This window comes from Oncorhynchus masou, unplaced genomic scaffold (genome assembly GCF_036934945.1).
Source record: "Oncorhynchus masou masou isolate Uvic2021 unplaced genomic scaffold, UVic_Omas_1.1 unplaced_scaffold_1937, whole genome shotgun sequence".
Taxonomy (NCBI): Eukaryota; Metazoa; Chordata; class Actinopteri; order Salmoniformes; family Salmonidae; genus Oncorhynchus; species Oncorhynchus masou.
The window spans coordinates 13,505-85,593 of NW_027008433.1; the positions used below are offsets into that span (position 1 = coordinate 13,505).

Below are 72,089 nucleotides of genomic sequence, written 5' to 3' on the forward strand. Positions count from 1 at the left end.
AGAATATATAAGAATAATGAAAACAGTTCAGAATATTGGGATAAATTAATTGATGAATCATAAATAGTGGTTTGATCTCCTCCTGAAAGTAGCCATGTTTTAAAATAAATCCACAAAATACTGGAAGGTTTGCAATCAGGGGTTAGTAGTTATAAATTAGGAAAATATAATAATAATGATGACAACAGTCCGGGTCATCGTGAACCGTTTACAGGTTTAAATGTATTGATGGACTAGTAAAAAATAGTGGTTTGATTCCTCGAGCTGACAAGGTACAAATGTTTTAATGAATAAGTTAACCCACTGTTACTGCCGTCATTGAAAAAAGTGTGCAATCTTGGGGTTGAAGTAAAGGTAAAAAAAAAAAAAATCTACCTGAACTGATAATCCTTCCTAATCATGGAACTGTGATGACAACAGTCCGGTCATCGTGAACCGTGCTTCAGGCTCCAGGTTTAAACTGCTACATATGACCTGCTTTCCATAATGATTCCCATAGGCTACATGTCCCAGACTATTTCACAGCTTGTAAGACGTAAGCCTAATATGATCCACTATTGCTAGCTATCCTCAGGAACAACCAGGGGCGCAACTTTCAGTGGGGTTGGGGACATGTCCCAACCACATTCTGAAATGGCATTTTTGTACCCCCCCCCCAGTGTTATCATTGGAATGTGATACAAGACACGGTAACGGTGTTCTTTAGGACCATCCAGACGCCTCCGAGCGGTCGGGTAAGCTGTTTTGAAGTTGTTTTATGTGTTAATGTGTTAAGTGTTTTATACAACTAGGTTTTAGGACCCAGTGAAGGCAAAGCTTCTGGAAGGCTGGCTGGACTGGCATGGGAGAGTTAAGCATAGTTCAGTGTGTACGTGTTGCGCTCTTCCACTGAGTTGTAAAAGGAAGCAGAACAGAAACTGGCTACTCTTTAGATGACTGATGTAGCAGGCAAGGTAACTGCTATTTAACAGAAAAAACTCATCAGGAACAAACACAGGAACGAGACGGAGGGAAGGTAAAATAACAATGCAAAGGAAATTAACTACGAAGTCAGTGACCGTTGTAAATGTACAGTAGGTGGATTTAACTTATGATATAATGAAAACATTCTAGAAATCAGAAATCAACTCGGTAGGTGGATTTAACTGATGATATAATTAAAACATTCTAGAAATCAGAAATCAAGTCAGTAGTTTTGTTGCTATACTGTCATTTTCACATGGCAACAGAAGCCTATAGCTTGGGTCTCCAGATTTCATCCCTGAAAGGTCATAAGGCCACTATGTCATAAACAGCCCTGTGGTAAAGGTGATATATATATATTGATATGCTTCAGCCTGCTGCAATATGACTGGTTTCACATTTGTCTCCAGCGATCCTAAGGTAAAACAATTAACAAGTAATTTATATTTATAATCCCCTTAATCAAACAGCGTACTAATGTACCTAGCTCTTATCAATTCCTAAATTACATGCAGGAGGATTTTTTATTTCACCTTTATTTCACCAGGTAGGCTCGTTGAGAACACCTTTATTTAACCAGGTAGGCTAGTTGAGAACACCTTTATTTAACCAGGCTCGTTGAGAACACCTTTATTTAACCAGGTAGGCTCGTTGAGAACACCTTTATTTGACCAGGTAGGCTCGTTGAGAACACCTTTATTTAACCAGGTAGGCTCGTTGAGAACACCTTTATTTAACCAGGTAGGCTCGTTGAGAACACCTTTATTTAACCAGGTAGGCTAGTTGAGAACACCTTTATTTAAACAGGTAGGTTCGTTGAGAACACCTTTATTTAACCAGGTAGGCTAGTTGAGAACACCTTTATTTAACCAGGTAGGCTAGTTGAGAACACCTTTATTTAACCAGGTAGGCTCGTTGAGAACACCTTTATTTAACCAGGTAGGCTCGTTGAGAACACCTTTATTTAACCAGGTAGGCTCGTTGAGAACACCTTTATTTAACCAGGTAGGCTAGTTGAGAACACCTTTATTTAACCAGGTAGGCTAGTTGAGAACACCTTTATTTAACCAGGTAGGCTAGTTGAGAACACCTTTATTTAACCAGGTAGGCTAGTTGAGAACACCTTTATTTAACCAGGTAGGCTAGTTGAGAACACCTTTATTTAACCAGGTAGGCTAGTTGAGAACACCTTTATTTAACCAGGTAGGCTAGTTGAGAACACCTTTATTTAACCAGGTAGGTTAGTTGAGAACACCTTTATTTAACCAGGTAGGCTAGTTGAGAACACCTTTATTTAACCAGGTAGGCCAGTTGAGAACACCTTTATTTAACCAGGTAGGCTAGTTGAGAACACCTTTATTTAACCAGGTAGGCTAGTTGAGAACACATTTATTTAACCAGGTAGGCTCGTTGAGAACACCTTTATTTAAGCAGGTAGGCTAGTTGAGAACACCTTTATTTAACCAAGTAGGCAAGTTGAGAACAAGTTCTCATTTACAATTGTGACCTGGCCAAGATAAAGCAAAGCAGTTCGACACATATAACAACACAGAGTTACACATGGAGTAAAACAAACACACAGTCAATAATACAGTATAAACAAGTCTATATACGATGTGAGCAAATGAGGTGAGATATGGGAGGTAAAGGCAAAAAAAAGGCCATGGTGGCGAAGTAAATACAATATAGCAAGTAAAACACTGGAATGGTAGATTTGCAGTGGAAGAATGTGCAAAGTAGAGATAAAAATAATGGGGTGCAAAGGAGCTAAATAAATAAAATAAATACAGTAGTGAAAGAGGTAGTTGTTTGGGCTAAATTATAGATGGGCTATGTACAGGTGCAGTAATCTGTGAGCTGCTCTGACAGCTGGTGCTTAAAGCTAGTGGGGGAGATAAGTGTTTCCAGTTTCAGAGATTTTTGTAGTTCGTTCCAGTCATTGGCAGCAGAGAACTGGAAGGAGAGGCAGCCAAAGGCGAATTGGTTTTGGGGGTGACTAGAGAGATATACCTGCTGGAGAGCGTGCTACAGGTGGGTGCTGCTATGGTGACTAGCGAGCTGAGATAAGGGGGGACTTTACCTAGCAAGGTCTTGTAGATGACCTGGAGCCATTGGGTTTGGCGATGAGTATGAAGCGAGGGCTAGCCAACGAGAGCATACAGGTCACAGTGGTGGGTAGTATATGGGGCTTTTGTGACAAAACGGATGGCACTGTGATAGACTGCATCCAATTTATTGAGTAGAGTGTTGGAGGCTATTTTGTGACAGCGAAGTCGAGGATTGGTAGGATGGTCAGTTTTACAAGGGTATGTTTGACAGCATGAGTGAAGGATGCTTTGTTGCGAAATAGGAAGCCAATTCTAGATTTAACTTTGGATTGGAGATGTTTGATGTGAGTCTGCAAGGAGAGTTTACAGTCTAACCAGATACCTAGGTATTTGTAGTTATCCACAAGTCAGAACCGTCCAGAGTAGTGATGCTGGACGGGTGGGCAGGTGCAGGCAGCAATCAGTTGAAGAGCATGCATTTGGTTTTACTTGTATTTAAGAGCAGTTGGAGACCATGGAAGGAGAGTTGTATGGCATTGAAGCTCGTCTGGAGGGTTGTTAACACAGTGTCCAAAGAAGGGCCAGAAGTATACAGAATGGTGTCGTCTGCGCAGAGGTGGATCAGAGAATCACCAGCAGCAAGAGCGACCTCATTGATGTATACAGAGAAGAATTGAACCCTGTGGCACCCACATAGAGACTGCCAGAGGCCCGGACAACTGGTCCTCCGATTTGACACACTGAACTCTATCTGAGAAGTAGTTGGTGAACCAGGCGAGGCAGTCATTTGAGAAACCAAGGCTATTGATTCTGCCGGTAAGGATGTAGTGATTGACAGAGTCGAAAGCTTTGGCCAGATCAATGAATACGGCTGCACAGTACCGATGGCGGTTATGTCGTTTAGGACCTTGAGCGTGGCTGAGGTGCACCCATGACCAGCTCTGAAACCAGATTGCATAGCAAAGAAGGTGCGGTGGGATTCGAAATGATCTGTTTGTTATTTTGGCTTTCGAAGACCTTAGAAAGACAGGGTAGGAAAGATATAGGTCTGTAGGAGTTTGGGTCGAGAGTGTCTCCCCCTTTGAAGAGGGGGATGCTCGCGGCAGCTTTCCAATCTTCGGAAATCTCAGACGCACGAAAGAGAGGTTGCTAGTAATAGGGGTTGCAACAAATAGGGGCTGCAGATCATTTTAGAAAGAAAGGGTCCAGATTGTCTAGCCTGGCTGATTTGTAGGGGTCCAGATTTTGCAGCTCTTTCAGAACATCAGCTGACTGGTTTTGGGAGAAGGAGAAATGGGGAAGGCTTGGGCGAGTTGCTGTGGGTGGTGCAGTGCTGCTGACCGGGGTAGGGGTAGACAGGTGGAAAGCATGGCCAGCTGTAGAAAAATGCTTTTTGAAATTCTCAATTATAGTGGATTTATCAGTGGTGACAGAGTTTCCTATCCTAAGTGCAGTGGGCAGCTAGGAGGAGGTGCTCTTTTTCTCCATGGACTTTACGGTGTTTCAGGAAGCAAATTGCTGCTTGAAAAAGCTGGCCTTGGCTTTTCTAACTGCCTGTTTATATTGGTTTCTAACTTCCCTGAAAAGTGAAAAGTTACATATCACAGGGACTATTCGATGCTAATGCAGAACGCCACAGGATGTTTTTGTGCTGGTCAAGGGCAGTCAGGTCTGGAGAGAACCAAGGGCTATGTCTGTTCCTGGTTCTAAATTTATTGAATGGGGCATGTTTATTTAAGATGGTGAGGAAGGCACTTTTAAAAAATGACCAGGCATCCTCTACTGTCGGGATGAGGTCAATGTCATTCCAGGATACCCGGGCCAGGTCGATTGGAAAGGCCTGCTCGCTGAAGTGTTTCAGGGAGCGTTTGACAGTGATGAGTGGAGGTCGCTTGACCGCTGACCCATTACGCATGCAGGCAATGAGGCAGTGATTGCTGAGATCTTGGTTGAAAACAGCAGAGGTGTATTTAGAGGGCAAGTTGGTTAGGATGATATCTATGAGGGTGCCCGTGTTTACGGCTTTGGGGTGATACTTGGTAGGTTCATTGATTTGTGTGAGATTGAGGGCCTCAAGCTTAGATTGTAGGATGGCTGTGGTGTTAAGCATGTTCCAGTTTAGGTCACCTAGCAGCACGAGCTCTGAAGATAGATGGGGGGCAATCGGTTCACATATGGTGTCCAGAGCACAGCTGGGGGCAGAGGGTGGTCTATAGCCGGCGGCAACGGTGAGAGACTTGTTTTTAGAGAGGTGGATTTTTAAAAGTAGAAGTTCAAATTGTTTGGGTACAGACTTGGATAGTTGGACAGAACTCTGCAGGCTATCTCTGCAGTAAATTGAAACACCGCCCCCTTTGGCCGTTCTATCTTGTCTGAAAATGTTGTAGTTAGGGATGGAGATTTCAGAGTTTTTGGTGGTCTTCCTAAGCCAGGATTCAGACACGGTTAGGACATCAGGGATGGCAGAGTGTGCTAAAGCAGTGAATAAATCAAACTTAGGGAGGAGGCTTCTAATGTTAACATGCATGAAACCAAGGCTATTACGGTTACAGAAGTCATCAAAAGAGAGCGCTTGTGGAATAGGAGGGGAGCTAGGCACTGCAGGGCCTGGATTCACCTCTACATCACCAGAGGAACAGAGGAGGAGTAGGATAAGGGTACGGCTAAAAGCTATGAGAATTGGTCGTCTAGAACGTCCGGAACAGAGAGTAAAATGAGGTTTCTGGAGGCAATAAAATAGCTTCATGGTATAATGTACAGACAAAGGTATGGTAGGATGTGAATACAGTGGAGGTCAACCTAGGTATTGAGTGATGATGAGAGAGATATTGTCTCTTGACCAGGTGATGTCAATGCATGTGTGGGAAGTGGAACTGAAGGGTTAGCTAAGGCTTATTGAGCAGGGCTAGGGGCTCTACAGTGAATTAAGACAATAATCACTAATTGAACAGCAATGGACAAGGCATATTGACATTAAGGAGAGGCATGCGTAGCCGCGTGATCATAAGGGTCCAGTGAGTAGTGAGGTTGGTTGGGGTCACGGCGATTCAGACAGCTAGCCGGGCCATCGGTAGCAAGCTAGCATAGGATGGAGGTCTGTTTTTAGCCACCTTGTGCGATTTGTGGGGTACCGTGTGGTAGAGGGGATCAATCCAATTGGCAAAATAGATATAGTTATAGTGACCCAAGAAAAATGGTCCGATACACCTATTCAGATAGCAGCCGATAAGACAGCTAACGATTAGCGGGCTGCAGATGCGCGTTCAGGTAACGTCGCGACGGAGGGACCAGTTGGATTACTCTCCTCGGGTAGATTACGACGGTAGTCCAGTCGTGAAGTATCTGTAGACACACCTCCATTAATACAGTGTATCTGTAGACACACCTCCTCCACACCTCCATTAATACAGTGTATCTGTAGACACACCTCCTCCACACCTCCATTAATACAGTGTATCTGTAGACACACCTCCTCCACACCTCCATTAATACAGTGTATCTGTAGACACACCTCCTCCACACCTCCATTAATACAGTGTATCTGTAGACACACCTCCATTAATACAGTGTATCAGTAGACACACCTCCATTAATACAGTGTATCTGTAGACACACCTCCATTAATACAGTGTATCTGTAGACACACCTCCATTAATACAGTGTATCTATAGACACACCTCCATTAATACAGTGTATCAGTAGACACACCTCCATTAATACAGTGTATCTGTAGACACACCTCCATTAATACAGTGTATCTGTAGACACACCTCCATTAATACAGTGTATCTATAGACACACCTCCATTAATACAGTATATCTGTAGACACACCTCCATTAATACAGTGTATCTGTAGACACACCTCCATTAATACAGTATATCTGTAGACACACCTCCATTAATACAGTGTATCTGTAGACACACCTCCTCCACACCTCCATTAATACAGTGTATCAGTAGACACACCTCCATTAATACAGTGTATCAGTAGACACACCTCCATTAATACAGTGCATCTGTAGACACACCTCCTCCACACCTCCATTAATACAGTGTATCTGTAGACACACCTCCTCCACACCTCCATTAATACAGTGTATCTGTAGACACACCTCCATTAATACAGTGTATCAGTAGACACACCTCCATTAATACAGTGTATCTGTAGACACACCTCCTCCTCACCTCCATTAATACAGTGTATCTGTAGACACACCTCCATTAATACAGTGTATCTGTAGACACACCTCCTCCACACCTCCATTAATACAGTGTATCAGTAGACACTCCACACCTCCATTAATACAGTGTATCTGGAGACACTCCACCTCACCTCCATTAATACAGTGTATCTGTAGACACACCTCCATTAATACAGTGTATCTGTAGACACACCTCCTCCACACCTCCATTAATACAGTGTATCTGTAGACACACCTCCATTAATACAGTGTATCTGTAGACACACCTCCATTAATATAGTGTATCTGTAGACACACCTCCATTAATACAGTGTATCTGTAGACACACCTCCATTAATACAGTGTATCTGTAGACACACCTCCTCCACACCTCCATTAATACAGTGTATCTGTAGACACACCACCTCCATCTGTAGACACACCTCCATTAATACAGTGTATCTGTAGACACACCTCCTCCACACCTCCACACACCTCCATTAATACAGTGTATCTGTAGACACACCTCCTCCACACCTCCATTAATACAGTGTATCTGTAGACACACACACCTCCATTAATACAGTGTATCTGTAGACACACCTCCCATTAATACAGTGTATCAGTAGACACACCTCCATTAATACAGTGTATCTGTATACACACCTCCATTAATACAGTGTATCTATAGACACACCTCCATTAATACAGTGTATCTGTAGACACACCTCCATTAATACAGTGTAGTGTATCTGTAGACACACCTCCATTAATACAGTGTATCTGTAGACACACCTCCTCCACACCTCCATTAATACAGTGTATCTGTAGACACACCTCCTCCACACCTCCATTAATACAGTGTATCTGTAGACACACCTCCATTAATACAGTGTATCTGTAGACACACCTCCATTAATACAGTGTATCTGTAGACACACCTCCATTAATACAGTGTACAGTGTATCTGTAGACACACCTCCATTAATACAGTGTATCTGTAGACACACCTCCATTACAGTGTACAGACACACCTCCATTAATACAGTGTATCTGTAGACACACCTCCTCCACACCTCCATTAATACAGTGTATCTGTAGACACACCTCCATTAATACCACACCTCCATTAATATCTGTAGACACACCTCCTCCACACCTCCATTAATACAGTGTATCTGTAGACACACCTCCATTAATACAGTGTATCTGTAGACACACCTCCATTAATACAGTGTATCTGTAGACACACCTCCTCCACACCTCCATTAATACAGTGTATCTGTAGACACACCTCCTCCACACCTCCATTAATACAGTGTATCTGTAGACACACCTCCTCTGTAGACACACCTCCATTAATACAGTGTATCTGTAGACACACCTCCACACCTCCATTAATACAGTGTATCTGTCCTCCACACCTCCATTAATACAGTGTATCTGTAGACACACCTCCTCCACACCTCCATTAATACAGTATATCTGTAGACACACCTCCATTAATACAGTGTATCTGTAGACACACCTCCTCCACACCTCCATTAATACAGTGTATCTGTAGACACACCTCCACCAAACCTCCATTAATACAGTGTAACTGTAGACACACCTCCAGTAATACAGTGTATCTGTAGACACACCTCCTCCACACCTCCATTAATACAGTGTATCTGTAGACACCTCCATTAATACAGTGTATCTGTAGACACATACAGTGTATCTGTAGACACACCTCCTCCACACCTCCATTAATACAGTGTATCTGTAGACACACCTCCTCCACACACTCCATTAATACAGTGTATCTGTAGACACACCTCCTCCACACCTCCATTAATACAGTGTATCTGTAGACACACCTCCATTAATACAGTGTATCTGTAGACACACCTCCATTAATACAGTGTATCTGTAGACACACCTCCACACCTCCATTAATACAGTGTATCTGTAGACACACCTTAATACAGTGTATCTGTAGACACACCTCCATTAATACAGTGTATCTGTAGACACACCTCCTCCACACCTCCATTAATACAGTGTATCTGTAGACACACCTCCTCCACACCTCCATTAATACAGTGTATCTGTACACCTCCTCCACACCTCCATTAATACAGTGTATCTGTAGACACACCTCCATTAATACAGTGTATCTGTAGACACACCTCCTCCACACCTCCATTAATACAGTGTATCTGTAGACACACCTCCATTAATACAGTGTATCTGTAGACACACCTCCATTAATACAGTGTATCACACCTCCATTAATACAGTGTATCTGTAGACACACCTCCCTCCACACCTCCATTAATACAGTGTATCTATCCATTAATACAGTGTATCTGTAGACACACCTCCTCCACATTAATACAGTGTATCTGTAGACACACCTCCTCCACACCTCCATTAATACAGTGTATCTGTAGACACACCTCCATTAATACAGTGTATCTGTAGACACACCTCCTCCACACCTCCATTAATACAGTGTATCTGTAGACACACCTCCTCCACACCTCCATTAATACAGTGTATCTGTAGACACACCTCCTCCACACCTCCATTAATACAGTATATCTGTAGAGACCTCCTCCACACCTCCATTAATACAGTGTATCTGTAGACACACCTCCTCCACACCTCCATTAATACAGTGTATCTGTAGACACACCTCCTCCACACCTCCATTAATACAGTGTATCTGTAGACACCTCCATTAATACAGTGTATCTGTAGACACACCTCCATTAATACAGTGTATCTGTAGACACACCTCCTCCACACCTCCATTAATACAGTGTATCTGTAGACACACACACCTCCATTAATACAGTGTATCTATAGACACACCTCCATTAATACAGTGTATCTGTAGACACACTCCTCCATTAATACAGTGTATCTGTATACACACCTCCATTACAGTGTATCTGTAGACACACCTCCATTAATACAGTGTATCTGTAGACACACCTCCTCCACACCTCCATTAATACAGTGTATCTGTAGACACACCTCCATTAATACAGTGTATCTGTAGACACACCTCCATTAATACAGTGTATCTGTAGACACACCTCCATTAATACACACCTCCATTAATACAGTGTATCTGTAGACACACCTCCAATACAGTGTATCTGTAGACACACCCTCCTCCACACCTCCATTAATACAGTGTATCAGTAGACACACCTCCATTAATACAGTGTATCTGTAGACACACCTCCATTAATACAGTGTATCTGTAGACACACCTCCATTAATACAGTGTATCTGTAGACACACCTCCATTAATACAGTGTATCAGTAGACACACCTCCTCCACACCTCCATTAATACAGTGTATCTGTAGACACACCTCCTCCACACCTCCATTAATACAGTGTATCTGTAGACACACCTCCATTAATACAGTGTATCTGTAGACACACCTCCATTAATACAGTGTATCTGTAGACACACCTCCTCCACACCTCCATTAATACAGTGTATCTGTAGACACACCTCCTCCACACCTCCATTAATACAGTGTATCTGTAGACACACACACCTCCATTAATACAGTGTATCTGTAGACACACCTCCTCCACACCTCCATTAATACAGTGTATCTGTAGACACACCTCCTCCACACCTCCATTAATACAGTGTATCTGTAGACACACCTCCTCCACACCTCCATTAATACAGTGTATCTGTAGACACACCTCCATTAATACAGTGTATCTGTAGACACACCTCCTCCACACCTCCATTAATACAGTGTATCTGTAGACACACCTCCTCCACACCTCCATTAATACAGTGTATCTGTAGACACACCTCCATTAATACAGTGTATCTGTAGACACACCTCCTCCACACCTCCATTAATACAGTGTATCTGTAGACACACCTCCTCCACACCTCCATTAATACAGTGTATCTGTAGACACACCTCCATTAATACAGTGTATCTGTAGACACACCTCCTCCACACCTCCATTAATACAGTGTATCTGTAGACACACCTCCATTAATACAGTGTATCTGTAGACACACCTCCTCCACACCTCCATTAATACAGTGTATCTGTAGACACACCTCCATTAATACAGTGTATCTGTAGACACACCTCCTCCACCTCCATTAATACAGTGTATCTGTAGACACACCTCCTCCACACCTCCATTAATACAGTGTATCTGTAGACACACCTCCATTAATACAGTGTATCTGTAGACCTCCTCCACACCTCCATTAATACAGTGTATCTGTAGACACACCTCCATTAATACAGTGTATCTGTAGACACACCTCCTCCACACCTCCATTAATACAGTGTATCTGTAGACACACCTCCATTAATACAGTGTATCTGTAGACACCTCCTCCACACCTCCATTAATACAGTGTATCTGTAGACACACCTCCTCCACACCTCCATTAATACAGTGTATCTGTAGACACACCTCCATTAATACAGTGTATCTGTAGACACACCTCCTCCACACCTCCATTAATACAGTGTATCTGTAGACACACCTCCTCCACACCTCCATTAATACAGTGTATCTGTAGACACACCTCCATTAATACAGTGTATCTGTAGACACACCTCCTCCACACCTCCATTAATACAGTGTATCTGTAGACACACCTCCTCCACACCTCCATTAATACAGTGTATCTATAGACACACCTCCTCCACACCTCCATTAATACAGTGTATCTGTAGACACACCTCCATTAATACAGTGTATCTGTAGACACACCTCCATTAATACAGTGTATCTGTAGACACACCTCCTCCACACCTCCATTAATACAGTGTATCTGTAGACACACCTCCATTAATACAGTGTATCTGTAGACACACCTCCATTAATACAGTGTATCTATAGACACACCTCCTCCACACCTCCATTAATACAGTGTATCTGTAGACACACCTCCCAGTGTATCTAATTAATACAGTGTATCTGTAGACACACCTCCTCCACACCTCCATTAATACAGTGTATCTGTAGACACACCTCCTCCACATCTCCATTAATACAGTGTATCTGTAGACACACCTCCTCCACACCTCCATTAATACAGTGTATCTGTAGACACACCTCCATTAATACAGTGTATCTGTAGACACACCTCCTCCACACCTCCATTAATACAGTGTATCTGTAGACACACCTCCATTAATACAGTGTATCTGTAGACACACCTCCTCCACACCTCCATTAATACAGTGTATCTGTAGACACACCTCCATTAATACAGTGTATCTGTAGACACACCTCCTCCACACCTCCATTAATACAGTGTATCTGTAGACACACCTCCATTATTACAGTGTATCTGTAGACACACCTCCTCCACACCTCCATTAATACAGTGTATCTGTAGACACACCTCCATTAATACAGTGTATCTGTAGACACACCTCCTCCACACCTCCATTAATACAGTGTATCTGTAGACACACCTCCATTAATACAGTGTATCTGTAGACACACCTCCTCCACACCTCCATTAATACAGTGTATCTGTAGACACACCTCCTCCACCTCCATAATACAGTGTATCAGTAGACACACCTCCATTAATACAGTGTATCTGTAGACACACCTCCTCCACACCTCCATTAATACAGTGTATCTGTAGACACACCTCCTCCACACCTCCATTAATACAGTGTATCTGTAGACACACCTCCTCCACACCTCCATTAATACAGTGTATCTGTAGACACACCTCCATTAATACAGTGTATCTGTAGACACACCTCCTCCACACCTCCATTAATACAGTGTATCTGTAGACACACCTCCTCCACACCTCCATTAATACAGTGTATCTGTAGACACACACCTCCATTAATACAGTGTATCTGTAGACACACCTCCTCCACACCTCCATTAATACAGTGTATCTGTAGACACACCTCCATTAATACAGTGTATCTGTAGACACACCTCCTCCACACCTCCATTAATACAGTGTATCTGTAGACACACCTCCATTAATACAGTGTATCTGTAGACACACCTCCTCCACACCTCCATTAATACAGTGTATCTGTAGACACACCTCCTCCACACCTCCATTAATACAGTGTATCTGTAGACACACCTCCATTAATACAGTGTATCTGTAGACACACCTCCTCCACACCTCCATTAATACAGTGTATCAGTAGACACACCTCCTCCACACCTCCATTAATACAGTGTATCTGTAGACACACCTCCATTAATACAGTGTACACACCTCCTCCACACCTCCATTAATACAGTGTATCTGTAGACACACCTCCATTAATACAGTGTATCTGTAGACACACCTCCTCCACACCTCCATTAATACAGTGTATCTGTAGACACACCTCCATTAATACAGTGTATCTGTAGACACACCTCCTCCACACCTCCATTAATACAGTGTATCTGTAGACACACCTCCATTATTACAGTGTATCTGTAGACACACCTCCTCCACACCTCCATTAATACAGTGTATCTGTAGACACACCTCCATTAATACAGTGTATCTGTAGACACACCTCCTCCACACCTCCATTAATACAGTGTATCTGTAGACACACCTCCATTAATATAGTGTACAGTGCCTTGCGAAAGTATTCGGCCCCCTTGAACTTTGCGACCTTTTTCCACATTTCAGGCTTCAAACATAAAGATATAAAACTATTTTTTTGTGAAGAATCAACAACAAGTGGGACACAATCATGAAGTGGAATGCCATTTATAAGTAAAGGGGCTGAATAATTTTGCACGCCCAATTTTTCAGTTTTTGATTTATTAAAAAGTTTGAAATGTCCAATAAATGTCGTTCCACTTCATGATTGTGTCCCACTTGTTGTTGATTCTTCACAAAAAAATACAGTTTTATATCTTTATGTTTGAAGCCTGAAATGTGGCAAAAGGTTGCAAAGTTCAAGGGGGCCGAATACTTTCATCATATCTATCTATCTATCTATCTATCTATCTATCTATCTATATATCTATCCCAGACAGTGTTGTGGTCTATCTATCTATCCCAGACTGTGTTGTGTTGTTATCTATCTATCTATCTATCTATCTATCTATCTATCTATCTATCTATCTATCTATCTATCTATCTATCTATCTATCTATCTATCTATCTATCTATCTATCTCATACAGTGTTGTGGTCTATCTATCTAGCCCATACAGTGTTGTGGTCTATCTATCTAGCCCATACAGTGTTGTGGTCTATCTATCTAGCCCATACAGTGTTGTGGTCTATCTATCTAGCCCATACAGTGTTGTGGTCTATCTATCTAGCCCATACAGTGTTGTGGTCTATCTATCTAGCCCATACAGTGTTGTGGTCTATCTATCTAGCCCATACAGTGTTGTGGTCTATCTAGCCCATACAGTGTTGTGGTCTATCTATCTAGCCCATACAGTGTTGTGGTCTATCTATCTAGCCCATATCTATCTAGCCCATACAGTGTTGTGGTCTATCTATCTAGCCCATACAGTGTTGTGGTCTATCTATCTAGCCCATACAGTGTTGTGGTCTATCTATCTAGCCCATACAGTGTTGTGGTCTATCTATCTAGCCCATACAGTGTTGTGGTCTATCTATCAAGCCCATACAGTGTTGTGGTCTATCTATCTAGCCCCATACAGTGTTGTGGTCTATATATCTAGCCCATACAGCATGGTACTATATAACCTTGGGAGTTTGACCTTGCTACCAGGTCAGGGTCTGTCTGCCTGCCTGTCTATCCTATGGTGTGTGAGGTTAGGGGTCATTGGTTGTGTTGACTTGTAACCCATCAGGACTTGGTTTAATCTTGTAGGGACTGAGAAATCGGCCCTCAGAGTAAAAGGGTTTAAGTCAAGTCAAGGTATGGGGTGCTGCCTTCAGAGGAAGATGTTGAAGGAAGAGAACAGAGAGGCAGCTGGAGCGTTGGTGTGACGAGCAGTGTGATTGGTTAAAAGGGATAGTGGGGCACATTGCAGTGGTTGAGAGAAGTTAGACAGGAAAGGAAGGAACACTGAGGAAGAATCTCAATTTGCTTGACTCCTCGCGTCCTCTCTCCTCACCTTCTCAAACCCCATTAGATGAGGTCAGAGGTCCCTCTCCTCTGACCTTCTCATCCAATGGGTTTTTGAGAAGGAAGCGAGGAGAGAGGACGCGAGGAGTCAAGAAAACGCAATTGGAGATTCTTCCCTGAAGACTGGTTTGAATGTCAATGTGGAGACAAGAGAACACAGGAGGACTGAGGAAAGTACAGAGGTCGTGACATTTATTCAAGGCATGCTACAATTAAAGTTGCTTTAGGAAAAAAAATAAGAGATTCTGATGCAATAGTAATAATGAGAATCATTATAATAATATCTATAATAATCATAGTAATCAATCGAAAAATGTAAAAGAAAATGTTTCTATATGAAATACAGAAACTTCATTCAACCATATGCACCACAAACATTTTAAAATATGTTTCTTTAATAGTTTCATTTTCTATTTGCATTTAAATGACATCAACTCATAAGGAAACCTGTTGTTTCTCACCCCACCTTCCATCCCCACGGCGTCACACACACTGCTTTACAAAGCAGACCTGGTATTATATCAAAATACACAAGTTGCTTTTTTCATGTTGTGTCCATCTTTAAATATATATTTTAAAAAAACAACAAACAATTGAGGGTCCAATGCAGCTGTTTTTTAAATGTTTAAATCTCAGTATCAAATACTTTCCGGGTAAAAATTAAGAACCTAACTGTGATTCATATTTATCAAAAAGAAACAAAAATAGCTTCTTAGCAAAGAGCAATATCTCAAGTAAGAATTTAGATAGGACTGTCTGGGAGTGGTCTGAGTGGGGAGGGGAAAACTGACAACTAGCTGTTATTGGCAGAGAGGTTTGGAACTCTTTCTTATTGGTCTATTAACTGGTGATGTCACAAGGCAGGCTAAAACTCCATCCCACCAAAACGGACTGAAATTTCAGGTCGTCTTTTCAAACAGCTCTTACACTAAAGGGGCATGCTCATCATTTTAACAATTTCACAGTATTATTCCAACCTCATAGCGTGGAAATATAAAACACATGTAAATCACGTTTTTGAGTGCACTGGGACTTTGTCTCTCGTTATTGTTGTTGTTTGTAGCTTTCTTGTTCCCATGAACCATTTTGGCCAAGTTTGAAAAGGGAACATTTTTAAATACAGACTTTCTTGTTGTCTATTTTGGTCGTGAAACATTGAATATTAACTATAAATAAGGTATATTATCAAGACGTGCCTTAAAGAGACAAGAAAAACAATTCAATCAGATCAGATGAGGCACTTTCCTGTGTCCCAAATGACACCATATCCTCTATATAGTGCACAACTTACGTTCAGGGCCCATAGGGCTCAGGTCAAAAAAAGTAGTGCACTACATAGAGATAAGGGTGCCGTTTTGGATGCAGCCCTCTGACTGAGCTCTGTGCAACTACATGGCTCTTTAAAATGTAAAATCTCTCCCTTTAGTAATCATGAAACTGGACATCTATTTAACTTCTCCAATCATTTGTCTCCCATATAATTCAGTGATATTGCCAGGAAAAGTCACTATTACAGTAACACTATTGTAGTAAACTCAGCGAGGTGGGGGCTGGGGGGTATCCCCGGCCAGGACTCGAACCCCGATCCAGTGAGGGTCGCTACACTATGATTGGTTGTGGTAATAAGAGGATTCCGCTCCTTTGGTTTCAGTTTGTGTGTTGTCTTCTTGTACAACTCAATGTAAAGCTAAAGGTACATTTCTTTAGTTGTTTTTTGCGTTTTATTACGTGAGTCTGTGGGAGTCAATGGGCTAGCCTGGAATCCAACCTGATTTCATTATGTTTCATTACCTTTCACTGTTTCAGTCTGGGTTAACCAGGCTAGGAATGGGCTCCCTTAATATGGATTCCTGTCAAAATGTTGTAAATTATATTTTGACTGAAATGTATATCTATAACTTTACCCCTGTTTTGAGAGAGCCAGTGACCTCATCTTCAGCAATGGCGGTCTTTAATTTAAACAATAGTTATGGATGAGGGAACCAGGGGACGGTCTTTAATTTAAACAATAGTGATGGATGAGGGAACCAGGGTCGCTCTTTAATTTAAACAATAGTGATGGATGAGGGAACCAGGGGACGACGGTCTTTAATTTAAACAATAGTGATGGATGAGGGAACCAGGGGACGACGGTCTTTAATTTAAACAATAGTGATGGATGAGGGAACCAGGGGACGACGGTCTTTAATTTAAACAATAGTGATGGATGAGGGAACCAGGGGACGACGGTCTTTAATTTAAACAATAGTGATGGATGAGGGAACCAGGAAATGAATAACAGATCAATGAAAGGCACATCAACTTTGGTCCTGTTTGTTTCTGTTGTTTGTGACTCTTCAGTATAAAAAACATTTGATAATGTAAAAGTAAAATGTTAATCACAATTGAAAAGAAAAGTCTGTCATCGTGGCTGAACTATGCTGCCTGAGTTAAGGCATGACTGTGGCAGCGTCCCAAATGGAATCCTATTCCCTATACAGGGACCATAGGCTCTGGTCAAAAGTAGTGCACTATGTAGGGAATAGGGTGCCATTTGGGAGACCTAGAACATTCAGACATTCTAGAACCTTCAGAGACCTAGAACATTCAGACATTCTAGAACCTTCAGAGACCTAGAACATTCAGACATTCTAGAACCTTCAGAGACCTAGAACATTCAGACATTCTAGAACCTTCAGAGACCTAGAACATTCAGACATTCTAGAACATTCAGAGACCTAGAACATTCAGACATTCTAGAATTACCAGCTTTCATGATGATACAGAAGGTTTTACAGTCAGCCCGTTATTTCCTGTTCACAAATGAAAATGTTTCAAACGACAGCTTTTAGACGTGAGAGAGTCGATCCACAGAAATAGGAGTATGATGAAGACCACGACCAAGGCAGCTCAGTGGAGACTAGCTCTGGTGCAGGGTGTTACATGAAGCGCAGCATCAATGACCAGTGTGGTGGTTTATACGAGATTCACGGTCTGAACCAGCCCTCAGATACCACAGCATTATTGGGCCCTATTCCCTATACCGGGCACTACTTTTGATGCACCCAAAAAACTTGGGGTCGAGGTCAGTGCCAGGGGGGACTCCTGTGGCTCCGTAAAAAAAAAAAGTAATGCATTATATAGGGAATAGGGTGTTATTTCAGACACACATTCTCAGGGCTTTCTGTAGACTCAAACACCTGTTGTTATGAAAAGCAGAGTGACAGACAACCAGTTCACCTTTTAAAGAGAGAAAAAAAATGCACTACAGATATCAGTACGGATCAAAAACTAGGCAACCAAAATACCCCAACATGAATAATATGAGAAACAAGTCAAATAAAGATTACAACTCAAAAACACACAGATGGGAGGTTCTCTTACAGCTTCACTCAAAAATAGCAAAATGAAGGAAAACCTGAAATGAACTAAGTGGGTGTTGTGGGCCTTAACATCAGAGGAATAACATATATACACAAGAGTTTGGGTAGGTTACTTTAGAAATGTGATCTGTTACAGTTACTAGTTACCTGTCCAAAATTGTAATCAGAGAAGTTACTTTTTGGATTACTCCAACTCGGATAAAGTAATCCGATTACTTCCGGTTACGTTTGGATTACTTTCCCCAGAAGAGGAATTAGAAGAAGACAGAAAGGATCCATTAAACTCATTTGGTGTGTCATCATAGTGGTTGGTCTCTGATTGGTGGTCGTCATTTGGTGTGTCATCATAGTGGTCTCTGATTGGTGGTCATCATTTGGTGTGTCATCATAGTGGTCTCTGATTGGTGGTCATCATTTGGTGTGTCATCATAGTGTCTCTGATTGGTGGTCGTCATTTGGGGTGTCATCATAGTGGTCTCTGATAGGTGGTCATCATTTGGTGTGTCATCATAGTGGTCTCTGATTGGTGGTCATCATTTGGTGTGTCATCATAGTGGTCTCTGATTGGTGGTCATCATTTGGTGTCATCATAGTGGTCTCTGATTGGTGGTCATCATTTTGTGTGTCATCATAGTGGTCTCTGATTGGTGGTCATCATTTGGTGTGTCATCATAGTGGTCTCTGATTGGTGTCGATCGGCAAACATTTGTGTAAAAACGCAACGATAAAGCTTTGTGTTCCTATTTTGTTGTTCGTTCATCTCAGGCTGTTGACGGTAGGTGCATCTGATTCAGCTGTCCTGCACCGCCGGGTAGATACACGGCTGCCATTTTGAACCATTTCATGTGTCTGCAGGTTCAAACTCTTCCTTCCCGGTGGACCCAGAGAGGAAATCAAGTGTACTATAGGCCTACCGCTGGCCAATCGGATGGCTCAGATTACCGTGTCTGCAGTAACGTAGCAACATAAAGGAAAGCTACCGCAAAGTTGAGACTGTGAGATTTTAAACGTTTTAAACCCCACGACTGGAGACTGTCAACGAATACAACAAATTTGTGCTCAGCAGATGTGAAATTTGCTTCGTGCCACCCCCAAAAAGATGTAGGGAACATGGATCATAATGCATTTTGTCCCCCCCCCCCCCAAACATTCTTTCTGAATGTCAAAGTAATCCAAGAAGTAATCTGATTATAATATTTTTTGCTGGCAAAGTAACCGGTTAAAAATAAAAAACATTTTTTGACCTCATCAGATTTGCTAAACAGAACTCAGTCAGTATTGACTTGATTGTTTAACATGTTTTTGACCTGAGCTACATTCTGCATCAAAAGGCATTCGTTCTGATGGTGCTGTAGAACGGTCTAGAAGATGGGGATGTAACGCCAGTAACAGCAGATCATCAGTCCTGTTAAGTCACAAATAAGTGACGAAGAATGAATACGGAGTCAAACATTCTACACACACACACACACTACACACACACACACACTACACACTACACACAAACACACAAAACACACAAACACACACTACACACACACACACACACACACACTACACACACACACAAAACACACACACACACAAAACACACACACACTACACTACACTACACTACACACACACACACACACACACACACACACACACACACACACTACACACAAACACACACACACAAAACACACACACACACACACAGAGGGATGGAGAGGCCCACAGTACACACTGTGTTATTTCAGTGTCCTGCTCATTTTTCTCTTAAGAAGTGCAATCAAAGAACCAAGCATTAACTTCCACATCAGAAACCATATAATACAGTGGACCCCCCCCCCCACATGAAGAAACACGTCTACATTTCTCAACATGAAAAAAAAACAAGTGAATTAAATCAACCCTCTCACCAATCCCACTAGATAGTACATAAGATATTGTCTGTGTCTGAAATTGCACCCTATTCTCTAATAGTGCACTACTGTAAAGTAGTAAGGGTTCACCACATAGGGGATAGGGAGCCATTTCAGACGCTGTCTAAAACATTAGATTAGAAGGCACGTAATAACAGCTGAAGTGGACACAGAGTGAATATGATGTTTAGCTCTCTCATGATTTCTTGTATGATTATAGTGGTACAAAAACCCAGTTTCAGATTTGTTTTCTCTTTCATAAAAAATAACAAATTACCAAAAATAAGTCACGTTTTTTTTTTCTTCTTCCAAAAAAAAGCCTTTAAGATATATAGAGACCTGAATAGTTGGTTTCTGTTGAGACTGTAAACTTCAAAATCTTTTTCTTTTTTTTTTGGAAGGGTTTGCAGTTGTTTTGCTTAAGGTACAGTAACTGTTAAGTAACGCCATCTCTTGCCTTGCGTTGTAATAAACTTCAACTAAATCATGTTTGTTTTGTTTTACTTTTCCCCTGGAGATTACGAGACATAACTTCGGCTGAGGTTGGATGACACAGACACAGTGCTAATAATTACCCATAATGCTACTCGGGAGGTCACATGACCCTCCTTGGAATGTTAAGGCTACACCACGGCAGCACCAGACAGACCGACAGACAGACAGACAGCACCTGGCCTGGACCTGAAATCCACAGAACCCATAGTTATAAGGAATTGTTTCTATTTCTCATTCTAGTTCTATGAAATATTTCACACCGGGTCCCTCTCCTGTTCTCTGAGGACACAGTACTTCCAAGGGAAGCACAACTCAGTGTCATCTCATGCCAGGTGTAAATAACATAAAAGATTTGCTTTATTATCTCTCTTTTTTTGGTTTGATCCAAGATGGATACATGGCTGATCTGTAAAACTACAAAGCGCAAAGAGAGGAGAGACATTTAACTCTGCTCAGGATGAGAGGACAGGAGGAGAGGACAGGACATGAGGAGAGGACAGGGGGACAGGACAGTATCAAGGACAGGAGGAGAGAACAGGGCAGAGGGACAGTATCAAGGACAGGAGGAGAGGACAGGGCAGAGGGACAGTATCAAGGACAGGAGGAGAGGACAGGAGGAGAGGACAGGGCAGAGGGACAGTATCAAGGACAGGAGGAGAGAACCGGGCAAAGGGACAGTATCAAGGACAGGAGGAGAGGACAGGAGGAGAGAACAGGACAGGAGGAGAGAACAGGAGGAGAGAACAGGGCAGAGGGACAGTATTAAGGACAGGAGGAGAGAACAGGAGGAGAGAACAGGGCAGAGGACAGTATCAAGGACAGGAGGAGAGGACAGGAGGAGAGAACAGGGCAGAGGACAGTATCAAGAACAGGAGGACAGGAGGAGAGGACAGGAGGAGAGCAGGACAGAGGACAGGGCAGAGGGACAGAGCAGAGTGATCTAACCCAGAAGAGCCAAGAGGACACCAAAACTAAGCTCTCCTCTTCTGTTGCCAAAAGCAGAAAGCGTTTGAATTTAGTTAAAGAGGTCAGATCAGGGCTAACAGGCATGTCAACTGTTATTCCCATTATCGACAGCCCATCATTACAGGAGCCTGACAGGCAGACAGACAGCCCATCATTACAGGAGCCTGACAGGCAGACAGACAGACAGACAACCCATCATTACAGGAGCCTGACAGACAGACAGACAGACAGCCCATCATTACAGGAGCCTGACAGGCAGACAGACAGCCCATCATTACAGGAGCCTGACAGACAGACAGACAGCCCATCATTACAGGAGCCTGACAGGCAGACAGACAGACAGACAACCCATCATTACAGGAGCCTGACAGACAGACAGACAGCCCATCATTACAGGAGCCTGACAGGCAGACAGACAACCCATCATTACAGGAGCCTGACAGGCAGACAGACAGCCCATCATTACAGGAGCCTGACAGACAGACAGACAACCCATCATTACAGGAGCCTGACAGGCAGACAGACAGACAGACAGCCCATCATTACAGGAGCCTGACAGGCAGACAGACAGCCCATCATTACAGGAGCCTGACAGACAGACAGACAGCCCATCATTACAGGAGCCTGACAGGCAGACAGACAGACAGACAACCCATCATTACAGGAGCCTGACAGACAGACAGACAGCCCATCATTACAGGAGCCTGACAGACAGACAGACAGCCCATCATTACAGGAGCCTGACAGGCAGACAGACAACCCATCATTACAGGAGCCTGACAGGCAGACAGACAGCCCATCATTACAGGAGCCTGACAGACAGACAGACAACCCATCATTACAGGAGCCTGACAGGCAGACAGACAGACAGACAGCCCATCATTACAGGAGCCTGACAGGCAGACAGACAGCCCATCATTACAGGAGCCTGACAGACAGACAGACAACCCATCATTACAGGAGCCTGACAGACAGACAGACAGCCCATCATTACAGGAGCCTGACAGGCAGACAGACAGCCCATCATTACAGGAGCCTGACAGACAGACAGACAGCCCATCATTACAGGAGCCTGACAGACAGACAGACAGACAGCCCATCATTACAGGAGCCTGACAGGCAGACAGACAGACAACCCATCATTACAGGAGCCTGACAGACAGACAGACAGCCCATCATTACAGGAGCCTGACAGACAGACAGACAGCCCATCATTACAGGAGCCTGACAGGCAGACAGGCAGACAGACAACCCATCATTACAGGAGCCTGACAGACAGACAGACAGCCCATCATTACAGGAGCCTGACAGACAGACAGACAGCCCATCATTACAGGAGCCTGACAGACAGACAGACAGCCCATCATTACAGGAGCCTGACAGGCAGACAGACAGACAACCCATCATTACAGGAGCCTGACAGGCAGACAGACAGGCAGACAGACAACCCATCATTACAGGAGCCTGACAGGCAGACAGACAGACAGACAGCCCATCATTACAGGAGCCTGACAGGCAGACAGACAGACAGACAACCCATCATTACAGGAGCCTGACAGACAGACAGACAGCCCATCATTACAGGAGCCTGACAGGCAGACAGACAGCCCATCATTACAGGAGCCTGACAGACAGACAGACAGCCCATCATTACAGGAGCCTGACAGACAGACAGACAGACAGCCCATCATTACAGGAGCCTGACAGGCAGACAGACAGACAACCCATCATTACAGGAGCCTGACAGACAGACAGACAGCCCATCATTACAGGAGCCTGACAGACAGACAGACAGCCCATCATTACAGGAGCCTGACAGGCAGACAGGCAGACAGACAACCCATCATTACAGGAGCCTGACAGACAGACAGACAGCCCATCATTACAGGAGCCTGACAGACAGACAGACAGCCCATCATTACAGGAGCCTGACAGACAGACAGACAGCCCATCATTACAGGAGCCTGACAGGCAGACAGACAGACAACCCATCATTACAGGAGCCTGACAGGCAGACAGACAGGCAGACAGACAACCCATCATTACAGGAGCCTGACAGGCAGACAGACAGACAACCCAGACAGACAGATCATCATTATGGGAGCCAGGCAGACAGACAGACAGAGAGACAGACAGACAGATCATCATTATGGGAGCCAGGCAGACAGACAGACAGAGAGACAGACAGACAGATCATCATTATGGGAGCCAGGCAGACAGACAGACAGAGAGACAGACAGACAGATCATCATTATGGGAGCCAGGCAGACAGACAGACAGAGAGACAGACAGACAGATCATCATTATGGGAGCCAGACAGACAGACAGACAGAGAGACAGACAGACAGATCATCATTATGGGAGCCAGGCAGGCAGACAGACAGACAGACAGACAGACAGATCATCATTATGGGAGCCAGGCAGACAGACAGACAGACAGACAGGGCCTGCGTCCTAAATGCCAACCTATTCGTTTATAGTGGCCGACATTTGACCAGGGCCCTTAGGGAATATGGCTCTGGTCTAAAGTAGTGCACTATATAGGGAATAGGGTTCCATAGGGCTCTGGTCTAAAGTAGTGCACTATATAGGGAATAGGGTTCCATAGGGCTCTGGTCTAAAGTAGTGCACTATATAGGGAATAGGGTTCCATAGGGCTCTGGTCTAAAGTAGTGTACTATATAGGGAATAGGGTGGCGTTTTTTAATGATGCCTCCAGTATTCACATTCATATGTCCACCACTCTCAGCAGAGAGGCTTTCCTCCAGCAGAGAGGCTTTCCTCCAGCAGAGATGTGCAGTCTGGTGTGGTCCAGTTAGCCTGGTTCAGTGTGATCTGACCTGGATAGACCTCAGCTACAGGTAGACACACCTCATCTTCAGGTAGATTGACCTCAGCTACAGGTAGATAGACCTCAGCTACAGGTAGATAGACCTCAGCTACAGGTAGATAGACCTCAGCTACAGGTAGATAGACCTCAGCTAAAGGTAGATAGACCTCAGCTACAGGTAGATAGACCTCAGCTACAGGTAGATAGACCTCAGCTACAGGTAGATAGACCTCAGCTACAGGTAGACACACCTCATCTTCAGGTAGATACACCTCATCTACAGGTAGATTGACCTCAGCTACAGGTAGATAGACCTCAGCTACAGGTAGACACACCTCATCTTCAGGTAGATTGACCTCATCTACAGGTAGATTGACCTCATCTACAGGTAGATAGACCTCAGCTACAGGTAGACACACCTCATCTTCAGGTAGATTGACCTCATCTACAGGTAGATTGACCTCAGCTACAGGTAGATACACCTCATCTACAAGTAGATAGACCTCAGCTAAAGGTAGATAGACCTCAGCTACAGGTAGACACACCTCATCTACAGGTAGATAGACCTCAGCTACAGGTAGATAGACCTCAGCTACAGGTAGATACACCTCATCTACAGGTAGATAGACCTCAGCTACAGGTAGACACACCTCATCTACAAGTAGATAGACCTCAGCTAAAGGTAGATAGACCTCAGCTACAGGTAGACACACCTCATCTACAAGTAGATAGACCTCAGCTACAGGTAGATTGACCTCAGCTACAGGTAGATAGACCACAGCTACAGGTAGATAGACCTCAGCTACAGGTAGACACACCTCATCTACAAGTAGATAGACCTCAGCTACAGGTAGATTGACCTCAGCTACAGGTAGATAGACCTCAGCTACAGGTAGATTGACATCAGCTAAAGGTAGATAGACCTCAGCTACAGGTAGATTGACCTCAGCTACAGGTAGATAGACCTCAGCTACAGGTAGATTGACATCAGCTAAAGGTAGATAGACCTCAGCTAAAGGTAGATAGACCTCAGCTACAGGTAGACACACCTCATCTACAAGTAGATAGACCTCAGCTACAGGTAGATTGACCTCAGCTACAGGTAGATAGACCTCAGCTACAGGTAGATTGACATCAGCTAAAGGTAGATAGACCTCAGCTACAGGTAGATAGACCTCAGCTACAGGTAGATACACCTCATCTACAGGTAGATAGACCTCAGCTACAGGTAGACACACCTCATCTACAAGTAGATAGACCTCAGCTACAGGTAGATTGACCTCAGCTACAGGTAGATTGACCTCAGCTACAGGTAGACACACCTCATCTACAAGTAGATAGACCTCAGCTACAGGTAGACACACCTCATCTACAGGTAGATAGACCTCATCTACAGGTAGATTGACCTCAGCTACAGGTAGATTGACCTCAGCTACAGGTAGATAGACCTCATCTACAGGTAGATTGACCTCAGCTACAGGTAGATAGACCTCAGCTACAAGTAGATAGACCTCAGCTACAGGTAGATAGACCTCAGCTACAGGTAGACACACCTCATCTACAAGTAGATAGACCTCAGCTACAGGTAGATTGACCTCAGCTACAGGTAGATAGACCTCAGCTACAAGTAGATAGACCTCAGCTACAGGTAGACACACCTCATCTACAGGTAGATAGACCTCATCTACAGGTAGATTGACCTCAGCTACAGGTAGATAGACCTCATCTACAGGTAGATTGACCTCATCTACAGGTAGATTGACCTCAGCTACAGGTAGATAGACCTCATCTACAGGTAGATTGACCTCAGCTACAGGTAGATAGACCTCATCTACAGGTAGATAGACCTCAGCTACAGGTAGATTGACCTCAGCTACAGGTAGATAGACCTCAGCTACAGGGCCAAATAAAAGCAATTAAGTTCACCATTACTTTTCCTATTATTCACAGGTCATTACTGTAGTTTACTGTAGTTTACTGTAGTTTACTGTAGTCTACTGTAGTTTACTGTAGTTTACTGTAGTCTACTGTAGTTTACTGTAGTCTACTGTAGTTTACTGTAGTTTACTGTAGTCTACTGTAGTTTACTGTAGTCTACTGTAGTCTACTGTAGTTTACTGTAGTCTACTGTAGTCTAATGTAGTTTACTGTAGTCTACTGTAGTTTACTGTAGTCTACTGTAGTCTACTGTAGTCTACTGTAGTCTAATGTAGTTTACTGTAGTCTACTGTAGTCTAATGTAGTTTACTGTAGTCTACTGTAGTTTACTGTAGTCTACTGTAGTCTACTGTAGTTTACTGTAGTCTACTGTAGTCTAATGTAGTCTACTGTAGTCTAATGTAGTTTACTGTAGTCTACTGTAGTCTAATGTAGTTTACTGTAGTCTACTGTAGTTTACTGTAGTCTACTGTAGTCTACTGTACTGTCGTCTACTGCAGTCTACTGTACTGTAGTCTATCGTACTCTACTGTAGTATACTGGACTCTACTGCAGTCTACTGTACTGTAGTCTATTGTACTTCCTGGTCTGGTCTGGTCCAAGGACTCTGCACAGTAAACAGAGAAATGAAGGTGCAAGAAGATTTGCCCATTTTGCTTTGAACGGTTTTCTTTCTGTTTACATTTCAATGAAAACCACTGATACACTGTAAAACAAAACAAAACAGGTGTGTAGTTGTCATGGTGATCTGAGTGGTGTGGTGGTCATGTTTAGCTGAGCTGCTCTGAGACTCAGTGTCGCACCGTGATGATGTCACCATTGTGTCACAGAGGAGGGGGCCTGATCATTGGTCCCCCTCGCTCAACATTCCAACGCTACTTAAAAGGGAGGCAGTTCATTGGTCAGGAGGAGGGTCGCCACTACTGGCACCCAGCTTCATCAGCCAACCGCCCTTTCTCCGTATCCGTGACGATACCTGTTAATGGAACAGCGTCTCAGACTCATCAGGTAAATCATCCCACTGAAAAGAAGCCAGTCTAACGGTACACAACGTCCACGGAACACCACCACATAACGCTTGGTGTGCTGTTGGTTACGGAGAAGGGGCTTCAGTTGTAACAATGCAGTACAGCTGGAGGAGTCTCACTCCGGGACTGTAGGTGGGTCAGTGGCTGGGTGGGTGACGGGGTGACAGACTGGGCAGAAGCCTCCAAAGAGTGTTGAGTATCTCTCTCCCTGGATTAGGGTCTAGTATCTCCCTGGGTTAGGGTCTAGTTTCTCCCTGGGCTAGGGTCTAGTATCTCCCTGGGTTAGGGTCTAGTCTCTCCCTGGGCTAGGGTCTAGTATCTCCCTGGGTTAGGGTCTAGTCTCTCCCTGGGCTAGGGTCTAGTCTCTCCCTGGGCTAGGGTCTCTCCCTGGGCTAGGGTCTAGTCTCTCCCTGGGCTAGGGTCTAGTCTCTCCCTAGATTAGGGTCTAGTCTCTCCCTGGGCTAGGGTCTAGTCTCTCCCTGGGCTAGGGTCTCTCCCTGGGCTAGGGTCTAGTCTCTCCCTGGGCTAGGGTCTCTCCCTGGGCTAGGGTCTAGTCTCTCCCTGGGTTAGGGTCTAGTCTCTCCCTGGGTTAGGGTCTAGTCTCTCCCTGGGTTAGGGTCTAGTCTCTCCCTGGATTAGGGTCTAGTCTCTCCCTGGGTTAGGGTCTAGTCTCTCCCTAGATTAGGGTCTAGCCTCTCTCTGGGTTAGGGTCTAGTCTCTCCCTGGGCTTGGGTCTAGTCTCTCCCTGGGTTAGGGTCTAGTCTCTCCCTGGATTAGGGTCTAGTCTCTCCCTGGGTTAGGGTCTAGTCTCTCCCTGGGCTAGGGTCTAGTCTCTCCCTGGGTTAGGGTCTAGTCTCTCCCTGGGTTAGGGTCTAGTCTCTCCCTGGGCTAGGGTCTAGTCTCTCCCTGGATTAGGGTCTAGTCTCTCCCTGGGTTAGGGTCTAGTCTCTCCCTGGGTTAGGGTCTAGTCTCTCCCTGGATTAGGGTCTAGTCTCTCCCTGGGTTAGGGTCTAGTCTCTCCCTGGATTAGGGTCTAGTCTCTCCCTGGATTAGGGTCTAGTCTCTCCCTGGGTTAGGGTCTAGTCTCTCCCTGGGTTAGGGTCTAGTCTCTCCCTGGGCTAGGGTCTAGTCTCTCCCTGGATTAGGGTCTAGTCTCTCCCTGGATTAGGGTCTAGTCTCTCCCTGGGTTAGGGTCTAGTCTCTCCCTGGATTAGGGTCTAGTCTCTCCCTGGGTTAGGGTCTAGTCTCTCCCTGGATTAGGGTCTAGTCTCTCCCTGGATTAGGGTCCTCGAATGCCAGGTAAAGGATGCACTGATGCACCATGTCAGCCCACATCACCGTTGTTCTCTCTGCCCTGAATCAATCAACCAGCTCTCCTTCCAGCCTACTTCAGCTCTGTCTCTATATCAGTCTCTGTCTGAAGGCCTTGTGTTACAGTAGTCTATTACACAACAATATCATCTAAACTAGTTCATTGTCTGTTGTTTGTTTTAAGTAAAAGTGGGTGTTTCTGTCCGTCACTCCCAACAGGGGCTAGGGGTGGGTGGGGGGCATGGGGTTATCCCAGCCCATGAGCGAGGCCCTGGGGGTGGGTGGGGGGGCATGGGGTTAGCCCAGCCCAGGAGCGAGGCCCTGGGTGTGGGGGGGCTGGGGGATCTGGGTGAGGCGGTTCAGATGGTGCTCTTGGAGAAGGACACGCGGAGGTGATGGTTCTCTCCCAGGTCGTGGTTGTGGAGGTCGATCAGGGCCTGGATGGCCTCCTCCACTGAACCCAACTGGATCAGAGCCATCTTACGGTCCTTCCTGAGACAGACACAGATGGACAAACAGTAATCAATTACACTTTATTGATCCGCAAAGAGATGTTCATTCCAGATCATGAGTATGTCCCGAGATCACTATTCTGAATGTTCCCTTGGCTCTGAATGACACATTTTTAGCTTGAGTCTGTCAAATCTGCCTTTGGAAAAACATATTAGGGTGTGGAACAATCCTATTGAACTGATAGATCAATACAGGTTAAATAAATAAATACAAATATATTTCTCTAAGTGGAGCAATTCCCATCTAGTGTCTTATAACGGACCTACACCAAGGTCACCAGATAGTCAAAAGAGAGTCACCAGAGAGTCACCAGAGAGTCACCAGAGTCACCAGAGAGTCACCAGAGAGTCACCAGAGAGTCACCAGGGAGCCACCAGAGAGTCACCAGACAGTCACCAGAGAGTCACCAGAGTCACCAGAGAGTCACCAGAGAGTCACCAGAGAGTCACCAGGGAGCCACCAGAGAGTCACCAGACAGTCACCAGAGAGTCACCAGGGAGCCACCAGAGAGTCACCAGAGAGTCACCAGAGAGTCACCAGAGAGTCACCAGAGTCACCAGAGAGTCACCAGAGAGTCACCAGAGAGCCACCAGAGTCACCAGAGTCACCAGAGAGTCACCAGAGAGCCACCAGAGAGTCACCAGAGAGTCAGAGAGCCACCAGAGAGTCACCAGAGAGCCACCAGAGTCACCAGAGTCACCAGAGAGTCACCAGAGAGTCACCAGAGAGCCACCAGAGAGCCACCAGAGAGTCACCAGAGAGTCAGAGAGCCACCAGAGAGTCACCAGAGAGTCACCAGAGAGTCACCAGAGAGCCACCAGAGAGCCACCAGAGAGTCACCAGAGAGTCACCAGAGTCACCAGAGAGTCACCAGAGAGTCACCAGAGAGCCACCAGAGTCACCAGAGTCACCAGAGAGCCACCAGAGAGTCACCAGAGAGTCACCAGAGAGCCACCAGAGAGCCACCAGAGAGTCACCAGAGAGTCAGAGAGCCACCAGAGAGTCACCAGAGAGTCACCAGAGAGTCACCAGAGAGCCACCAGAGAGCCACCAGAGAGTCACCAGAGAGTCACCAGAGTCAGAGAGTCACCAGAGAGCCACCAGAGAGTCACCAGAGTCACCAGAGAGTCACCAGAGAGTCAGAGAGTCACCAGAGAGTCAGAGAGTCACCAGAGAGCCACCAGAGAGCCACCAGAGAGTCACCAGAGTCACCAGAGAGTCACCAGAGAGTCACCAGAGTCAGAGTCACCAGAGAGCCACCAGAGAGCCACCAGAGAGTCACCAGAGAGTCACCAGAGTCACCAGAGAGCCACCAGAGAGTCACCAGAGTCACCAGAGAGTCACCAGAGAGTCACCAGAGAGTCAGAGAGTCACCAGAGAGTCACCAGAGAGTCACCAGAGAGTCACCAGAGAGCCCTATATCGACATAACCTGAAAGGCCGCTCAGCAAGGAAGAAACCACAAAAAGCCAGACTACGGTTTGCAACTGCACATGGGGACAAAGATTGTACTTTTTGGAGAAATGTCCTCTGGTCTGATGAAACAAAAATAGAACTGTTTGGCCAAAATGACCATCGTTATGTTTGGAGGAAAAAAGGGGGAGGCTTGCAAGCCGAAGAACAACATCCCAACCGTGAAGCACAGGGGTGGCATCATCATGTTGTAGGGTGCTTTGCTGCAGGAGGGACTGGTGCATTTCACAAAATAGATGGCATCATGAGGCAAGAAAATTTTCTGGATATATTGATGCAACATCTCAAGACATCAGTCAGGAAGTTAAAGCTTGGTCGCAAATGGGTCTTCCAAATGGACAATGACCCATAGCATACTCCCAAAGTTGTGGCAAAATGGCTTAAGGACAACAAAGTCAAGGTATTGGAGTGGCCATCACAAAGCCCTGACCTCAATCCTATAGAAAATTTGGGGGCAGAACTGAAAAAGCGTGTGACTCAGTTACAACAACTCAGTTAGGAGGAATAGGCCAAAATTCACCCATCTTATTGTGGGAAGCTTGTGGAAGGCAACCCAAACGTTTGACCCAAGTTAAACAATTTAAAGGCAATGCTACCAAATACTAAATGAGTGTATGTAAACTTCTGACCCACTGGGAATGTGATGAAAGAAATAAAAGCTGAAATAAATCATTCTCTCTACTATTATTCTGACATTTCACATTCTTAAAATAAAGTGATCCTAACTGACCTAAGACAAGATCATTTTTTACTAATCTATATAGAATTGTTTTAAGAAGGTCATACCAAGGATAATTTAGCTATTTGACTTTTAAGACCCTTGAAGTATTAAAAATAAAAAATAAACTAATTCCTTACATTTTTTTCAACTGTTACCACGGGACCTTTAGACAAGGCCTGTGGGGCCTGTGAGGTCTGTGAGACCTGTGAGGCCTGTGGGACCTGTGAGGCCTGTGGGACCTGTGGGACCTGTGAGGCCTGTGGGACCTGTGGGACCTGTGGGACCTGTGAGGCCTGTGGGACCTGTGGGACCTGTGAGGCCTGTGGGACCTGTGGGACCTGTGAGGCCTGTGGGACCTGTGGGACCTGTGGGACCTGTGGGGCCTGTGGGACCTGTGAGGCCTGTGGGACCTGTGAGGCCTGTGGGGTCTGTGGGGCCTGTGGGACCTGTGGGACCTGTGGGGCCTGTGGGACCTGTGGGACCTGTGAGGCCTGTGGGGCCTGTGGGACCTGTGGGGCCTGTGAGGCCTGTGAGACCTGTGGGGCCTGTGGGACCTGTGGGGCCTGTGGGGCCTGTGAGGCCTGTGGGGCCTGTGAGGCCTGTGAGGCCTGTGAGGCCTGTGAGGCCTGTGGGACCTGTGAGGCCTGTGGGCGTCCTAGAGCAAAACAATAGACGTACGACATGTTCCTGAGAGTCTCACCCCTCCACATAGGGGGACATAACAGGGCTCCAACTCTTGTTGCCTTTCATCGGCAGATGCAGTGGATTGAGATTCATCCAATGCACAAAACAAGAAGATATCTCCTTCTTTAACTAACATATTTTTATGGGGATTTTATTATGCTACTTAAATTTCCGCGGGAGAGCGGACATCAACTCTTGGGGGTTAAAAGGTCATTTTGCGTTTGAGTCAACGCTCAAGTTTCAAGTTTTTGGTTTAGCCGGGGTAGGCCGGCAGTGTAAATAAGAATTTGTTCTTAACTGACTTGCCTAGTTAAATAAAAGTTCAATTAAAAACTACAAAGGTGATCTCTGTGAACATCAGGGAAACTGTCAAGTAGAGGCCTCTGTTGGAGCAGTGAAGGTTTCTGTTTGAATCGCGGCCGAGTCGGATCCCATGTGTGTTGCTGAAGCATTGAGGAAGTCAAGTGTCAGAAAGAGAACCTACTGGAAGAACTTGAAGGCCTTGACTGTGTATCCAGTCCCAGCAAACAGCTCCTTCAGGATGTCGTCTGTTATAGATGGACTGTCGGTGGAGAGGAGGACGAAAACAAAGGAACAGTGTTGAGAGGGGAGAGGGGCTTTTTACCTCTCACTGCTTCTTCAACTGGTGATACCTGGTAGTAGCATACTGTAGACATATAGCTGTCATACTGAGTATACTGCAGGAGTACAGCCTCTATAGTATACTGCAGGAGTACAGCCTCTATAGTATACTGCAGGAGTACAGCCTCTATAGTATACTGCAGGAGTACAGCCTCTACAGTATACTGCAGGATTACAGCCTCTATAGTATACTGCAGGAGTACAGCCTCTACAGTATACTGCAGGAGTACAGCCTCTACAGTATACTGCAGGAGTACAGCCTCTATAGTATACTGCAGGAGTACAGCCTCTACAGTATACTGCAGGAGTACAGCCTCTATAGTATACTGCAGGAGTACAGCCTCTATAGTATACTGCAGGAGTACAGCCTCTACAGTATACTGCAGGAGTACAGCCTCTATAGTATACTGTAGACATATAGCTGCCATACTGAGTATACTGCAGGAGTACAGCCTCTATAGTATACTGCAGGAGTACAGTCTCTACAGTATACTGCAGGAGTACAGCCTCTATAGTATACTGCAGGAGTACAGCCTCTATAGTATACTGCAGGAGTACAGCCTCTATAGTATACTGTAGACATATAGCTGCCATACTGAGGATACTGCAGGAGTACAGCTCTACAGTATACTGCAGGAGTACAGCCTCTATAGTATACTGTAGACATATAGCTGCCATACTGAGGATACTGCAGGAGTACAGCCTCTACAGTATACTGCAGGAGTACAGCCTCTATAGTATACTGTAGACATATAGCTGCCATACTGAGGATACTGCAGGAGTACAGCCTCTATAGTATACTGCAGGAGTACAGCCTCTATAGTATACTGCAGGAGTACAGCCTCTATAGTATACTGCAGGAGTACAGCCTCTATAGTATACTGTAGACATATAGCTGCCATACTGAGGATACTGCAGGAGTATAGCCTCTACAGTATACTGCAGGAGTACAGCCTCTATAGTATACTGCAGGAGTACAGCCTCTACAGTATACTGTAGACATATAGCTGCCATACTGAGGATACTGCAGGAGTACAGCCTCTACAGTATACTGCAGGAGTACAGCCTCTATAGTATACTGCAGGAGTACAGCCTCTATAGTATACTGCAGGAGTACAGCCTCTATAGTATACTGCAGGAGTACAGCCTCTATAGTATACTGTAGACATATAGCTGCCATACTGAGGATACTGCAGGAGTACAGCCTCTATAGTATACTGCAGGAGTACAGCCTCTATAGTATACTGCAGGAGTACAGCCTCTATAGTATACTGCAGGAGTACAGCCTCTATAGTATACTGCAGGAGTACAGCCTCTATAGTATACTGCAGGAGTACAGTCTCTATAGTATACTGCAGGAGTACAGCCTCTATAGTATACTGCAGGAGTACAGCCTCTATAGTATACTGTAGACATATAGCTGCCATACTGAGTATACTGCAGGAGTACAGCCTCTATAGCATACTGTAGACATATAGCTGCCATACTGAGGATACTGCAGGAGTACAGCCTCTACAGTATACTGCAGGAGTACAGTCTCTATAGTATACTGTAGACATATAGCTGCCATACTGAGTATACTGCAGGAGTACAGCCTCTATAGTATACTGTAGACATATAGCTGCCATACTGAGGATACTGCAGGAGTACAGCCTCTATAGTATACTGCAGGAGTACAGTCTCTATAGTATACTGCAGGAGTACAGTCTCTATAGTATACTGCAGGAGTACAGCCTCTACAGTATACTGCAGGAGTACAGCCTCTATAGTATACTGTAGACATATAGCTGCCATACTGAGGATACTGCAGGAGTACAGCCTCTATAGCATACTGTAGACATATAGCTGCCATACTGAGGATACTGCAGGAGTACAGCCTCTACAGTATACTGCAGGAGTACAGCCTCTATAGTATACTGTAGACATATAGCTGCCATACTGAGTATACTGCAGGAGTACAGCCTCTATAGTATACTGCAGGAGTACAGTCTCTATAGTATACTGCAGGAGTACAGCCTCTATAGTATACTGTAGACATATAGCTGTCATACTGAGGATACTGCAGGAGTACAGCCTCTATAGTATACTGCAGGAGTACAGCCTCTATAGTATACTGCAGGAGTACAGCCTCTATAGTATACTGCAGGAGTACAGCCTCTATAGTATACTGCAGGAGTACAGCCTCTATAGTATACTGTAGACATATAGCTGCCATACTGAGGATACTGCAGGAGTACAGCCTCTATAGTATACTGCAGGAGTACAGCCTCTATAGTATACTGTAGACATATAGCTGCCATACTGAGGATACTGCAGGAGTACAGCCTCTACAGTATACTGCAGGAGTACAGCCTCTATAGTATACTGCAGGAGTACAGCCTCTATAGTATACTGCAGGAGTACAGCCTCTATAGTATACTGCAGGAGTACAGCCTCTATAGTATACTGTAGACATATAGCTGCCATACTGAGGATACTGCAGGAGTACAGCCTCTATAGTATACTGCAGGAGTACAGCCTCTATAGTATACTGTAGACATATAGCTGCCATACTGAGTATACTGCAGGAGTACAGCCTCTATAGTATACTGCAGGAGTACAGCCTCTATAGTATACTGCAGGAGTACAGCCTCTATAGTATACTGCAGGAGTACAGCCTCTATAGTATACTGCAGGAGTACAGCCTCTATAGTATACTGCAGGAGTACAGCCTCTACAGTATACTGCAGGAGTACAGCCTCTATAGTATAATGTAGACATATAGCTGTCATACTGAGTATACTGCAGGAGTACAGTCTCTATAGTATACTGCAGGAGTACAGCCTCTATAGTATACTGTAGACATATAGCTGCCATACTGAGGATACTGCAGGAGTATAGCCTCTACAGTATACTGCAGGAGTACAGCCTCTATAGTATACTGCAGGAGTACAGCCTCTATAGTATACTGTAGACATATAGCTGCCATACTGAGGATACTGCAGGAGTATAGCCTCTACAGTATACTGCAGGAGTACAGCCTCTATAGTATACTGCAGGAGTACAGCCTCTATAGTATACTGTAGACATATAGCTGCCATACTGAGGATACTGCAGGAGTATAGCCTCTACAGTATACTGCAGGAGTACAGCCTCTATAGTATACTGCAGGAGTAGAGCCTCTATAGTATACTGTAGACATATAGCTGCCATACTGAGGATACTGCAGGAGTATAGCCTCTATAGTATACTGCAGGAGTACAGCCTCTATAGTATACTGCAGGAGTACAGCCTCTACAGTATACTGCAGGAGTACAGCTAAAGGGGAACTTTCTTGTGACAGACATTATCATACATATTCACTTGTTCAGATTTAAACACATCCATCCCCAGAAGTAAACAGAATAGATAACTAGTGTTGAGGAGGGAGGTGTAGTTGGAGAGGGGGAGGAGGGAGGTATAGTTGGAGAGGGGGAGGAGGGAGGTGTAGTTAGAGAGGGGGAGGAGGGAGGTGTAGTAGGGGAGGAGGGAGGAAGGAGGTGTAGTTGGGGAGGAGGGAGGTATAGTTGGAGAGGGGGCGGAAGGAGCTATAGTTGGAGAGGGGGAGGAGGGAGGTATAGTTGGAGAGGGGGAGGGAGGTATAGTTGGAGAGAGGGGGGAGGGAGATATAGTTGGAGAGGGGGAGGGAGGTATAGTTGGAGAGAGGGGGGAGGGAGATATAGTTGGAGAGGGGGAGGAGGGAGGTATAGTTGGAGAGGGGGAGGGAGGTATAGTTGGAGAGGGGGAGGAGGGAGGTACAGTTTGAGAGGAGGAAGGTGTAGTTGGAGGGAGGGAGGTGTAGTTGGAGAGGGGGAGGAGGGAGGTATAGTTGGAGAGGGGGAGGAGGGAGGTGTAGTTGGAGAGAGGGGGAGGGAGATATAGTTGGAGAGGGGAGGAGGGAGGTATAGTTGGAGAGGGGGAGGAGGGAGGTGTAGTTGGAGAGGGGGAGGAGGGAGGTGTAGTTGGGGAGGAGGGAGGTATAGTTGGAGAGGGGCGGAAGGAGCTATAGTTGGAGAGGGAGAGGAGGGAGGTGTAGCTGGAGAGAGGGAGGAGGGAGATATAGTTGGAGAGGGGGAGGAGGGAGGTATAGTTGTAGAGGGGGAGGAGGGAGGTATAGTTGGAGAGGGGAGGAGGGAGGTACAGTTTGAGAGGAGGAAGGTGTAGTTGGAGGGAGGGAGGTGTAGTTGGAGAGGGGGAGGAGGGAGGTATAGTTGGAGAGGGGGAGGAGGGAGGTACAGTTAGAGATGAGGAAGGTGTAGTTGGAGGGAGGGAGGTATAGTTGGAGAGGGGGAGGTATAGTGAATCTCACGGGATGTTGGATAGATGGAGGGTGGCAGAGGGAGGAGGGAGGTATAGTGAATCTCACGGGATGTTGGATAGATGGAGGGTGGCAGAGGGAGGAGGGAGGTATAGTGAATCTCACGGGATGTTGGATAGATGGAGGGTGGCAGAGGGAGGAGGGAGGTATAGTGAATCTCACAGGATGTTGGATAGATGGAGGGTGGCAGAGGGAGGAGGGAGGTATAGTGAATCTCACGGGATGTTGGATAGATGGAGGGTGGCAGAGGGAGGAGGGAGGTAAAGTGAATCTCACGGGATGTTGGATAGATGGAGGGTGGCAGAGGGAGGAGGGAGGTAAAGTGAATCTCACGGGATGTTGGATAGATGGAGGGTGGCAGAGGGAGGAGGGAGGTATAGTGAATCTCACGGGATGTTGGATAGATGGAGGGTGGCAGAGGGAGGAGGGAGGTATAGTGAATCTCACGGGATGTTGGATAGATGGAGGGTGGCAGAGGGAGGAGGGAGGTAAAGTGAATCTCACGGGATGTTGGATAGATGGAGGGTGGCAGAGGGAGGAGGGAGGTATAGTGAATCTCACGGGATGTTGGATAGATGGAGGGTGACAGAGGGAGGAGGGAGGTATAGTGAATCTCACGGGATGTTGGATAGATGGAGGGTGGCAGAGGGAGGAGGGAGGTATAGTGAATCTCACGGGATGTTGGATAGATGGAGGGTGGCAGAGGGAGGAGGGAGGTATAGTGAATCTCACGGGATGTTGGATAGATGGAGGGTGGCAGAGGGAGGAGGGAGGTATAGTGAATCTCACGGGATGTTGGATAGATGGAGGGTGGCAGAGGGAGGAGGGAGGTATAGTGAATCTCACGGGATGTTGGATAGATGGAGGGTGGCAGAGGGAGGAGGGAGGTATAGTGAATCTCACGGGATGTTGGATAGATGGAGGGTGGCAGAGGGAGGAGGGAGGTATAGTGAATCTCACGGGATGTTGGATAGATGGAGGGTGGCAGAGGGAGGAGGGAGGTATAGTGAATCTCACGGGATGTTGGATAGATGGAGGGTGGCAGAGGGAGGAGGGAGGTATAGTGAATCTCACGGGATGTTGGATAGATGGAGGGTGGCAGAGGGAGGAGGGAGGTATAGTGAATCTCACGGGATGTTGGATAGATGGAGGGTGGCAGAGGGAGGAGGGAGGTATAGTGAATCTCACGGGATGTTGGATAGATGGAGGGTGGCAGAGGGAGGAGGGAGGTATAGTGAATCTCACGGGATGTTGGATAGATGGAGGGTGGCAGAGGGAGGGAAGATGTTCTGAAAGTTCTTGGATCCAGGCTTCTTGAAGCGGTGTAGCGGGGAGCCGCTGAAGTCTTTAGTGAGGCCCTGGTCTTCCTGTCCCTCCCTGGGCAGCTGGACCGTCTGGTGCTTAGAGATGGTCACTCTGATCACCTTGCCGTGCAGCCGCTGACCGTTCAGGTGGGACATTGCTGGGGGAGACGAAGAGAGTCAGACACAGTACAGCCTGACAGACATAAATAATTATAATAAAATAATAATATATTTGATTTGGCGGACACCTTTTAAAAAAAAATGTAAGATTTTATTTTACCCCTTTTTCTCCCCAATTTCGAGGTGTCCAATTGTTTTAGTAGCCACTATCTTGTCTCATCGCTACAACTCCCGTAGGGGCTCGGGAGAGACGAAGGTTGAAAGTCATGCGTCCTCCGATACACAACCCAACCAAGCCGCACTGCTTCTTAACACAGAGCGCATCCAACCCGGAAGCCAACCGCACCAATGTGTCGGAGGAAACACCGTGCACCTGGCAACCTTGGTTAGCGCGCACTGCGCCCGGCCCGCCACAGGAGTCGCTGGTGCGCGATGAGACAAGGACATCCCTACCGGCCAAACCCCTCCCTAACCCGGACGACGCTGGGCCAAATGTGCCTCGCCCCACAGACCTCCCGGTCGCGGCTGGTTACGACAGAGTCTCTGGTGGCACAGCTGGCGCTGCAGTACAGCGCCCTTGAGCACTGCGCCACCCGGGAGGCCGGCGGACACCTTTCAGGGCACTCAAGGACATCTGACATTAACAGGAGGCCTAAATAAAAGCCAGTGTAGTACATAATATAATTACATCAACTGTAATACATAATATAGTTAAATCAACTGTAATACATAATATAGTTAAATCAACTGTAATACATAATATAGTTAAATCAACTGTAATACATAATATAGTTAAATCAACTGTAATACATAATATAGTTAAATCAACTGTAATACATAATATAGTTTCATCAACTGTAATACATAATATAGTTTCATCAACTGTAATACATAATATAGTTAAATCAACTGTAATACATAATATAGTTAAATCAACTGTAATACATAATATAGTTTCATCAACTGTAATACATAATATAGTTAAATCAACTGTAATACATAATATAGTTAAATCAACTGTAATACATAATATAGTTTAATCAACTGTAATACATAATATAGTTAAATCAACTGTAATACATAATATAGTTAAATCAACTGTAATACATAATATAGTTTCATCAACTGTAATACATAATATAGTTAAATCAACTGTAATACATAATATAGTTAAATCAACTGTAATACATAATATAGTTTAATCAACTGTAATACATAATATAGTTTCATCAACTGTAATACATAATATAGTTAAATCAACTGTAATACATAATATAGTTAAATCAACTGTAATACATAATATAGTTTAATCAACTGTAATACATAATATAGTTAAATCAACTGTAATACATAATATAGTTAAATCAACTGTAATACATAATATAGTTAAATCAACTGTAATACATAATATAGTTAAATCAACTGTAATACATAATATAGTTAAATCAACTGTAATACATAATATAGTTAAATCAACTGTAATACATAATATAGTTTAATCAACTGTAATACATAATATAGTTAACTGTAATACATAATATAGTTAAATCAACTGTAATACATAATATAGTTAAATCAACTGTAATACATAATATAGTTAACTGTAATACATAATATAGTTAAATCAACTGTAATACATAATATAGTTAAATCAACTGTAATACATAATGTAGTTAAATCAAGTCCATGAATCAAAGTAACATTTGAAATGAAAGGACCAGACGAAACAGAATGGATAAAACCAGGAGGGGATATGGACCCGGTTTTAGGGTTTTCAGGGTTATTTTTTGAATAGAGTTTTTTATTTTCAGTTAATAACAAATTCTTATTTACATTGACGGCCTACCCCAGCCTACCTCGGACGACGCTGGGTAAATTGTGCACTGCCCTATGGGACACCCAATCACAGCCAGATGTGATGCAGCCTGGATTCAAACCAGGGACTGCAGTGATGCCTCTTGCATTGAGATGCAGTGTCTTAGACCACTGCACCACTCAGGGTAAGGGTAAAGGGTTTAGGGTAAAGGATAGGGTTTAGGGTTTAGGGTGAGGGTTTAAGGTAAGGGTAAAGGTAAGGGTTTAGGGTAAGGGTTTAGGGTTAGGGTTTAAGGTAAGGGTTTAGGGTAAGGTTTTAGGGTAAGGGTTTAGGGTAAGAGTTTAGGATATAGGGTAAGGGTTTAGAGTAAGGGTTTAGGGTAAAGGATAGGGTTTAGGGTTAGGGTAAGAGTTTAGGATATAGGGTAAGGGTTTAGAGTAAGGGTTTAAGGTAAAGGATAAGGGTTTAGGGTCTTAGACCACTGTGCCACTCAGGGTAAGGGTAAAGGGTTTAGGGTAAAGGATAGGGTTTAGGGTTTAGGGTGAGGGTTTAAGGTCAGGATAAAGGTTAGGGTTTAGGGTAAAGGTTTAGGGTAAGAGTTTAGGATATAGGGTAAGGGTTTAGAGTAAGGGTTTAAGGTAAGGGTTTAGGGTAAGGTTTTAGGGTAAGGGTTTAGGGTAAGAGTTTAGGATATAGGGTAAGGGTTTAGAGTAAGGGTTTAAGGTAAAGGATAAGGGTTTAGGGTCTTAGACCACTGTGCCACTCAGGGTAAGGGTGAATTCACCAATTTGTAAGTCGCTCTGGATAAGAGCGTCTGCCAAATGACTTAAATGTAATGTAAATGTAAAGGGTTTAGGGTTAGGGTTAAGGGTAAGGTTTTAGGGTAAGGGTTTAGGGAAGGGTTTATGGTAAAGGGTAAGGGTTTAGGGTACAGGGTTTAGTGTAAGGGTAAAGGTTTAGGGTAAAGGGTTTAGTGTAAGGGTAAAGGTTTAGGGTAAAGGGTTTAGGGTAAGGGTTTAGGGTAAGGGTTTAGGGTAAGGGTTTAGGGAAGGGTTTAGGGTTAGGGTTTAGGGTAGAGGGTTTAGGGTAAGGGTTTATGGTAAAGGGTAAGGGTTTAGGGTAAGGGTTTATGGTAAAGGGTTTAGGGTAAAGGGTTTAGGGTAAAGGGTTTATGGTAAAGGGTTTAGGGTAAAGGGTAAGGGTTTAGGGTAAGGGTTTATGGTAAGGGTTTATGGTAAAGGGTTTAGGTAAAAGGTTAAGGGTTTAGGGTAATGGTTTAGGGTAAGGGTTTAGGGTAAGGGTAATGGTTTAGGGTAAAGGATTTATGCCCCAAGACTACCTAACATGATGACTCCTTGCTGTCCCCAGTCCACCTGACCGTGCTGCTGCTCCAGTTTCAACTGTTCTGCCATATTATTATTCGACCATGCTGGACATTTATGAACATTTGAACATCTTGGCCATGTTCTGTTAATGTTAATGTTAAATGTATAATCTCCACCCGGCACAGCCAGAAGAGGACTGGACACCCCACATAGCCTGGTTCCTCTCTAGGTTTCTTCCTAGGTTTTGGCCTTTCTAGGGAGTTTTTCCTAACCACCGTGCTTCTACACCTGCATTGCTTGCTGTTTGGGGTTTTAGGCTGGGTTTCTGTACAGCACTTTGAGATATCAGCTGATGTACGAAGGGCTATATAAATAAATTTGATTTGATTTGATTGATTTGAGTTTAGGGTAAGGGTTTAGGGTAAGGGTTTAGGGTAAAGCGTAAGGGTAAAAGGTTGGGGGGACACATAGGAATGCATGGAGGCGGTTGAATGAGATGACTGTTGTCACATGTTGCATGTGTGAAGGGAGAGCATTCCATCCTGGGTGCAGAGCAACTGAAGACCCAGGAGGCAGAATGTGAGGGAGACAAGGAGCTCAGCAGAGGGAGAGGGAGGGGCCATAGGCTTGAAGAAGGTCAGAGAGCTAGGTGGTTGTCAGGTTGTGGAGGGCTTTGTCGGTAAGGAGGAGGGCATTGAAGTTAATACAGGATTGCACAGGGAGCCAGTGGTTGGTGTGATGTTAGGATCTGTTCTCTCAGCATTGAAACAGTAGGATCTGTTCTCTCAGTGTTAAAACAGTGGGATCTGTTCTGTCCTCTCAGTATAACAGTGGAATCTGATCTGTTGTATCAGTATAACAGTGGGATCTGTTCTGTTCTCTCAGTATAACAGTGGGATCTGATCTGTTGTATCAGTATAACAGTGGGATCTGTCCTCTCAGTATAACAGTGGGATCTGATCTGTTCTCTCAGTATAACAGTGGGATCTGATCTGTTCTCTCAGTATAACAGTGGGATCTGATCTGTTGTCTCAGTATAACAGTGGGATCTGATCTATTGTCTCAGTATAACAGTGGAATCTGATCTGTGCTCTCAGTATAACAGTGGGATCTGATCTGTGCTCTCAGTATAACAGTGGGATCTGATCTGTTGTCTCAGTATAACAGTGGGATCTGTTCTGTTGTATCAGTATAACAGTGGGATCTGATCTGTTCTCTCAGTATAACAGTGGGATCTGATCTGTTCTCTCAGTATAACAGTGGGATCTGATCTGTCCTCTCAGTACAACAGTGGGATCTGATCTGTTGTATCAGTATAACAGTGGGATCTGATCTGTTCTCTCAGTATAACAGTGGGATCTGATCTGTTCTCTCAGTATAACAGTGGGATCTGATCTGTCCTCTCAATACAACAGTGGGATCTGATCTGTTGTATCAGTATAACAGTGGGATCTGATCTGTTCTCTCAGTATAACAGTGGGATCTGATCTCTCAGTATAACAGTGGGATCTGATCTGTCCTCTCAGTATAACAGTGGGATCTGATCTGTCCTCTCAGTATAACAGTGGGATCTGATCTGTTGTATCAGTATAACAGTGGGATCTGATCTGTTGTCTCAGTATAACAGTGGGATCTGATCTGTTCTCTCAGTATAACAGTGGGATCTGATCTGTTGTATCAGTATAACAGTGGGATCTGATCTGTCCTCTCAGTATAACAGTGGGATCTGATCTGTTCTCTCAGTATAACAGTGGGATCTGATCTGTTGTATCAGTATAACAGTGGGATCTGATCTGTTGTCTCAGTATAACAGTGGGATCTGATCTGTTGTATCAGTATAACAGTGGGATCTGATCTGTTCTCTCAGTATAACAGTGGGATCTGATCTGTCCTCTCAGTATAACAGTGGGATCTGATCTGTCCTCTCAGTATAACAGTGGGATCTGATCTGTTCTCTCAGTATAACAGTGGGATCTGATCTGTCCTCTCAGTATAACAGTGGGATCTGATCTGTCCTCTCAGTATAACAGTGGGATCTGATCTGTTGTATCAGTATAACAGTGGGATCTGATCTGTCCTCTCAGTATAACAGTGGGATCTGATCTGTTGTATCAGTATAACAGTGGGATCTGATCTGTCCTCTCAGTATAACAGTGGGATCTGTTCTGTCCTCTCAGTATAACAGTGGGATCTGATCTGTTGTATCAGTATAACAGTGGGATCTGTTCTGTCCTCTCAGTATAACAGTGGGATCTGATCTGTCCTCTCAGTATAACAGTGGGATCTGATCTGTCCTCTCAGTATAACAGTGGGATCTGATCTGTGCTCTCAGTATAACAGTGGGATCTGTTCTGTTGTCTCAGTATAACAGTGGGATCTGATCTGTCCTCTCAGTATAACAGTGGGATCTGATCTGTCCTCTCAGTATAACAGTGGGATCTGATCTGTTGTATCAGTATAACAGTGGGATCTGATCTGTCCTCTCAGTATAACAGTGGGATCTGATCTGTCCTCTCAGTATAACAGTGGGATCTGATCTGTGCTCTCAGTATAACAGTGGGATCTGTTCTGTTGTCTCAGTATAACAGTGGGATCTGATCTGTTGTCTCAGTATAACAGTGGGATCTGATCTGTCCTCTCAGTATAACAGTGGGATCTGATCTGTCCTCTCAGTATAACAGTGGGATCTGATCTGTTGTCTCAGTATAACAGTGGGATCTGATCTGTCCTCTCAGTACAACAGTGGGATCTGATCTGTCCTCTCAGTATAACAGTGGGATCTGATCTGTGCTCTCAGTATAACAGTGGGATCTGTTCTGTTGTCTCAGTATAACAGTGGGATCTGATCTGTTGTCTCAGTATAACAGTGGGATCTGATCTGTCCTCTCAGTATAACAGTGGGATCTGATCTGTCCTCTCAGTATAACAGTGGGATCTGATCTGTTGTCTCAGTATAACAGTGGGATCTGATCTGTCCTCTCAGTACAACAGTGGGATCTGATCTGTCCTCTCAGTATAACAGTGGGATCTGATCTGTTGTCTCAGTATAACAGTGGGATCTGATCTGTTGTCTCAGTATAACAGTGGGATCTGATCTGTCCTCTCAGTATAACAGTGGGATCTGATCTGTTGTCTCAGTATAACAGTGGGATCTGATCTGTTGTCTCAGTATAACAGTGGGATCTGATCTGTTGTCTCAGTATAACAGTGGGATCTGATCTGTCCTCTCAGTATAACAGTGGGATCTGATCTGTCCTCTCAGTATAACAGTGGGATCTGATCTGTTGTCTCAGTATAACAGTGGGATCTGATCTGTTGTCTCAGTATAACAGTGGGATCTGATCTGTCCTCTCAGTATAACAGTGGGATCTGATCTGTCCTCTCAGTATAACAGTGGGATCTGATCTGTTCTCTCAGTATAACAGTGGGATCTGATCTGTCCTCTCAGTATAACAGTGGGATCTGATCTGTCCTCTCAGTATAACAGTGGGATCTGATCTGTTGTATCAGTATAACAGTGGGATCTGATCTGTTGTCTCAGTATAACAGTGGGATCTGATCTGTTGTATCAGTATAACAGTGGGATCTGTTCTGTTGTCTCAGTATAACAGTGGGATCTGATCTGTACTCTCAGTATAACAGTGGGATCTGATCTGTTGTATCAGTATAACAGTGGGATCTGTTCTGTCCTCTCAGTATAACAGTGGGATCTGATCTGTCCTCTCAGTATAACAGTGGGATCTGATCTGTCCTCTCAGTGTAACAGTGGGATCTGATCTGTGCTCTCAGTATAACAGTGGGATCTGTTCTGTTGTCTCAGTATAACAGTGGGATCTGTTCTGTCCTCTCAGTATAACAGTGGGATCTGATCTGTCCTCTCAGTATAACAGTGGGATCTGATCTGTCCTCTCAGTGTAACAGTGGGATCTGATCTGTTGTATCAGTATAACAGTGGGATCTGATCTGTTGTATCAGTATAACAGTGGGATCTGATCTGTCCTCTCAGTATAACAGTGGGATCTGATCTGTTGTATCAGTATAACAGTGGGATCTGATCTGTCCTCTCAGTATAACAGTGGGATCTGATCTGTCCTCTCAGTATAACAGTGGGATCTGATCTGTGCTCTCAGTATAACAGTGGGATCTGTTCTGTTGTCTCAGTATAACAGTGGGATCTGATCTGTTGTCTCAGTATAACAGTGGGATCTGATCTGTCCTCTCAGTATAACAGTGGGATCTGATCTGTCCTCTCAGTATAACAGTGGGATCTGATCTGTTGTCTCAGTATAACAGTGGGATCTGATCTGTCCTCTCAGTACAACAGTGGGATCTGATCTGTCCTCTCAGTATAACAGTGGGATCTGATCTGTGCTCTCAGTATAACAGTGGGATCTGTTCTGTTGTCTCAGTATAACAGTGGGATCTGATCTGTTGTCTCAGTATAACAGTGGGATCTGATCTGTCCTCTCAGTATAACAGTGGGATCTGATCTGTCCTCTCAGTATAACAGTGGGATCTGATCTGTTGTCTCAGTATAACAGTGGGATCTGATCTGTCCTCTCAGTACAACAGTGGGATCTGATCTGTCCTCTCAGTATAACAGTGGGATCTGATCTGTTGTCTCAGTATAACAGTGGGATCTGATCTGTTGTCTCAGTATAACAGTGGGATCTGATCTGTCCTCTCAGTATAACAGTGGGATCTGATCTGTTGTCTCAGTATAACAGTGGGATCTGATCTGTTGTCTCAGTATAACAGTGGGATCTGATCTGTTGTCTCAGTATAACAGTGGGATCTGATCTGTCCTCTCAGTATAACAGTGGGATCTGATCTGTCCTCTCAGTATAACAGTGGGATCTGATCTGTTGTCTCAGTATAACAGTGGGATCTGATCTGTTGTCTCAGTATAACAGTGGGATCTGATCTGTCCTCTCAGTATAACAGTGGGATCTGATCTGTCCTCTCAGTATAACAGTGGGATCTGTTCTGTTGTCTCAGTATAACAGTGGGATCTGATCTGTTGTATCAGTATAACAGTGGGATCTGATCTGTTCTCTCAGTATAACAGTGGGATCTGATCTGTTGTATCAGTATAACAGTGGGATCTGATCTGTTGTATCAGTATAACAGTGGGATCTGATCTGTTGTATCAGTATAACAGTGGGATCTGATCTGTCCTCTCAGTATAACAGTGGGATCTGATCTGTTGTATCAGTATAACAGTGGGATCTGATCTGTTGTATCAGTATAACAGTGGGATCTGTTCTGTCCTCTCAGTATAACAGTGGGATCTGATCTGTTGTATCAGTATAACAGTGGGATCTGTTCTGTCCTCTCAGTATAACAGTGGGATCTGATCTGTTGTATCAGTATAACAGTGGGATCTGATCTGTTGTATCAGTATAACAGTGGGATCTGATCTGTTGTATCAGTATAACAGTGGGATCTGATCTGTTGTATCAGTATAACAGTGGGATCTGATCTGTCCTCTCAGTATAACAGTGGGATCTGATCTGTTGTATCAGTATAACAGTGGGATCTGATCTGTTGTATCAGTATAACAGTGGGATCTGTTCTGTCCTCTCAGTATAACAGTGGGATCTGATCTGTTGTATCAGTATAACAGTGGGATCTGTTCAGTTCTCTCAGTATAACAGTGGGATCTGTTCAGTTTTCTCAGTATAACAGTGGGATCTGATCTGTTGTCTCAGTATAACAGTGGGATCTGTTCTGTCCTCTCAGTATAACAGTGGGATCTGTTCTGTCCTCTCAGTATAACAGTGGGATCTGATCTGTTCTCTCAGTATAACAGTGGGATCTGATCTGTCCTCTCAGTATAACAGTGGTATCTGATCTGTCCTCTCAGTATAACAGTGGGATCTGATCTGTTCTCTCAGTATAACAGTGGGATCTGATCTGTTGTATCAGTATAACAGTGGGATCTGATCTGTCCTCTCAGTATAACAGTGGGATCTGATCTGTCCTCTCAGTATAACAGTGGGATCTGATCTGTTGTATCAGTGTAACAGTGGGATCTGATCTGTTGTATCAGTATAACAGTGGGATCTGATCTGTTGTATCAGTATAACAGTGGGATCTGATCTGTCCTCTCAGTATAACAGTGGGATCTGATCTGTCCTCTCAGTATAACAGTGGGATCTGATCTGTTGTATCAGTATAACAGTGGGATCTGATCTGTTGTCTCAGTATAACAGTGGGATCTGATCTGTCCTCTCAGTATAACAGTGGGATCTGATCTGTTCTCTCAGTATAACAGTGGGATCTGATCTGTTGTCTCAGTATAACAGTGGGATCTGATCTGTTCTCTCAGTATAACAGTGGGATCTGATCTGTTGTATCAGTGTAACAGTGGGATCTGTTCTGTTGTCTCAGTATAACAGTGGGATCTGATCTGTTGTATCAGTATAACAGTGGGATCTGATCTGTCCTCTCAGTATAACAGTGGGATCTGATCTGTCCTCTCAGTATAACAGTGGGATCTGATCTGTTGTATCAGTATAACAGTGGGATCTGATCTGTTGTATCAGTATAACAGTGGGATCTGATCTGTTGTATCAGTATAACAGTGGGATCTGATCTGTTCTCTCAGTATAACAGTGGGATCTGATCTGTCCTCTCAGTATAACAGTGGGATCTGATCTGTCCTCTCAGTATAACAGTGGGATCTGATCTGTTGTATCAGTATAACAGTGGGATCTGATCTGTTGTATCAGTATAACAGTGGGATCTGATCTGTTGTATCAGTATAACAGTGGGATCTGATCTGTTCTCTCAGTATAACAGTGGGATCTGATCTGTCCTCTCAGTATAACAGTGGGATCTGATCTGTCCTCTCAGTGTAACAGTGGGATCTGATCTGTTGTATCAGTATAACAGTGGGATCTGATCCGTCCTCTCACCAAGCTGTGCCTGAGTAGCGTCGGCCATCTGGATTAAGGCATTCTCTTTCTTGTTGAACAGAATCTTGACCCGATGCACATCACCATAAACCCCTAGAGAGAGAGAGAAGGAGGGAGGTATAGAACGAGAGAGTGGGAGGGACAAGAGGAGTGTGAAGTACATACATTATTTCAATACAATTCAAAAGGGGCTTTATTGGCATGGGAAAACAGATGTTTACATTGCCAAAGCAAGATTATTTCCCTTCATTGTATAATGCTGAGAGTTTACGGGGAGATAGAAGGATAGAGGGGTGTGAGATGACAAACAGATGTCAGTATCTAAACAGACAGGACAGGAAGTATACTTATCAGCCAATCACAGTTAGCATAAAAGGCACACTAACCACGGTAAGCCCCCCACACACACACAGCTATGCAGTGAATGACAACCTACCCCATTACTAAATGGCCTTACCAAATAGGATGAACAGTCCATGTGGTGATATGCTCTGCAGGGAGAAGAAAGAGGAAATCAGACAACTGGTCAAGTGAAGGTAATACTGGTGGTGTGGTGATACAGAAACCAACCAAGCATGTACCTTCCCTTTCCCTTGCATTATCATCACACACAGCCAGCCAGCAGGGCCCAACCAGCCAGCCAGCAGGGCCCAACCAGCCAGCCAGCAGGGCCCAACCAGCCAGCCAGCAGGGCCCAAACAGCCAGCCAGCAGGGCCCAGCCAGCAGCAGCAGCCCAGCCAGACGGCCAGCAGCGGCCCAACCAGCCAGCCAGCAGCAGCAGCCCAACCAGCCAGCCAGCAGCGGCCCAACCAGCCAGCCAGCAGCAGCCCAACCAGCCAGCCAGCAGCAGCCCAACCAGCCAGCCAGTAGCAGCCCAACCAGCCAGGCAGTAGCAGCCCAACCAGCCAGCCAGTAGCAGCCCAACCAGCCAGCCAGTAGCAGCCCAACCAGCCAGCCAGTAGCAGCCCAACCAGCCAGCCAGTAGCAGCCCAACCAGCCAGCCAGTAGCAGCCCAACCAGCCAGCCAGTAGCAGCCCAACCAGCCAGCCAGCAGCGTCCTAGTCAGCCAGCCAGTAGCGGCCCAACCAGCCAGCAGGGCCCAGCCAGCCAGCCAGCAGCGTCCTAGTCAGCCAGCAGGGCCCAGCCAGCCAGCCAGCAGCGTCCCAACCAGCCAGCCAGTAGCAGCCCAACCAGCCAGCCAGTAGCAGCCCAACCAGCCAGCCAGCAGGGCCCAGCCAGCCAGCAGGTCCCAACCCTAATGCTGCTTATCTAGCTGGAGAATCAGATAAGACCCAGCTATTCACCACTACCCAGTCCCAAATCCAACCCTATTACCTAGTGTAGTGGGCCCTGGTGAAAAGTAGTGCACTGCATAGATAAAAGGGTGGGATTTGGGACACAACCCAGGTCGTGTCTTGTGACATCAACTGCTGCTGACACAGATAGAGAAAGCAGCTACTAACATGAAACTCTTCAATGATTGTAGCCCAGCAGAGAATCCAACATGATATTTACCAAGAAGTAGCCCTAAGTACCATTCCATTCTAACATCAACATTTAGTTATCTGGAAAGTGTCTCTTCTCACCAGGTCAGTAACATTTAGTTATATGGAAAGTGTCTCTTCTCACCAGGTGGTTCTATCAAGTCAACATTCATTGTAATGCCAAATGTTTAGCTTGACATTGAGCAATGGCGTTGGCAAGAGCACAAACAATAAAGAGGAGTTGAGGGGGTAACAGGTGGGCGGGGCGGGGGGGGGGGGGGGGTCACTCACATCAGGGTTGAGGTTGGAGACAAGGAGAACGGCGTGAACAGCGATGGGGGCCATGCCATGTAGGGTCATCCGTCCCGAGACTGAGCCGGGCATGGCGAGGGGTCCCAGAGCACCGGTCATCGTGTGCATGGACAGACCTGGGGGCACGCACGATAGCAGGTCAAAGGGCGGGCCTACTAGAGGAGGGAGGAGGGCCCAGGGTCAGTATGAGGAGGGAGGAGAGACGGTAGGAGAGGGGAGGGGAGGGAGGAGGGCCTAGGTTCAGTATGAGAAGGGAGGAGAGACAGTAGGGAAGGGGAGGGGGAGAAGAGACGGTAGGAGAGGGGAGGTGAGGGAGGAGGGCCTAGGTTCAGTATGAGAAGGGAGGAGAGACAGTAGGGAAGGGGAGGGGGAGAAGAGACGGTAGGAGAGGGAGGTGAGGGAGGAGGGCCCAGGGTCAGTATGAGGAGGGAGGAGAGACAGTAGGGAAGGGGAGGGGAGAAGAGACGGTAGGAGAGGGGAGGTGAGGGAGGAGGGCCTAGGTTCAGTATGAGAAGGGAGGAGAGACAGTAGGGAAGGGGAGGGGGAGAAGAGACGGTAGGAGAGGGAGGTGAGGGAGGAGGGCCCAGGGTCAGTATGAGGAGGGAGGAGAGACAGTAGGGAAGGGGAGGGGGAGAAGAGACGGTAGGAGAGGGGAGGTGAGGGAGGAGGGCCCAGGGTAAGTATGAGAAGGAGGAGAGACAGTAGGGAAGGGGAGGGGGAGAAGAGACGGTAGGAGAGGGGAGGTGAGGGAGGAGGGCCCAGGGTAAGTATGAGAAGGGAGGAGAGACAGTAGGGAAGGGGAGGGGAGAAGAGACGGTAGGAGAGGGGAGGTGAGGGAGGAGGGCCCAGGGTCAGTATGAGAAGGGAGGAGAGACAGTAGGGAAGGGGAGGGGAGAAGAGACGGTAGGAGAGGGGAGGTGAGGGAGGAGGGCCCAGGGTAAGTATGAGAAGGGAGGAGAGACAGTAGGGAAGGGGAGGGGAGAAGAGACGGTAGGAGAGGGGAGGTGAGGGAGGAGGGCCCAGGGTCAGTATGAGAAGGGAGGAGAGACAGTAGGGAAGGGGAGGGGGAGAAGAGACGGTAGGAGAGGGGAGGTGAGGGAGGAGGGCCCAGGGTCAGTATGAGGAGGGAGGAGAGACAGTAGGGAAGGGGAGGGGGAGAAGAGACGGTAGGAGAGGGGAGGTGAGGGAGGAGGGCCCAGGGTCAGTATGAGAAGGGAGGAGAGACAGTAGGGAAGGGGAGGGGGAGAAGAGACGGTAGGAGAGGGGAGGTGAGGGAGGAGGGCCCAGGGTAAGTATGAGAAGGGAGGAGAGACAGTAGGGAAGGGGAGGGGGAGAAGAGACGGTAGGTGAGGGGAGGCGATGGGGGAGGGCCCAGGGTAAGTATGAGAAGGGAGGAGAGACAGTAGGGAAGGGGAGGGGGAGAAGAGACGGTAGGAGAGGGGAGGTGAGGGAGGAGGGCCCAGGGTCAGTATGATGAGGGAGGAGAGACGGTAGGAGAGGGGAGGTGAGGGAGGAGGGCCCAGGGTCAGTATGAGGAGGGAGGAGAGACAGTAGGGAAGGGGAGGGGGAGAAGAGACGGTAGGTGAGGGGAGGCGATGGGGGAGGGCCCAGGGTAAGTATGAGAAGGGAGGAGAGACAGTAGGGAAGGGGAGGGGGAGAAGAGACGGTAGGAGAGGGGAGGTGAGGGAGGAGGGCCCAGGGTCAGTATGAGGAGGGAGGAGAGACGGTAGGAGAGGGGAGGTGAGGGGAGGTGAGGAGGCAGGGGGAGGAGAAATGGTAGGAGAGGGGAGGGGAGGAGAGACAGTAGGAGAGGGGAGGGGGAGGGGAGGAGAGACGTTAGGAGTGGGGAGGGGAGGGCCCAGGGTCAGTATGAGGAGGGAGGAGAGACAGTAGGAGAGGGGGAGGGGATGGGAGAGGGGGAGGAGAGACGGTAGGAGAGGGGAGGGGGGAGGAGAGACGTAGGAGAGGTGAGGAGAGGTGAGGGGGAGGAGAGACGGTAGGAGAGGTGAGGAGAGGTGAGGGGGGAGGGGAGACGGTAGGAGAGGTGAGGAGAGGTGAGGAGAGGTGAGGGGGGAAGGGAGGAGAGACGGTAGGAGAGGGGAGGTGAGGTGAGGGGAGGTGAGGTGAGGGGGGTGTCCCAAATGGCACCCTATTCACTATATAGTACATTTGGGACGCAGTCGGAGAGTGGAAGATGATGATGATGATGATGATGGTTGAGATTATGTACTTATAAAAATAGAAACACTAGAACATGATTCCCCAGTCAAGTCAATGGGGCTGCGGTGGTCTGAGGGGCTAACAATGTTCTAGTGATTGTATTGTCTATGGTAGTACCTACCTATATAGGGGGTATGGGGCAGGAGGAGGGTGGTACCTACCTATATAGGGGGTATGGGGCTGGAGGAGGGTGATACCTACCTATATAGGGGTATGGGGCAGGAGGAGGGTGATACCTACCTATATAGGGAGTATGGGGCTGGAGGAGGGTGGTACCTACCTATATAGGGAGTATGGGGCTGGAGGAGGGTGGTACCTACCTATATAGGGGGTATGGGGCTGGAGGAGGGTGATACCTACCTATATAGGGGGTATGGGGCAGGAGGAGGGTGATACCTACCTATATAGGGGGTATGGGGCAGGAGGAGGGTGATACCTACCTATATAGGGGGTATGGGGCAGGAGGAGGGTGATACCTACCTATATAGGGGGTATGGGGCAGGAGGAGGGTGATACCTACCTATATAGGGGGTATGGGGCTGGAGGAGGGTGATACCTACCTATATAGGGGGTATGGGGCTGGAGGAGGGTGATACCTACCTATATAGGGGGTATGGGGCAGGAGGAGGGTGGTACCTACCTATATAGGGGGTATGGGGCTGGGAGGGTGATACCTACCTATATAGGGGGTATGGGGCTGGAGGAGGGTGATACCTACCTATATAGGGGGTATGGGGCAGGAGGAGGGTGATACCTACCTATATAGGGGGTATGGGGCTGGAGGAGGGTGATACCTACCTATATAGGGGGTATGGGGCAGGAGGAGGGTGATACCTACCTATATAGGGGGTATGGGGCAGGAGGAGGGTGATACCTACCTATATAGGGGGTATGGGGCTGGAGGAGGGTGGTACCTACCTATATAGGGGGTATGGGGCTGGAGGAGGGTGATACCTACCTATATAGGGGGTATGGGGCAGGAGGAGGGTGATACCTACCTATATAGGGGGTATGGGGCTGGAGGAGGGTGATACCTACCTATATAGGGGGTATGGGGCTGGAGGAGGGTGATAGTGGGGTGGTACCTACCTATATAGGGGGTATGGGGCTGGAGGAGGGTGATAGTGGGGTGGTACCTACCTATATAGGGGGTATGGGGCTGGAGGAGGGTGGTACCTACCTATATAGGGGGTATGGGGCTGGAGGAGGGTGATACCTACCTATATAGGGGGTATGGGGCTGGAGGAGGGTGGTACCTACCTATATAGGGGGTATGGGGCAGGAGGAGGGTGATACCTACCTATATAGGGAGTATGGGGCTGGAGGAGGGTGATACCTACCTATATAGGGGGTATGGGGCTGGAGGAGGGTGGTACCTACCTATATAGGGGGTATGGGGCTGGAGGAGGGTGATATCTACCTATATAGGGGGTATGGGGCTGGAGGAGGGTGATAGTGGGGTGGTACCTACCTATATAGGGGGTATGGGGCTGGAGGAGGGTGATACCTACCTATATAGGGGGTATGGGGCTGGAGGAGGGTGATAGTGGGGTGGTACCTACCTATATAGGGGGTATGGGGCTGGAGGAGGGTGGTACCTACCTATATAGGGGGTATGGGGCTGGAGGAGGGTGATACCTACCTATATAGGGGGTATGGGGCAGGAGGAGGGTGATACCTACCTATATAGGGGGTATGGGGCAGGAGGAGGGTGATACCTACCTATATAGGGGGTATGGGGCAGGAGGAGGGTGATACCTACCTATATAGGGGGTATGGGGCAGGAGGAGGGTGATACCTACCTATATAGGGGGTATGGGGCAGGAGGAGGGTGTACCTACCTATATAGAGGGTATGGGGCAGGAGGAGGGTGATAGTGGGGTGGTACCTACCTATATAGGGGTATGGGGCAGGAGGAGGGTGATAGTGTGGTGGTACCTACCTATATAGGGGGTATGGGGCAGGAGGAGGGTGATACCTACCTATATAGGGGGTATGGGGCAGGAGGAGGGTGATACCTACCTATATAGGGGGTATGGGGCAGGAGGAGGGTGATACCTACCTATATAGGGGGTATGGGGCAGGAGGAGGGTGTACCTACCTATATAGGGGGTATGGGGCAGGAGGAGGGTGATACCTACCTATATAGGGGGTATGGGGCAGGAGGAGGGTGATACCTACCTATATAGGGGGTATGGGGCAGGAAGTAGGTGTACCTATCTATATAGGGGGTATGGGGCAGGAGGAGGGTGATACCTACCTATATAGAGGGTATGGGGCAGGAGGAGGGTGATAGTGGGGTGGTACCTACCTATATAGGGGGTATGGGGCTGGAGGAGGGTGATACCTACCTATATAGAGGGTATGGGGCAGGAGGAGGGTGTACCTACCTATATAGGGGGTATGGGGCTGGAGGAGGGTGGTACCTACCTATATAGGGGGTATGGGGCTGGAGGAGGGTGATACCTACCTATATAGGGGGTATGGGGCAGGAGGAGGGTGATACCTACCTATATAGGGGGTATGGGGCAGGAGGAGGGTGATACCTACCTATATAGGGGTATGGGGCAGGAGGAGGGTGATACCTACCTATATAGGGGTATGGGGCTGGAGGAGGGTATACCTACCTATATAGGGGGTATGGGGCAGGAGGAGGGTGATACCTACCTATATAGGGGTATGGGGCTGGAGGAGGGTGATACCTACCTATAGGGGGTATGGGGCAGGAGGAGGGTGATACCTACCTATATAGGGGGTATGGGGCTGGAGGAGGGTGATACCTACCTATATAGGGGGTATGGGGCAGGAGGAGGGTGATACCTACCTATATGGGGGGTATGGGGCAGGAGGAGGGTGATACCTACCTATAGGGGGTATGGGGCAGGAGGAGGGTGATACCTACCTATATAGGGGGTATGGGGCTGGAGGAGGGTGATACCTACCTATATAGGGGGTATGGGGCAGGAGGAGGGTGATACCTACCTATATAGGGGGTATGGGGCAGGAGGAGGGTGTACCTACCTATATAGGGGGTATGAGGCAGGAGGAGGGTGATAGTGGGGTGATACCTACCTATATAGGGGGTATGGGGCAGGAGGAGGGTGTACCTACCTATATAGGGGGTATGGGGCTGGAGGAGGGTGATACCTACCTATATAGGGGGTATGGGGCAGGAGGAGGGTGATACCTACCTATATAGGGGTATGGGGCAGGAGGAGGGTGGTACCTACCTATATAGGGGGTATGGGGCAGGAGGAGGGTAGTACCTACCTATATAGGGGTATGGGGCAGGAGGAGGGTAGTACCTACCTATATAGGGGGTATGGGGCTGGAGGAGGGTGATACCTACCTATATAGGGGTATGGGGCAGGAGGAGGGTGGTACCTACCTATATAGGGGGTATGGGGCAGGAGGAGGGTAGTACCTACCTATATAGGGGTATGGGGCAGGAGGAGGGTAGTACCTACCTATATAGTGGGTATGGGGCTGGAGGAGGGTGATACCTATCTATACAGGGGGTATGGGGCTGGAGGAGGGTGATAGTGTGGCGGTACCTACCTGCTTGGGGGAACCCGATAGCAGGGCCAAAACCTGCTGCCCCAGCGTAAGGCGAAGAGATGATACCCGGAGCACCTGGAAACACAATAAATCAAATGTATAAAATATAAAGCCCTGTTTTACCTCAGCAGTTGTCACAAAGTGCTTAACTTTCCCAAGATCCCAAAGGCCAGACAAAGCAGCATTGGTGGGAAAAGTATCCAATTGTCATACTGTAGTAAAAGTAAAGATACCTTAATAGAAAATAACTCAATCAAAAGGGAAAAGTCACCCAGTAAAATACCACTTGAGTAAAAGTCTATAAGTATTGGGTTTTAAATATACTGAAGTATCAAAAGTAAAAGTCGAAAATATAAATAATTTCAAATTCCTTATATTAAGCAAACCAGATGGCACCAATTTACAGATAGCCAGGGACAGACTCCAACACGACATAATTTACAAATTACGCATGTGTGTTTAGTGAGTCCTCCAGATCAGAGGCAGTATGGATGTTCTCTGTTTAGTGAGTCCTCCAGATCAGAGGCAGTAGGGATGACCAGGGATGTACTTTGTTTAGTGAGTCCTCCAGATCAGAGACAGTATGGATGACCAGGGATGTTCTCTGTTTAGTGAGTCCTCCAGATCAGAGGCAGTAGGGATGACCAGGGATGTTCTCTGTTTAGTGAGTCCTCCAGATCAGAGGCAGTAGGGATGACCAGGGATGTTCTCTGTTTAGTGAGTCCTCCAGATCAGAGGCAGTAGGGACGACCAGGGATGTTGTCTTGTTAAGTGTGTGAATTGGATCCTTGTCCAATTTTTTAATTCAAGGCCCCTACAAACAGTAGACTATTCCATATGATACACGTTGCTCACAAAGCAATCCCAAAAGGGGACACTGCTTTTCAATTTCCTCATTGTGGGGGGGTTCTTGTTGGGGGTGCCAATACAGGAAATTAAATGTTGGAAGGTTTACAGTTCATTAAAGAAGAGGAATGTTTGCAAGCTCAATCCCTACAAGCATTCCTTCCTCCCAAATGGGACCCTATTCCCTAAATAGTGCACTATATTGGGCATACGGTGCAATTTGGGACGCAGGCTCTTCTCTTGTTACACTACAGAACCAACCAGTTTCGTGACAGCAGAGAGCTAGGTGTGATAAGGGTTCAACCTGTGCTCTATTTGCTATTTAGTGCAGTTTTAACCAAACGCATATTCACAACAACAAAAAAGTTTTTAAATTAAATATTAGCTTTTGTCTGGAGTCAAAAAAGACCGAAAATTCAAAAGTTAATTTGACGTTATGCACTAACTAAGGTTTTTCAGCATAAGCAGATTGACTACTGCTAGAGATGTTTACGGGTAGTTTACAAGTAGTCTGACAAAACGAGTATGAGAACGGAAAACACCAAGATGGCGCAGACAGATAGGGCAGCCGTGCTTCTAGCTCCTAGGCAATAGCTGTTACATTATTAGCACAGAAATACAGAGTGGACTTCGAGTCCGACTCATGAGGCACGCGCACACCACCCACCGCTTCCAAGTATGTACAGTGGGGCAATTTAGTCGCTAGATGGCAGCAGAGTTTGTGCAAAGTTTTAGACTGATTCATTTCTGATCAAAATGTTGTATCAAGCCTTTTATTTTATTAACCATGCAAGTCAGTTAAAAACAAATTCCTATTTTCAATGACGTCCTAGAAACAGTGGGTTAACTGCCTTGTTCAGGGGCAGAACGACAGAGATTTCCCTTGTCGGCTCGGGGGATTCAATCTAGCAACTTTCAGTTACTGGCCCAACCCTCTAACCTCTAGGCTACCTGCCACCTCTACACTCTAACCACTAGGCTACCTGCCGCCTCTACACTCTAACCTCTAGGCTACCTGCCGCCTCTACACTCTAACCTCTAGGCTACCTGCCTCCTCTACACTCTAACCTCTAGGCTACCTGTCGCCTCTACACTCTAACCTCTAGGTTACCTGCCTCCTCTACACTCTAACCACTAGACTACCTGCCACCTCTACACTCCAACCACTAGACTACCTGCCACCTCTACACTCTAACCACTAGGCTACCCGCCACCTCTACACTCTAACCACTAGGCTACACTGCCTCCTCTACACTCTAACCACTAGGCTACCTGCCACCTTTACACTCTAACCACTAGGATACCTGCCTCCTCTACACTCTAACCACTAGGCTACCTGCCGCCTCTACACTCTAACCACTAGACTACCTGCCACCTCTACACTCTAACCCCAGGCTACCTGCCGCCTCTACACTCTAACCACTAGGCTACTTGCCGCCTCTACACTCTAACCACTAGACTACTTGCCGCCTCTACACTCTAACCACTAGGCTACCTGCCACCTCTACACTCTAACCACTAGACTACCTGCCGCCTCTACACTCTAACCACTAGGCTATTATTGGTTTTACAATAATGTTAAATGAAGTCAGATAAACATTTTAATAGGCAGGTTGCATGTGAGGTATATATAATATAATATATGATACATTTTTACCCCACTACATTACCTAAGGGACAAGCTTATCCGAATTAGTCAACACAAAATTGATTTAAAAAAAACACAACCTGTGTTTTCAAACACCATCATTCATTCACTGACATCACAGTGGCACAAGTAACGTTCAGATTAGAGCGGTTTGTATGTTGATGACCACTTATTGGGTGGGTTGTGAATGAGCCAGAGGTGAGAAACAGGCAGGAAGTGGAGGGGACAGACAGGATGTGGAGGGGACAGACAGGAAGTGGAGGGAACAGACAGGATGTGGAGGGGACAGACAAGATGTGGAGGGGACAGACAGGATGTGGTGGGGACAGACAGGATGTGGAGGGACAGACAGGAAGTGGAGGGGACAGACAGGAAGTGGAGGGGACAGACAGGATGTGGAGGGGACAGACAGGAAGTGGAGGGAACAGACAGGATGTGGAGGGGACAGACAGGATGTGGAGGGGACAGACAGGATGTGGTGGGGACAGACAGGATGTGGAGGGGACAGACAGGAAGTGGAGGGGACAGACAGGAAGTGGAGGGGACAGACAGGAAGTGGAGGGGACAAACAGTAAGTGGAGGGGACAGACAGGAAGTGGAGGGAACAGACAGGATGTGGAGGGGACAGACAGGATGTGGAGGGAACAGACAGGAAGTGGAGGGGACAAACAGAAAGTGGAGGGGACAGACATGATGTGGAGCGGACAGACAGGATGGGGAGGGGACAGACAGGATGTGGAGGGGACAGACAGGAAGTGGAGGGGACAGACAGGTAGTGGAGGGGACAGACAGGTAGTGTGGGGTGGCAGACAGAAAGTGGAGGGGACAGACAGGATGTGGAGGGGACAGACCATAGAGGTCGATAGAAGGCTCTTTGTTGCATCTTTGCCATATTGGTTTCTGTGACCGCATGAATTGTGGCAAACTGTGATGTATTTTCCTATCGGAAATGCTAAGTGTTGAAATGCTAAGTGTTGAAATGCTAAGTGTTGAAATGCTAAGTGTTCCTGATCTAAGTAATGAGCGTCGTTGGTCTCACCGAAGGCGCCAGTCAAGGCAGGGTCCATGGTGGGCTGTCCGTCTCCAGAGGGAAGGTCCAGGCGGGTGAAGTCTCGGCTCTTGTCGTTGTTGTACTTCACATTCAGGCTGGTCAGCTTGGAGAACTCCACACGCAGAGTGCAGCACGCGTTATAGATGTTCTGGCCATCTAAAGTCTAGAGAGAGAGAAAGAGATAGAGAGAAAGAGAGAGATATGGGCTGTTAGATCAACAAATAGATTGGACAGACATTCATTATATATACAAAATAGTACATTTCAGGATAATTGGCACATAAACATGTCTGAGTATCTCTCTGAGTGACCACCATAAACATGGTGGAACAACAAGCTCCTCTGTAGAGCAGTTACTGTACCACTCAGAGAATATAGAACAACACGCTCATCTGTAGAGCAGTTACTGTACCACTCAGAGAATATAGAACAACACGCTCATCTGTAGAGCAGTTACTGTACCACTCAGAGAATATAGAACAACAAGCTCCTCTGTAGAGCAGTTACTGTACCACTCAGAGAATATAGAACATCAAGCTGCTCTGTAGAGCAGTTACTGTACCACTCAGAGAATATAGAACATCAAGCTGCTCCGTAGAGCAGTTACTGTACCACTAAAGAGAATATAGAACATCAAGCTGCTCCGTAGAGCAGTTACTGTACCACTAAAGAGAATATAGAACATCAAGCTACTCCGTAGAGCAGCTGTTAGAGTTAGGTTACTGATTCAAAGTGACAAGGTTTGATTAACAAATGGCATCCCATTCCCTACAAAGTGCACTACTTTTAACCAAATCAAATGACATTATATTATATTTGTCACATGCGCTGAATACAACTGGTGTAGACTTTACCGTGAAATGCTTGATTACGAGCCCTTCCCAACGATGCAGAATACAAATAATAATACGAATAAAATAGTAACACTAGGAGTAAAATAGAATACACAAGAATGGAGCTCTATACAGGAAGTACCAGATCAATGTGGAGCTATATACAGGAAGTACCAAATCAATGTGCTGCTATATACAGGAAGTACCAGATCAATGTGGAGCTATATACAGGAAGTACCAGATCAATGTGGAGCTATATACAGGAAGTACCAGAACAATGTGCTGCTATATACAGGAAGTACCAGATCAATGTGGAGCTATATACAGGAAGTACCAGATCAATGTGGAGGCATATACAGGATGTACCAGATCAATGTGCTGCTATATACAGGAAGTACCAGATCAATGTGGAGCTATATACAGGAAGTACCAGATCAATGTGCTGCTATATACAGGAAGTACCAGATCAATGTGGAGCTATATACAGGAAGTACCAGATCAATGTGCTGCTATATACAGGAAGTACCAGATCAATGTGCTGCTATATACAGGAAGTACCAGATCAATGTGGAGCTATATACAGGGAGTACCAGATCGATGTGGAGCTATATACAGGAAGTACCAGATCAATGTGGAGCTATATACAGGAAGTACCAGATCAATGTGGAGCTATATACAGGAAGTACCAGATCAATGTGGAGCTATATACAGGAATTACCAGATCAATGTGCTGCTATATACAGGAAGTACCAGATCAATGTGGAGTTATATACAGGAAGTACCAGATCAATGTGGAGCTATATACAGGAAGTACCAGATCAATGTGGAGCTACAGTATATACAGGGAGTACCAGATCAATGTGGAGCTATATACAGGAAGTACCAGATCAATGTGGAGCTATATACAGGAAGTACCAGATCAATGTGGAGCTATATACAGGAAGTACCAGATCAATGTGGAGCTATATACAGGAAGTACCAGATCAATGTGGAGCTATATACAGGGAGTACCATTACCAGATCAATGTGGAGCTATATACAGGAAGTACCAGATCAATGTGGAGCTATATACAGGAAGTACCAGATCAATGTGGAGCTATATACAGGAAGTACCAGATCAATGTGCTGCTATATACAGGGAGTACCATTACCAGATCAATGTGGAGCTATATACAGGAAGTACCAGATCAATGTGCTGCTATATACAGGGAGTACCAGTACCAGATCAATGTGGAGCTATATACAGGAAGTACCAGATCAATGTGCTGCTAAATACAGGGAGTACCAGATCAATGTGGAGCTATATACAGGGAGTACCAGATCAATGTGGAGCTATATACAGGGAGTACCAGTACCAGATCAATGTGGAGCTATATACAGGGAGTACCAGATCAATGTGGAGCTATATACAGGAAGTACCAGATCAATGTGGAGCTATATACAGGAAGTACCAGATCAATGTGGAGCTATATACAGGGAGTACCAGATCAATGTGGAGCTATATAGAGGGAGTACCAGTATCAGATCAATGTGGAGCTATATACAGGAAGTACCAGATCAATGTGAAGCTATATACAGGAAGTACCAGATCAATGTGGAGCTATATACAGGAAGTACCAGATCAATGTGGAGCTATATACAGTTATATTCCGCTCAACACAGAATAGACATGTTCACACTCCCTCAAATGGTTTGGAGAAAATATCCTTTCTATTTTATTCAGCTTTGTTCAATTTTATTCTTCATACTATAAAATATAAAATAATACCTAGGAATTCTAAAAAAATCTTGTCTGCTAAATGAACTAGTGTAGCCCACAGCCATTTGGCATAGCCAGATCAGGACCTAACATAAGGACAACTCAGAGGATGTTATTCTGTTCTTCTGAAACAGACTACATTTAGAAATAGATAAATACATTTTCTTCTTATCATGTTTCTTTAGACCCATCTAAAATAAATAATGTATTTATTGTGAAGGTGGAGGCTATATTACATGGATTTATTGTGAAGGTGGAGGCTATATTACATGGATTTATTGTGAAGGTGGAGGCTATATTACATGGATTTATTGTGAAGGTGGAGGTATATATTACATGGATTTAATGTGAAGGTGGAGGCTATATTACATGGATTTATTGTGAAGGTGGAGGCTATATTACATGGATTTATTGTGAAGGTGGAGGCTATATTACATGGATTTAATGTGAAGGTGGAGGCTATATTACATGGATTTATTGTGAAGGTGGAGGCTATATTAAATGGATTTATTGTGAAGGTGGAGGCTATATTACATGGATTTATTGTGAAGGTGGAGGCTATATTACATGGATTTATTGTGAAGGTGTAGACTATATTACATGGATTTATTGTGAAGGTGGAGGCTATATAACATGGATTTATTAGACTTTTTTAAATGTAGATGTTCCAAAGGTCTGCATTAGTGGCTTGTAGGCTATATGTGGAAGCCAGGACATGCTAAATGTGTTTATGTTAATTAACGGCCAATTACCGTGAGACCGGCAGTTATTTGCTTAACAATCACCGTCTGACAAAATGTCATGACTGCCACAGCCCTATCTGTGCAAGCTTTAAGAACACACCCTGGTGTTCTGTCTTTAGCTTGGGATTGTTAACCTGTTTAAATGTTTTGCTCACATCCACCACGGAAAGCGAGATCAGACAGTCATCCGGAAAACAGGGACTTTCACGCAAGGCACAGTGTTATATTCCTCGTTTGGGAGTTCTGCATCGCTGGGCAACTCCCGGTTGGGTTTCCGTTATGCGTCTGCAAAGACCTGTCACGTACGACGAACATCAGAGCTGGTGTAATAGGATTCCACCTTCCACCCAAGTTGTCCTTTTGCATGTATGATGACTCGTCAAATGGTCGTAGCAATCAGGGGCCATAGGGAATCGGGTGACATTTACGACCGACCCCTAGATCCCATTAGAGGTCTGGAGCAATGTTCACTAAATTAAACACACTGCTGGGTCCACTATCAGGCCCCTGCTGGGTCCACTATCAGGCCACTGCTAGGTCCACTATCAGGCCACTGCTAGGTCCACTATCAGGCCCCTGCTGGGTCCACTATCAGGCCACTGCTGGGTCCACTATCAGGCCACTACTGGGTCCACTATCAGGCCACTGCTGGGTCCACTATCAGGCCACTGCTAGGTCCACTATCAGGCCCCTGCTGGGTCCACTATCAGGCCACTGCTGGGTCCACTATCAGGCCACTGCTGGGTCCACTATCAGGCCACTGCAGGGTCCACTATCAGGCCACTGCTGGGTCCACTATCAGGCCACTGCAGGGTCCACTATCAGGCCACTGCTGGGTCCACTATCAGGCCACTGCAGGGTCCACTATCAGGCCACTGCTGGGTCCACTATCAGGCCACTGCTGGGTCCACTATCAGGCCACTGCTAGGTCCACTATCAGGCCACTGCTGGGTCCACTATCAGGCCACTGCTGGGTCCACTATCAGGCCACTGCTAGGTCCACTATCAGGCCACTGCTGGGTCCACTATCAGGCCACTGCTAGGTCCACTATCAGGCCACTGCTGGGTCCACTATCAGGCCACTGCTGGGTCCACTATCAGGCCACTGCAGGGTCCACTATCAGGCCACTGCTGGGTCCACTATCAGGCCACTGCTAGGTCCACTATCAGGCCACTGCTGGGTCCACTATCAGGCCACTGCTGGGTCCACTATCAGGCCACTGCTGGGTCCACTATCAGGCCACTGCTGGGTCCACTATCAGGCCACTGCTGGGTCCACTATCAGGCCACTGCTGGGTCCACTATCAGGCCACTGCTGGGTCCACTATCAGGCCCCTGCTGGGTCCACTATCAGGCCACTGCTAGGTCCACTATCAGGCCACTACTGGGTCCACTATCAGGCCACTGCTGGGTCCACTATCAGGCCACTGCTAGGTCCACTATCAGGCCACTGCTGGGTCCACTATCAGGCCACTGCTGGGTCCACTATCAGGCCACTGCTGGGTCCACTATCAGGCCACTGCTGGGTCCACTATCAGGCCACTGCTGGGTCCACTATCAGGCCACTGCAGGGTCCACTATCAGGCCACTACTGGGTCCACTATCAGGCCACTGCTGGGTCCACTATCAGGCCACTGCTGGGTCCACTATCAGGCCACTGCTGGGTCCACTATCAGGCCACTGCTGGGTCCACTATCAGGCCCCTGCTGGGTCCACTATCAGGCCACTGCTGGGTCCACTATCAGGCCACTGCTGGGTCCACTATCAGGCCCCTGCTGGGTCCACTATCAGGCCACTGCAGGGTCCACTATCAGGCCACTGCTGGGTCCACTATCAGGCCACTGCTGGGTCCACTATCAGGCCACTGCAGGGTCCACTATCAGGCCACTACTGGGTCCACTATCAGGCCACTGCTGGGTCCACTATCAGGCCACTGCTGGGTCCACTATCAGGCCACTGCTGGGTCCACTATCAGGCCACTGCTGGGTCCACTATCAGGCCACTGCTGGGTCCACTATCAGGCCACTGCTGGGTCCACTATCAGGCCACTGCTGGGTCCACTATCAGGCCACTGCTGGGTCCACTATCAGGCCACTGCAGGGTCCACTATCAGGGAGGGAGCAGCTCACAGCCCAATCACCACAGCAGGGCATTATTCACCACAACAGGGACTTATTTTCATTTCTGATTGCAAAACATTTTGATGTGGGCGTTCCCTAATGAATATAACCCAGCCCTAACCTTCATACAACATCCATTCTCATCCATAAGACCAAGAGTTGAACTGTATCAACATAATTAAAACGTTTACAAACAAACAAGCTCCCTCTACTTCACCTTCGCCCCCTGGGGCTCTACTACACCCTCACCTTCGCCCCGTGGGGCTCTACTTCACCCTCACCTTCGCCCCCTGGGGCTCTACTTCACCCTAGCCCCGAGGGGCTCTACTTCACCCTAGCACCGTGGGGCTCTACCTCACCCTTGCCCCGTGGGGCTCTACTTCACCCTAGCCCCATGCAGTTCTACTTCACCCTAGCCCCGTGGGGCTCTACTTCCCCCTAGCCACCTGGGGCTCTACTTCACCCTCACCTTCGCCCGCTGGGGCTCTACTTCACCCTAGCACCGTGGGGTTCTACTTCACACTAGCCCCGTGGGGCTCTACTTCACCTTCGCCCCCTGGGAATCTACTTCACCCTCACCCTAACCCCATGGGGTTCTACTTCACCCTGGCCCTGTGGGGGTCTACTTCACCCTAGCCCCGTGGGGCTCTACTTCACCTTCGCCCCCTGGGGCTCTACTTCAACCTCACCTTCACCCCCTGGGGCTCTACTTCACCCTCACCTTCGCCCCCCGGGGCTCTACTTCACCCTCGCCCCCTGGGGCTCTACTTCACCCTCACCTTTGCCCCCTGGGGTTCTACTTCAACCTCACCTTTGCCCCCCTGGGGCTCTACTTCACCCTCGCCCCTTCCCATTCTCTCTGCAACACTAGGTCCAGGATGTGTCCCAAAGGGCACCCTAGTACCTATATAGTGCACCAAAGTAGTGGGCCAGATATATTGTTAGTGTGGGGAAAGACATGGCAGCAGTACAACAGAACACAGTCAGAGCAGAGGGGCTCTACTTCACCCCCACCTTTGCCCCCTGGGGCTCTACTTCACCCCCACCTTTGGCCCCTGGGGCTCTACTTCACCCTGGCCCCGTGGGGGTCTACTTCACCGGGCTCTACTTCACCTTCGCCCCCCTGGGGCTCTACTTCAACCTCACCTTCACCCCCTGAGGCTCTACTTCACCCTCACCTTCGCCCCCCGGGGCTCTACTTCACCCTTGCCCCCTGGGGCTCTACTTCACCCTCACCTTTGCCCCCTGGGGCTCTACTTCAACCTCACCTTTGCTCCCTGGGGCTCTACTTCACCCCCACCTTTGCCCCCAGGGGCTCTACTTCACCCTCGCCCCATGGGGCTCTACTTCACCCTCGCCCCCCGGGGCTCTACTTCACCCTCCCCCCTGGGGATCTACTTCACCCTCGCCCCCTGGGGCTCTACTTCACCCTCGCCTCGTGGGGCTCTACTTCATCCTCGCCCCTGGGGCTCTACTTCACCCTCACCCCCTGGGGCTCTACTTCACCCTAACCCCATGGGGCTCTACTTCACCCTCGCCCCGTGGCGCTCCACTTCACCCTCACCTTCGCCCCCGTGGGGCTCTACTTCACCCTAGCCCCGTGGGGCTCTACTTCACCCTCACCTTCGCCCCCGTGGGGCTCTACTTCACCCTAGCCCCGTGGGGCTCTACTTCACCCTCACCTTCGCCCCCGTGGGGCTCTACTTCACCCTAGCCCCCTGGGGGAACAGGGGAAGACATGGCAGCAGTACAACAGAACACAGTCAGAGCAGAGGCCAGACAACAGCACACTAAAGGATATAATTACTGTCTGTCTTCTCTGGTTTGGTCTCACTGCCTTCATCTCTCCTCTCCTCGCCACAGAGCCACTGACAGATGAAAACCTGGGGGCTGATGATTTGTGGCCTTGGAGTGTATGTGTGTGTAGTGTGTGTGTGTAGTGTGTGTGTGTGTGTGATCTGTGGGTTCTAGGTGGCTGGCTGTGGCTGGTGTATCTGATCTGTGGGCTCTACATACAGCAAGGGATGAAATGAAGGAAGCCAGACAGATAGGGTTGCACAATTCCAGAAATCCTGGTTGGAATAATTCAGATATCAGAATAAGCAGGAAAACCATAATCGTCCAACCAGGATTTCTGGAAAACGGGGGAAATTTGGGGAAAATACTGGAATACCGTACAGACAGTAAAACACAGTGTCCAACCTCTCCTTCTCCAAGATCAGAGGTAGACAGCATGTTTAGCTTGTATGTTTGTCCCGTGAATGCAGGTGTGCCAAGCTTGTAGCATCATACCCAAGAAGAGGCTGTAATCGCTGCCAAAGGTGCTTCAACAAAGTACTCAGTAAAGGGTCTGAATATTTATGTAAATGTGATATTCATTTGCAAACATTTCTAAAAACCTGTTTTTGCTTTGTCATTTTTGGGTATTGTGTGTAGATTGATTAGGGGAAAAAACAATTGAAACCATTTTAGAATAAGGCTGTAACGTAACAACATGTGGGAAAAGTCAAGGGAATGCACCAAATATAGGGAGTACCAGTACCGAGTCGATGTACAGGTTATTGAGGTAGATATAGATTATTGAGGTAGATATGTGCATATAGCTAGGGATAAAGTGACTAGACAACAGGATAGATAGACTAGCAGCAGTGTACAGTCGTGGCCAAACGTTTTGAGAACGACACAAATATTAATTTCCACAAAGTTTGCTGCTTCAGTGTCTTTAGATATTTTTGTCAGATGTTACTATGGAATACTGAAGTATAATTACAAGCATTTCATAAGTGTCAAAGGATTTTACTGAAAATTACATGAAGTTGATGCCAAGAATCAATAATTGCAGTGTTGACCCTTATTTTTCAAGACCTCTGCACTCCCCCCTGGCATGCTGTCAATTAACTTCTGGGCCACATCCATAATCAATGCTTGGAGTTTGTAGATTTGTGGGTTTTTGTTTGTCCACCCGCCTCTTGAGGATTGACCACAAGTTCTCAATGGGTTTAAGGTCAGTGGAGTTTCCTGGCCATGGACCTAAAATATCAATGTTTTGTTCCCCGAGCCACTTAGTTAGTGTCAGGATTTGGCCAGGGTTGTTCCGGGTTTTGGTCAGTAGATGTCCCCATTGTGCTTTTTGTCCCTATGTTTTTCCCTTGATCCCCATTATTATTTGCACCTGTGTCTCGTTTCCCCTGATTGTATTTAAACCCTTTGTTTCCCTCAGTTCTGTGCTCTGTGTTTGTATGTTAGCACCCTGCCCTAGTGTTCTGTGTGCTCTTGTCGATTCCGGGTGAAGTTCTTGTGGTATTCTGTTTTTTTGTTTTTGTTTATTTTTGGTGAGTTTCTTTTGAGGTCTTTTTGTGTTTTTCCTACCACCTTTTGGATTTGCCATTTTTTGTATTTTAGGATTTTTTCTTTATTAAATACACCGTCTTAAGTACTGCTGTGTCTGCCTCATCTTCTGGGTTCTGCTGACTATTCGTGGCTCAGTTGGTTAAGTGACTGTTTCTCACTCCGGAGACCCAGGTTCGAAACCGGGTCCTGACAGAAACACAGAGCCAAAAATGAACCCAGAGGCAGCCAGTTCCCAGGACCTTTTTGCCACGCTGTCCCACCACCAGGAGACTGTCCAACGCCACGAAGCCGCCCTGGTTCAGCAAGAGGCCTTAATGGCTAGACATTCTCATCTTCTGTCGGAGATGCTGACATCCATAAAGCAGATATCTGATCGACTTACCCCGGCAACGGTTCCCGTCCCAGTACCTCAGGTTCACGTACCCATGGCAGTTAACCCCCTGGCTGAACCTCGTCTTCCACCTCCCCAACGGTTCTCAGGTGATCCAAGTGCTTGTAAAGGCTTTCTCACTCAATGTTCTCTCTCCTTTGAGCTGCAACCTTCGTCGTTTCCCACCGACCGGTCTAAGATCGCATATATCATTACCCTGCTGTCGGAAAAAGCCCTGGCCTGGGCTACTGCTGTGTGGGATGCCCATAGTTCCTGCTGTGCCAGCTACTCTGCCTTTGCTGAGGAATTCAAACGAGTGTTTCAAGGCCCAAGCAGTGGTTCTGACTCAGCCAAACAGCTCCTGACTCTCCATCAAGGTTGGCGCAGCGTGACGGACTATGCCATCCAGTTCCGCACGGTGGCAGCAGCGAGTGGCTGGAACAACGAGGCGCTCACGGTGTGCTTTCTGAAAGGCCTTTCCGACACTATCCAAGATGAACTGGCCACTCGGGAACCACCGGACAATCTCGAGTCCCTGATCAAGTTGGCTTCACGCATTGACCAGCGTCTGAGAGAGAGAGAACTCAACCGTAGACCTCTAGCCCCTATCAGTCCCAGCTCCGAGTCCCCACCTTTATCATCGCTGGCTCCACCGGAACCCATGCAGATTGGACGCATCTCCCAGGCTGAGAGAGACCGCCGGATGAGGGAGCGACGCTGTCTATATTGCGGCAAACCGGGCCATTTCCGTTCCACGTGTCCCGGGCTCCAGGGAAACGCTCTGTCCCGTACAGACCGGGGGAACTGTAACGGGAAACATAACCTCCTCCCATCCGTCCAACTCCCGTCTGCTCATTCCAGTCACCCTCTCCTGGGACAACCACAAGCTTCACCTTCAAGCCTTGGTAGACTCTGGAGCCGCAGGTAACTTCATGGATGGTGTCTGGGCGAAGGAGAATGGCGTTCCCTCTGAACCTCTAAGTGACCCCATGAGGGTTACTACATTGGATGGAAGCCCTTTGGGATCTGGACTTGTCACTCATGTCACTACCTCCTTGAGACTTTCAGTTTCACAACACCAGGAATTGATGAACTTTCATTTGATCTCCTGTTCCGAGTTCCCTCTCGTCCTTGGATACCCCTGGCTTCACAGCCATAACCCTCACATCGACTGGTCTGTGGGCACTATCAAGCAGTGGGGTCCTACGTGCCAAGCTACTTGTATTTTCCAGAATTCCCCGAGTTCTACTCCCGAGTCTTTAGAATCCATCGACCTGACCCGAGTTCCCGAGTGTTACCATGACCTCAAACTGGTGTTTAGCAAACAGAGGGCCACCATGCTACCACCCCATAGATCTTACGATTGCCCCATCGACCTGTTTCCGGGCTCTTGCCTCCCCAGGGGTCGGATCTTTTCCCTATCTCCACCCGAACGAGCTGCTATGGATACCTACATCAAGGATTCTCTGGAAGCAGGCCTCATGCGTCCATCAACCTCCCCGGCGGGAGCAGGGTTTTTCTTTGTGGCCAAGAAAGATGGTGGATTACGTCCTTGCATCGACTACCGGGGACTCAATGACATAACCGTCCGTAACCGTTACCCGCTACCCCTTATGGCCACAGCCTTCGAGCTGCTCCAGGAAGCAGTTGTTTTCACTAAGCTTGACCTGCGGAACGCATACCATCTTGTGCGGATCAGACCTGGTGACGAGTGGAAGACCGCTTTCAACACGCCTACTGGTCACTATGAATACTTGGTGATGCCCTTCGGCCTGACCAACGCCCCAGCGGTGTTCCAAGCGCTCATAAACGATGTGCTTAGGGATATGCTTAACATATTTGTGTTCGTTTACTTGGATGACATCCTCATCTTTTCGAGCTCCCTTCAAGAACACACTAAGCATGTCAGACAAGTACTCAAACGCCTCCTGGACAGCCATCTGTACGTTAAGCCGGAAAAATGTGAATTCCATTCATCCCGAGTACAATTCCTGGGATTTGTAGTGGAACCCGGTCGAGTCCAAATGGACCCTAGGAAGGTAGGGGCGGTAGCGGATTGGCCCACCCCCAAATCCGTTAAGGATGTTCAGCGTTTCCTGGGCTTCACAAACTTTTACCGCAAGTTCATCAAGAACTTCAGTTTGGTGGCAGCTCCTCTCTCAGCTTTAACCAAAGGTGGCAATGCAAGGTTTGTGTGGGGAAGAGAAGCTGAGACGGCCTTCCAAGGACTCAAGCAGCGCGCCCTCTCTGCTCCCATCCTGATACTACCGACTACGGATGAACCATTTGTGGTGGAGGTAGACGCATCAGAGGTTGGTGTTGGAGCTGTCCTGTCTCAGAGGGGTGAAGACAAGAAGCTTCATCCGTGTGCTTTCTTCTCACACCGGCTTACCCCGACTGAGAGGAACTACGATGTGGGGGATCGTGAACTCCTAGCGGTTAAGATGGCATTGAAGGAATGGAGACACTGGCTCGAGGGGGCTTCTCACCCGTTTCAAGTGCTTACGGACCACAAAAATCTGGAGTATATCCAGCAGGCGAAGCGATTGAACTCTAGACAAGCTAGATGGTCTCTTTTCTTCAATCGATTCCAGTTTATCCTCACCTATCGGCCCGGGTCGAAGAATCTCAAACCGGATGCCCTGTCCCGAGTCTACGCTCCTGCCATTCGAGATGACACGGACATGCCTGTCCTTCCTGCTGCTAAGATTGTGGCTCCGATCTCGTGGCAAGTTGAGGATACCGTGAGACGTGCTCAAGCTAGCGAACCGGACCCTAAAGGAGGCCCTGCCAATCGGTTGTTTGTCCCC

At 46.7% G+C, this 72,089-nt stretch overlaps 1 protein-coding gene across 3 annotated transcripts; it reads right to left on the bottom strand.

The window, feature by feature from the left end:
* Nucleotides 1–28,559: 28,559 nt before the first annotated feature.
* LOC135532604 (polypyrimidine tract-binding protein 3-like) lies at nucleotides 28,560–60,211 on the bottom strand. 3 transcript variants are annotated; one of them, XM_064960078.1, is made up of 8 exons: nucleotides 60,092–60,211; nucleotides 56,559–56,633; nucleotides 50,760–50,932; nucleotides 49,441–49,474; nucleotides 48,984–49,076; nucleotides 38,744–38,960; nucleotides 33,005–33,082; nucleotides 28,560–29,622 (listed from the first exon to the last, which is right to left on the bottom strand). In XM_064960078.1, the coding sequence occupies exons 1-8, from the start codon at nucleotides 60,117–60,119 to the stop codon at nucleotides 29,490–29,492; spliced, it is 831 nt and encodes a 276-aa protein (XP_064816150.1). In that variant the 5' UTR covers nucleotides 60,120–60,211; the 3' UTR covers nucleotides 28,560–29,489. The 3 variants fall into 3 exon arrangements, with proteins under 3 accessions (XP_064816150.1, XP_064816152.1, XP_064816149.1); XM_064960080.1 differs by having other exon boundaries at nucleotides 28,561–29,622; nucleotides 50,760–50,896; XM_064960077.1 differs by having other exon boundaries at nucleotides 28,561–29,622; nucleotides 50,760–50,935.
* Between the last annotated feature and the right edge of the window lie 11,878 nt (nucleotides 60,212–72,089).

What these genes read in the sequence shown, in the direction of transcription:
- LOC135532604 (XM_064960077.1), bottom strand. Translation starts at nt 60,119, where the DNA reads ATGGACCCTGCCTTGACTGGCGCCTTCG. An exon ending in TATCGGGTTCCCCCAAGCAG is followed by an intron (nt 50,936 to 56,558) that starts GTAGGTACCGCC and finishes TCCCTCCTCTAG; the next exon opens with TAGGCCCGCCCTTTGACCTG. An exon ending in CTCCATCTATCCAACATCCC is followed by an intron (nt 33,083 to 38,743) that starts GTGAGATTCACT and finishes CTCCACCGACAG; the next exon opens with TCCATCTATAACAGACGACA.